Here is a 72,089-nt window from a genome sequence, read left to right as displayed (position 1 = left end):
ACATTCTTGAAGCGTTGAAACAAATTTCGGCACGTTATTTCACTAATAGCGGCCTCATCATAGGTAGTTGTAAGCATTCTATGAGCCACAGCCGCAGATTTCTCCATATTGAAGGAGAAAATTAAAACCTCCCGCAAATGATGAGAATTTGGCTCGTAAGCTGATGTTTAATCGAGAATAACTTTATGATGCAGACATAAATCGACTAATTCTTCGATGGCGTTATGTTCACAAAAATCTAAGCTTATTGTATGACATCTACTATCTATTTATTTCGACTACCACTAACCGCTGCAGCCATTCAAAAATAGTATCGTATAACTTTCTTATCAAACTATAAAAATCATCGAAACTTCAAATAATTAAAATATTCGGATGCAACCAAAGTATCTGGATTTAACACCGTAAGATAAGAAAAAACAGTGTTAAATCTGGAGACCTTGGTGGCCACCAAATATTTTAATTATTTCAAGTTCACAGATTATTATAGATTGGCACTAGATTGATTTGCCGTGCGAAACTGAAACTTTTGATGATTTTATAGTTCAATAAGAAATTTATACAGGGTGTTTCCTAAACATGCGGCAAAAATTCAGGGGGTTGTTCCTTGGACTATTTTAAGCATGTTTTGTCCTTGGATGATTTTTGAAAAACCTCTTTGTTTCGAAGATACAGGGCGAACAACATTTTTCATATTTTTAAAATTAATAATAGTTTAAATAAAAATGCGTACCACACTGTGTTTACTAAGTAGGTACAATTTATTTTTAAATTTGTTTAACAACATTCCAATTACTAAAAACGGCCAGTTTTTTGACTAAAACCACTCCAGTAGAAAATGTGGAAGACTTGCGAAATCGGATCATTGCTGGGTGTAACTCAATAAGAAATGATCCTGGTGTTTTTGAAAGGGTTCGGCAGTCAATGAGGAGAAGATTGGATGCTTGTATGCTGGCTAGAGGTGGTCATTTTCAACAGTTTTTGTAGGTTGAGTTGAATTTTCATGTAATTTTTCATAATAAAATGTTATTATCTGAAATTTTGTTTCCCCTATATCTTCGAAACAAATAGGTTTTTCAAAAATCATCAGAGGACAAAATATTCTTAGAATAGTCCAAGGAACAACCCCCTGAATTTTTGCCGCATGTTTAGGAAACACCCTGTATATCATGCCAAGATACAATACAAAACTTACTAGGATGTATAATCTGAATTTGCATTGAATTTCAACAGTATTTCACAAAACTAGACTGAAATAGAGAAAATATCGTCTAATACTCGTTGCAGAAGGCAATTCCAACACTCATGCGTTTGAAAACTCGCTCCTTTGTCGCTCGTTTTCGAATTTCGCATTCGTGTTGGAAAAGGAGCCCATTCTGCAACTTGTTTCAGAATATACTATTCCAGCTCAAAGGGATTCTGTGATCCTCTCACTAGACCAGTGTTTTTCAATCTGTGGGTCGCGACCCCTAGGGGGGTCGTGACGCCTCACTCGGGGGGTTGCCGGCCAAAAGAAGAAGTCGAGGTTCGTACACAATTAAAACGAAATTTTAGTGAGAAGGATGTGCTTGTTTATTTTTCAGAAATTTATCAAATTGTGGTGCTATTTTTGAAACGTTAATAATCAGATCATTTTCTAATTGCAGTCTATTTCTCTTTTTAGTTTTAATGATAACCATTGAAGAAAATGTCAATTCACACAAGTATAAAGTGGCGAATGGCACTAATAATTTGAGAGCTTCCTTTACCAGCTCTGGATATTCGTGTTTTCTTTTTATCCAAAATACGTCGACACTTTGCGAACAAAATTCTATTTTAAGCATGCCATCAGCAGCTAAATCTGGAAGACATACTTTCATTTTCGTGGTGACAATAGCCAGATCTATTGGTTTGTCCAAAAAAGGGTTTAAAATCCATCAGAGTGTAAGTCTGGAAAGTATGTCAAAAGTTTCTCTTGTAAATTATGCAAGCTCAGTATCATGCAAGGAATATGAGCCGATAATGCAAAACTTTGGTCTGTTGCATTATCTTCTGAAAACATGGAAAAGACTCGAACATTTTGTTTTGCAGAGAGGTTGACCACAAACGAAGTTTTGCGTGAAATGCTTTTACTTTATCTTTGGCTGTTAAAATATTTTCTTCTATTCCTTGAAAGTTGTTCTTCAAATTGTCAAGGTAGCTAAAAAATTTCAAGAGCCAAATAGGGTCAGAAAAACGAGAAAACGTATTTTAAAGCTGTACATATTTTGAAATAATTAAATTTTTTCTTTGGCTTTCTACGTCACAAGGGGGTAGTCAGAATATTTCAACCTGTAAAGGGGTCGCGGAGTCAAAAAGATTGAAAAACACTGCACTAGACAATGGATTTGGGACACCCGATACATAAATATGAAATCGCATTGTCTTCAAGTCAATGTTTTCCTCAATTATTTTAAGATATTGTAAGATGTGATGAACTTTCAACACCCGCGTATCCTGCAATCTTTGTCGGAAAGTGCTGTCGTTCTCAATAAGATCGGAGGCGTCAAGCAATAATAAAAAGAAATTGGTTATATCCCCTCATCCTCCGCGTCTGCCGATCGAGCCTAGGAAGTCGCGGCGGGAGGTCCCACACTTCCAGATCCAGATAGCCATGCGTTTTTCTCGGACAGGCGGAAGTCAATTGTAGTCGAACAGGAAACAAGCCGGGGGTCGTCCGGTGCCCAAGACGGTCGGAGAAAAGGAACGAAAAAACCGTGGGGTAATATTGGCAATTATTCCACATTGTTGTGAGAGTCCCTGCCCGGCTACAGGATATGGGGGTTGGACGTTAACGTCGCGCCCCACTTTGTTTTGTGTAATTCGGAACGGGAATTGTGGAAACTAGATGTGAAAAGGCAGGAAACTATTGCGACTCATAGAGCAACGCGACTTGAATCGATAACCATCTTTGTAGACGTGAATTTCGTTAGCATTCTGGTCGTTTGGTTTCAATTAGACGTTAATAATTGTCTACGGGGGGTCTATGTGTTCGGTGAATTAATATAAACACACAGGGTGTTCTTGAATTAGAGATTTAATGGAAAATGAGAAATTACATGATAAATTTTTTGACAGTTCTAACAACCAATCAAATTTTGTCATTTTGTGTCATATGTCATGTCAATATCACATTGATAATTGCATTCGGTGCAATTATTAATCACTATGACAACACGATTAAGTTTGACAACTTCTTCCAAATAAATTTCAAAATGTTCAAAGTATGGCAAAGTATAAATGCGCTAATCAAAAAAAAATCCCAGAAATACAACATAGTCACAGATTATTTGGGGAATATTTATGGATTTTTGCTGCGAACGGGAATATGAATTGACTGAACATAGGAGCTTAGAAGAATTGACGTTGATATTAAAAGATCAATATGAGAAAGAAAACGGGACTGAATATAATGAAGAAACGGTGAGGACAATGTGGAATGTTTTGGTGCAAATTCTTGCAAAAAGTACTATAACATTGTGATTGACCTGTTTAACAATATATTATTTATCAGCCCGAGATGCCCACAATCCAACAATCCAATGGTAATAGATCATCCATAGTAGAAAACAGCAACGAATCTAATTTTTATTTGAATTTTAATAAAGTCATAAATTTTTTTGTTGAAAAATTTTCCGCTGAATATCCCTCGGGCATTGACAAATAATAATTGATAATAATAATTTTATGACAAATTTCTCAAGCTTGTTTCTTGGTTACCAAGGAAGGGACTTTCGATTTTCATAAAATTAACTCTTCTATTATCAATATCCTAATGATATTACTATTCATAATTTTAAAAACATGGGTCGCAAACAACTGTTTTCGAGATACAGGGTGCTAAAGTTCGACTTTTTTCATAGCAATTTCCCTTCATAAAATATTCAACTCAAATTAGGCCTAGATATCCCAATTTGAAGATTTCATCATGTGATATGCTAATTCAGGGTCGCCGCCAAACATTTTGGCGCCCCGGCAAAATAAAATTTCGCTGTCCTAACTTTCTAATTTTATCTTAATTGACTGATATTGAATTGATATGTTTTGTTATTTACCAGTGAAAAATTGTTTTTGGCAACTGTGTGCTCTCAAGAACTATCATTTAATACCAAATATTTTGTCAAAGATTTTGGATTTAATAAGTTGTATTGGAGGGCAATTGTGCGGTTTTTTTTTAATTTTGAACAACGTGTTCCTGAATTTTATTTGAAGAAGCCTCTGTTATTCCTCTCAGGCATCTTTTCAATCTCTCATGAAATCGTATTATCGAACTTAAAATTTTCTGATCAAATTTCATAAAAAAGACGCTTTATAGTAAGAGGATGATGCAGTTCTTGAACCTATTTATATTTTCAGAACTAATTGAGAGCGGCCATTCGATTTTAATAAAATTGGCGCTTGGCAATTTTCTTTACTTTACTACAAAGAGAGGTAATTTCAGTAAGAAAATTTTTTTGGGCCAAAAATTTGTGAAAAATGTCCGGTATGCCGATCCTATCCCTGTCGGCGGCCCTGTGCTAATTTTGAAGGCAAATATACAAAGTGATATTTTTTCTGAAACAGTGCTAGCTTCTTTCTTCCCGAACTTTTATTTTTGGTGAACCACTGATAATTGAATGTAAAAAGAAACTTCGTTCCATTACTACAATTTTTGATTTCTTGTAGTTATATCATATCTTCTATCGATTTCAAGAAAAAAAATTTCTAGTGATCCTCAGAAAAATCCGATCTATTATAAATATTCAGTAAGCAAACATAGTGAGCTTTGATCTCGAAAACAAAGCATTTGCGAGCCAATGTTTATATAGGAATTTCTTTTCTTCAAATTATCCGAGGAATCTCTCAATTTCATTTTACCCCAATTTAGAAACATCTCGTATGTTCAGTGAATGATTATCAACATATAATAAGTAACTTTGCATAACTACTTCTTAAAAAACCAATTGAACCTATTCTGGAAATTGTAATCATTCGAGAGTTTAGAGCTACATTCTCAAACTAGTATCATTATGCTTCATTGGAGCTTTATATTCTCAAATTGTTCGGAAATACAGAGGATCCACAAAAAAAAATGTAAATCACCAAACATGGAACACTCTGTTTTTCAATGAATATATTTAAATCAAATTCTGAAAGTGAATTCTTGAAGGAGGAAGGTAAGTACTGATTTTTTTATTATCTTGAGAACTCAGCTGGGTGTTCAAAATGAGACAATTTATTGATGACTCAACGTTAATATCAGGCATATTGCAAATGGCATATCCTATATGTTTTTTTTTGTTGGGTAGCAACTTTTATTAATTTAAAAATATTTTCAAGAAATGAAAGAATAAAGCATAGTGTGTCCCATCTGAAAAAAGTATAGTATATCCAAAGTCACCTGAACTAGTCCATAAAAACGCTTGGACATAGATATCGGATACCGCGATCCGGTAAATACCAGGGTTTACTTGAAAGTATTGTTAGGCAATAAATCCACTGGCCCCAAAGGAATTTCTGGAATTTTGGACAACCCTTGTATAATCGAAATATTCAGCTTCCTCCAAGTGACTTTGGATATACTATACAATGATAACAATTGAATAAGTCATCAATGAATCGACTCATTTTAACACCCAGTAATGTTGTCAATGATTATCAAAAAATCCGTTCTTATTTCATTCATTTCGAAGTTATTAGGTTTTTCCAAAAACCCTCCAATTAATGAAAAATCGACATATGTATCTCAAAAATGGTAAGTTCTGAGCATCTTGCTTACAAATAATACATAGAGCGAATTCTGCAATTAGCGGCAAAAATCAAGGAGGTTTTTGGGACCCCGATTACTTCGTGTCTCCAACCGTGTGCTTCCTGCGCCTATGCGGTGTTACGCCACTGTTATACAATAATTATAACAATTTGATATCATTGATCGAATACATGTGGGCTCAATTTGATACGAAATAGATCATTGAGTCTGTGACTTGATACCATATTAATTGGACATGTCTGCTTTAAATCAATTGACGTTTAACTGGCCATAAGGATAATTTATTAGTTCTCTAATATACACTCACCGTCAAAAAAACTCGGCAACCTAAAATTTTTGTTGAAGCTCGTTGACTAAGTAATTTTTCATCGATTTCAATTGTTTCTACGTCAAATTGAAGATAAATTCTTTGGTATTGAAACAAACTCCAGAAAAGTTTTCAGTTTATTACAGAGACCATCTTTTTCGTCATCTTTCAGTTTTTATTTCACCTTGATATCTTTTGAAGCAACAAGTATTAAAAAAAAAACTGGAATTGTTTTAGGGAAAAAATGGCAATGAAGAAATATTTGATTCATTACTTTGCTTTCTTTGCTTCTTTCCCCCTTCAAATCAAAATCTGCTGGAAGAAAACATTCTAACGAAAACTTTTCAAGGAAATAAAGAAGAAATTTGGCAAGTTTTCGAAATAATTTGGTCACACATATATAGTGGAATTCGAAAGTTGCAGGCACATTTATATCAAAAATTTACTTTCTTATCTTCATATACTAACTTTCATATCATACTAATTCTTATTGAACATCTAATACAGCATAGTTCTGCTTTTTTAATACATGTCATATCTGATGAAAATAATCCGAAATTCAAATCAAATTTGGTCAACGTAAAAAAATTGACGAAAAATGAAGTAAGGTGATAAATTTTTAAAAAACATAAGAACTCAAATATCTCGTAAACTGTTGATTTTCGGTTATCAATAAATATGGCTCAATCGAGTAAATGAATGATACTAACACCTCCTTCAATGTTCACGTCTAATTTGGAAACACCCTGTATGTACATTAATCAATATTTCTATCCTTAAACCGGCACAAACTCGTAATCCCTTGTTGAAACACACAATTTCCAATCGATAGATAGATACAACTGTACATGCGCCTCCCGAACATAATATATATTTTTAGAATTTATGGGACAGGGCCAGGTTGAATCAACATATATCCGGCTTATTCCTCAACAAAATCGCACCAGAATAAATATTGTTGTTTATCCGTAGATTCCATCATTCAGACACAGGATACGAGCGTGTTTCAAGTAGGAAGACGTATATCCATCTTTTCGAAATCGACTCGACAAGAAAAGCGACGAGCAAACAACTTAATCCGGTAACAAATAATCGAAAAGACGGACCATAGAAAGACTCCAGGCAAATACCGGAAATCCATTATCGGATAAAGCTAATGACCGCGGGGTGAGTTTGGGGTTGGACATCCTTGTGCGGAACTCACAAAGGGTGGTGGTTTGAGGCAACATCCTTCTTTACTCTGTAAATGGATTTAGTGAAATCCATCGTGTAACTTAGTTAGGGTTCGGTAAGTTGTCTTGTCGATGCTGAGATACGAAATTTCCGTAGGTATGTCATATTTCCTATTCTAGATATCCTTCTGCCTATCCTCTAAGAAAGCTATAAATCTATTATTTCTATTGATTTTTTAAAAACTGTACACCCCGGAAAAATCAGGGGAACGAACGAAATCTCAACGAAGTTCATTTTTTCTTGAGTTGTTCCACTCCGCTGCGTTTATTTCCATCCCTGCAATGAAAATCTCCAGACCGCTTTCACTAAGACGCCTGTGATAAAATTATTATGTATTTCACTAAGACAACTACCTTCGCTTTCGAATTATTTGGAAGCCGATTTTCACACATTCAACATATTGAAAATTCCTACAATGTTCCAAAAAATGTTTTCAGCGTGGTTTGTAATCTCAATTAGTTTTCGAAGCAATACTGAAACATTGCATGCCCTACCGCCCTTTGTATCTTGTGGTGTGATAGGTAATCATTATTTGATCGTACGCAGTGTCATGAGGATGTGAAAATCCGAGCACTTATGCATTATTTCAATTACAATTGCAAAATTCTTCATCGCAAGCCGAAAGTTCTGTATCATTAACGGAGCAGATGCGTTATTTTTTGGAGGTGGTTATGAGAGAGGTCATGTTGTTATTGATGATTTGGAGCTGCTCTGACTGTTACAAAAACCCGCAATAGATTAGGTGAAAAATCTAAAATATGTCTCATATGTCTAGATCTCGGATGGAAAATGATGTAATCAACTAGTGCTCGCAGGTTTCTCAATATAAGAAACTATATTTTTTCATAATTTTTAAGTTTTTTAGTGATTTTATTTGTGTTTCCATTTTAAAACAGTAGATTTTTTTGGATTTTGTATACAATTAGTACCATAAATAAAAGTATTTTTGCAAGGTTCCTTCCCATTTTATAATTTTTTTTATTGATGTGCACATTGCAAGAAAGTGCCTACTTGATTTTTCAAGTACTGGATCTTGATAAATAAATATTTGACTTGACTTGACAATGAAAAACTACTAAGTATTTTACTTGAACTTGACATATTTTGTTCATTTGAGAAAAAACTGCCCTATGTAATATTCATTTTCTGTCAATCAATGTTTTTTGTCGCCTATATAAGTTTCCTACAAGCCCTGTTTTCTGCGAAGCCTTATCAAGCCACAGTGTGGCGAAACAATTGTCGCAGACAATAGAATATTTGTGAAAATTTGTTATTATTTCATTTATATAATGAATTTCCGCCAAGTGGGAATCAAATCTATGTAATTATTTTTTTTCCTTTACCGTTAAAAATGTCTTGAAAAACACTGAAAGTATAAATAACAAATAACATATAATATTTGACTATCCAGTATCCATGCAGATAAACAAAAATACTGGACTTGTCAGCGTTTTTTTTTCGTGCCCAATAGACGACAATTTGGAGACGAGATGCAGACGGTTTCGTAGAATTGAAAATGCCGCAAAAGCCGCGTTCTTTTGAACGATAGTAATGTACGGTTTTGAAGCAAGAGATTATTGGGCTAGACGAAACAGTGGAGAATTGAAACATAAACATGTCTGTACAGTTTGTAGTATGTTTTCTCCAAAAAAATTCTATTTCATTTCTATTCGTTAGTTATGCGTACGATTCATTCATAATATAAATAAAGATTATTTATTTATGAATGGTTATTTATGCTTTCTTACTTCATCGTAAAATACATTATTACACATTCTACCTGATTTTAGTCTAAAAAATGCCTTTTCACAATATTTAGTTCGTTGTCAAAAATATTATCCCATTAGTCCGGTAAAGTCTTCTCCCGTTAACGTTTTATACAAGGTATTACCGTATAAGTGCGATAAACTTCAAGGTGCGATTCTCCATGAAACAATAAAGATAGTTTGCTATAGAATTTTCATTCTCGAATGCTATTTGCGACTCTTCATTCATTGAAATCCATTGTTTTGTTTTTATTAATGGATTTTGATTGTGATCTGAAAACAAAAATATATAGACAAATATCATCGTGTTATCAAACCCCAATAAGCGAAGAAAAAGGAGAAAAAGTCATTGCTTCCATTAATTTTTTTAATATTGTACATTCGAATAAAAAAAATCTTGCTAGCGGAATTTCCAGCGTCACAAAGTTCAAAACAAGCAAGCTCAGGTTCTCCGAGAGACAATGAGAACAGAATAACATTTCATAGCACACAGATATTAGGTACAATGATAAAATTCGAATTTTAACAACAATTTGCGAAGCAGAATATCGAATAAAACCTAATATTGTAGTGAAATATCAGACAAAGTTGAAATCTTACTATACAGGGTGGCCACTTTTTCAATGGGATTGTATTGGTAACTTTTAAACCATAGGAGTTAGAAGGTCGGTCAAATGGAGAAAAAGTTGCATGCATAGAAGCATTATCAAGCAGTTCAAACAAATCGAGATTATCAGGGCCGGTTATTGAGATATCATGAAAAAAGTAAATTCTGTCATTTGGATTTTTCTTTTTTTCCCACTTTATTTCAAACATTATCATAAAATGTTACAGAAATTTTTGATTCGACATTAAATTGTTCTCAATTTGACGTAATCAGATTTCGTATCCAACGTTTCGTGGCTCTGGGCAACCCCCAAACCTCCTTTTTTTCAATACGGACCTGTATATTTTATGACACTTTTCGAAATAACTAAATAACTTTTAACGCTGAATTCAACGATATATCATACAATGTCATTCAAAGTTGATTTTCAGGTGATTTTGACCCTTATCCAATTTTCTTTGGGTCGGATCTGTAGTGAATGCAATTTATCAAAAACTGCTGTTAGTAAAATAGTCAAGAGACGCGAATACAATGATTTTTAATTTGAATACCAAGCCTTGCAAAACTTATATCGTAATGATATCAAAATAAAGTTCGATTCTGGAACAAATGACAAATCCAACAAAAGTGAAATCTCGCGAGAAGATTGAGAATGTATTGGAAGGTATTCAAGAAGACGAAATAAGCAAATGTATAAGAAGTATGGGTTCCAGAACCGTTAAGTGCATTTTACAAAATGGTGGACATTTCGAACACTTACTTCATTCATTCTCATTTACTTTCGAATAATCATTCGATTTTTCTTTCATTAAATGATAATTATTATTATCGACTTTTGCCTATACGCGTAGGATTTTTCCTCGCCGTCGGCTACTCACTCCTCGCTAAGAGGAACATTCACTCAATCCCAGATATTTAAAATATCAGAAGGGCAGAGCTCGGTCGTGTCCGGTCCTTGTGGTCCCCCTGGTTCTCGTCGAACTTCTGGTCCTCTTACACGCGATCCTTGGACCTGTCCTTCGCTTCCTAGGAATTTTCTCACCGTCCTTGCAGTACCTAAAAGAACAGCTTTTTGCATTATATTACATATATACTCACTAAGTCCTATTTGCTTGATATTTCTCTTGAGATTTTTGGGTACTATTCCTGTTGTTGAGATGATAATTGGAATAGTTCTCGTTGATATCATTCCCCACTGGCACTTTATCTGAAATTCGAGGTCCCTATATTTTGAAATTTTTTCGACCTCTTTTTGACGCATGTTGTTGTTATTAGGTATTGCTACGTCGATGAGTATTGCTGCCTTTTGTTGTTTATCAACTAGCAATATATCTGGCCTGTTGTGAGGGACTGTTTTATCAGTCAAAACTGTACGATCCCAGTACAGTTTATAGCGTTCGTTTTCCAGGATGGTTTCCGGTCGGTACTTGTAGTATGGCACTTTTTCAGAATTAATTAGTGTTAATTTAGTTGCCATTTCTTGGTGTAGTATCTTTCCTACTGCATCGTGTCTCTCTTTATATTCATTTCCTGCAAACATTTGACATCCTCCCGTGATATGTTGGATTGTCTCGTTCGTTGGACACCCATAACGGCATCGATCGTCAGTAATAGTTCGATCCTTTATGATATGTTTGCAGTAATTTTTTGTTGAGATCACTTGATCTTGGATGGCTAAAAGAAATCCTTCCGTTTCTGGATACATCGCACCTGATGTGAGCCAATAGTTCGACGCTTCAATGTCGACATGATCCTGGTTCACCTCGTTGAAATGTCGTCCATGTAGGGGCTTTTCTCTCCATCTCTGCAGTTTTTCTTGGATTGTCTGGTGGTTGTATGACAATTGCTCCTTGTGCAGTTGTAAAGGTGTTGATTCGTCTGCTTCACACAGTACTTTGTAGATCTCTGACGTGCCTGATTTGTCTTTGAAGTATGTTCGTAGGCATTCAATTTGACCATGGGCAAGTTCCATGAGGTCTAGCAGACCTCTGCCTCCTTTATTCCTCGGCAGTGTCGTCCTCTCAATGCTACTTTTCGGATGGTGCTTGTGTGCTTTCGTCATCAAGGTTCTCATTTTGCGTTGCAGGTTTTCTATATCTGTTTTGGTCCATGGAATGATACCGAAAGAGTATGTAAGAATTGAACATGCATATGTATTGATAGCTCTCGTCATGTTCTTGCTGTTGAGGTTTGTTTTCAAAATTTTGTTGATTCTCCTAATGAGCTCAGTTGTTAAGTCTTCCTTCATTCTTTGATGGTTTATTCGTCGGTTTTGTTTCATTCCTAGGTATTTATAAAGATCGTCCGATTTCATTGCTTCTATCTCCTGTCCATTGGAGAGAGCTATCGGTTCATCTTGAATTTTTCCACGCACTACGCTAATAGTACGACACTTGTCCAATCCGAATTTCATCCCCACGTCTTCCGAAAAATTTTCCACCAGTTTGACCATAATTTGCAAGTGGTTTTTGTTGCCTGTTATAAGTTTGAGGTCATCCATGTATAGCAAATGATTGAGTGCAATATTATTTCTGTTTCCTTTCACATTGAAACCTTTTTCAGTAGCATTCAGTTGTTTAGAAAGGGGGTTCAGCGCCAAGCAGAACCATAAGGGACTCAACGAATCTCCTTGGAAAATTCCCCTTTTTATTGGAATATCTTTAGTAGTTATGTTCGCTGTAGAGAGTTCGATATTCGTTCTCCAGTTGCACATTGCATACTTCAGAAAGTTTATTGTAATTGGATCGATCTTGTATATTTCCAAAATTTTTGTCAGCCACCCATGTGGAATAGAGTCGAAGGCCTTCTTATAGTCAAAATATGTCATAAAAAGATTTCTGTGTTTTTTGAAGGCTTGGTTGCATATGATGGAATCTATTATCAGCAGTTCTTTCGATCCTAGTGCATTCTTGGAACATCCTTTCTGCTGTGCTGTCATTATATTATTTGTCTCGCCATGTTTGTAGATACGAGATGCTATACATGATGTGATGATTTTATATATTGTTGGTAGACATGTAATTGGTCTGTATTTTGATGGATCCGCTGTGTGTTGCATATCCTTCGGTAAGAGGTAAGTGGTCCCTGTTGTTAAAAATTTGGGCATTTCCGGTGGATTACTTATAACATCATTTATGGTTTCAACTAGCCTGCCGTGTATACACCAAAATTTCTTCAACCAAAAGTTGTGGATTTCATCTGGGCCGGGTGATTTCCAATTGTGTGTGTTTTTCAATACTTCATGGAATTCTTCTATAGAAACTGCGTTATGCGGCATTTGTTCCATTGTCTCATAGGATTTCTCTTCATTTCTTATCCAATCAGCCTGGGAGTTGTAGGGGGTTGGTGTAGCCAGTTGATCTGTCCAAAAATTCTCAATATCCTCGACGGTTGGATAACTTCCTGGTGTTGCTGACATATTATTGTTTAACATTCTATAGAATTTTCTTTCGGAGTTTTCAAAAATCATATTATCCTGTTTTCTTCTATAGCTCTCATTGTATCTTCTGAGTCTTTCGGAGTACACACTAAGTTTTTGTTTCAGTGTGTCTAAAATTTGTTGAGCATTTTCATTGTTTGGATCATACGTTGTATGTTGCCGGTGACGATCCATTATTATATTCACCATTTTTTGTAATCTTCTAGACGGCGAACCTTTTGCAAATTGGGTGAGCCTCCCAATTTCTTGGCGGATGCTATGAACTTTGTCTTCTAGCCTTTTTTGCCAATGTGGTTTATTTTGTTGTTTTTCTCTGGCTGGTTGCTGACTTTTAGGTTTTGGCTTCACACCTAGCACTGTTGCTATTGAAAATGCTGCACAGTATATGATGAGGTGTAATGATTCGAGATCATGGTAGTCAGAAAGATACTTGGGTATAATCTCCTTGTTGGTCATGACCAGAAGATGAGATAGTTTCTTAGATGTCCTCAATCTTGGCAGAATCGGTCGTCTCAATGGATCTGTGCCCTCAAAATCTATAACGCATCTATTCATTGTGGCAAATAATCGCTCCAGTAGTTCTCTTTGGTCTTCTTCTGGATTTACGACGGGTGCAGCATATATATTCCGTCGTTGAGCATCACTTATTGCTAACACATCTGCGTTGTTTTGTTCCTCAGAGTTCATTTGTGCATTGATGTTGTGTTGGTTTTCAGCACAATCGTAGTTTTCTTCAATTGTCGTTTCGTTGTTAGTGAGGTTCCTATTCTGAAGCCTCAGTTGGACTTCATTTTTTATGGTGTTAAGTCTCTCATCGGGTACAAGTTTATTTCTCAATATGACCCGGTATTGGTCGGCTACTCTTTGCTCAGAAACTTGAAGTTCGGGATAGTTTCTGTGGAATTCTGCAAATAATTTTTGACGGTAGCCTATTTTATCCTCTTCCATATTAGTCACTTCATAATATATGCGCATGATCGTTTCATTTATCGAACTTGTCCATTTCATGCGTCTTCTTGGTAGACCTGCTTGGGTGAGTGCTGGTTGGGGATCCTGCGCAGCACCTTCAGCGGTCGGAGAAACTCGTGTTATTCTTCTCCTAGAATGTTTTATGACTTTTGCCTATACGCGTAGGATTTTTCCTCGCCGTCGGCTTCTCACTCCTCGCTAAGAGGAACATTCACTCAATCCCAGATATTTAAAATATCAGAAGGGCTGAGCTCGGTCGTGTCCGGTCCTTGTGGTCCCCCTGGTTCTCGTCGAACTTCTGGTCCTCTTACACGCGATCCTTGGACCTGTCCTTCGCTTCCTAGGAATTTTCTCACCGTCCTTGCAGTACCTAAAAGAACAGCTTTTTGCATTATATTACATATATACTCACTAAGTCCTAGTTGCTTGATATTTCTCTTGAGATTTTTGGGTACTTTTCCTGTTGTTGAGATGATAATTGGAATAGTTCTCGTTGATATCATTCCCCACTGGCGCTTTATCTGAAATTCGAGGTCCCTATATTTTGAAATTTTTTCGACCTCTTTTTGACGCATGTTGTTGTTATTAGGTATTGCTACGTCGATGAGTATTGCTGCCTTTTGTTGTTTATCAACTAGCAATATATCTGGCCTGTTGTGAGGGACTGTTTTATCAGTCAAAACTGTACGATCCCAGTACAGTTTATAGCGTTCGTTTTCCAGGATGGTTTCCGGTCGGTACTTGTAGTATGGCACTTTTTCAGAATTAATTAGTGTTAATTTAGTTGCCATTTCTTGGTGTAGTATCTTTCCTACTGCATCGTGTCTCTCTTTATATTCATTTCCTGCAAACATTTGACATCCTCCCGTGATATGTTGGATTGTCTCGTTCGTTGGACACCCATAACGGCATCGATCGTCAGTAATAGTTCGATCCTTTATGATATGTTTGCAGTAATTTTTTGTTGAGATCACTTGATCTTGGATGGCTAAAAGAAATCCTTCCGTTTCTGGATACATCGCACCTGATGTGAGCCAATAGTTCGACGCTTCAATGTCGACATGATCCTGGTTCACCTCGTTGAAATGTCGTCCATGTAGGGGCTTTTCTCTCCATCTTTGCAGTTTTTCTTGGATTGTCTGGTGGTTGTATGACAATTGCTCCTTGTGCAGTTGTAAAGGTGTTGATTCGTCTGCTTCACACAGTACTTTGTAGATCTCTGACGTGCCTGATTTGTCTTTGAAGTATGTTCGTAGGCATTCAATTTGACCATGGGCAAGTTCCATGATGTCTAGCAGACCTCTGCCTCCTTTATTCCTCGGCAGTGTCGTCCTCTCAATGCTACTTTTCGGATGGTGCTTGTGTGCTTTCGTCATCAAGGTTCTCATTTTGCGTTGCAGGTTTTCCATATCTGTTTTGGTCCATGGAATGATACCGAAAGAGTATGTAAGAATTGAACATGCATATGTATTGATAGCTCTCGTCATGTTCTTGCTGTTGAGGTTTGTTTTCAAAATTTTGTTGATTCTCCTAATGAACTCAGTTGTTAAGTCTTCCTTCATTCTTTGATGGTTTATTCGTCGGTTTTGTTTCATTCCTAGGTATTTATAAAGATCGTCCGATTTCATTGCTTCTATCTCCTGTCCATTGGAGAGAGCTATCGGTTCATCTTGGATTTTTCCACGCACTACGCTAATAGTACGACACTTGTCCAATCCGAATTTCATCCCCACGTCTTCCGAAAAATCTTCCACCAGTTTGACCATAATTTGCAAGTGGTTTTTGGTGCCTGTTATAAGTTTGAGGTCATCCATGTATAGCAAATGATTGAGTGCAATTTTATTTCTGTTTCCTTTCACATTGAAACCTTTTTCAGTAGCATTCAGTTGTTTAGAAAGGGGGTTCAGCGCCAAGCAGAACCATAAGGGACTCAACGAATCTCCTTGGAAAATTCCCCTTTTTATTGGAATATCTTTAGTAGTTATGTTCGCTGTAGAGAGTTCGATATTCGTCTCCTAGAAATGTTATTATTATTATTATTATTATTATTATAAGTTTATTGAGCAAAATTAAAACATTTTTCAGAGTACAGTTTCTTATTCGTTTGATTATTATGAATTGAAATATGTAAATAATTATTACTTGTTTCTTGATTTGATTCTGATATGTTCCATTTAGTTCAAGATGAGTAAGTTGATTTTCTCATCGGAATGTCAAAATCACTTGAAAATCAACTTTGAATGACATTGTATGATATATCGTTGAATTCAGCGTTAAAAGTTATTTCCAAAAATATCATAAAATATGCAGGTCCGTATTGAAAAAAATTAGGTTGAGGGTGGCCCAGAATGTACGAAACGTTGGATACGAAATCTGAGTACGTTAAATTGAGGATAATTTACTGTCGAATAAAAAATTCCTGTAACATTTTTTGATAATAATTGAAATAAAGTGGGAAAAAAAATCAAAATGACATAATTTACTTTTCTTATGATATCTCAATAACCGGCCCTGATTTGTTTGAACTGCTTGATAATGCTCCTTTGCATGCAATTTTTTCTCCATTTGACCGACCTTCTAACTCTTATGGTTTAAAAGTTACCAATACAATCCCATTGAAAAAGTGGTCACCCTGTATACCTAGGTATAGTAACAAATTCAAGCTCGACACAAAATTTTATGTTGATCACATTCCCAGAACCATAGAAATTCAAGTAAATTCCAAAGTTCAAGAGGATCATATCATCAGATCCTCGAACAAACATTCGAAGGAAAATTACTTCAAAACAAAAAACTTTGGATCATTCCAGGGAAATGTTTTTATGTGAATAAACCGAATCGCACATTATCGAAATATTTTCATTGAACAACATAATATACACTTATTTTTCGATATGGGTACTTACCAATACAAATATTGGTACACATTTATGAAACATTTCATATAAAAAGGCGGGTCTCGCCTATATTTGCGTTGGCTTTCATTTCCTGTATCAAATTCTGAGATCCAATCTGCACCAACCCTTAATGAAACTGATAAATTTTATTTACAGACATAACACATAGTTATTGATATTTGCTGGTTTCTTATTCGAGGATCAATAGAAAACTACAAAATACAAAAGCTGGTTGATAAAGCCATACATACCTATTCAGGGTTGAATTTGAAACCTGTGATGACAATTAATAATCAATGTACCTACTATACTATCAAATGAACAATGTGTTTACTTTGTCTCTTCAATAAAGGCATTTACAATATAATAGATTTTATTTTGATATTGAAAAGAAGCGGGGGAGAATCAATGCATGTTTATTTCATTGTAAGGAAGAAGGTATGTCATTAACGATGGAAGCCGAAATCAGTCAAATGGCCGACACGGCTATAGTTGCAGCACCATATCCTTTTCATGAAATTTTCCAGGACCAATTAGCACATTGTGGCTGTATGCCTTGATAACTTCACGAATTCCATCTTTACGATCTTGAATCGATTGTGACGCATAGGTATAGACCTTATCTCTCACGTGGTCCCAAAACAAAAGTTCAAAAAGTGTCAAATTACAAGATCCCGGTGGCCAGTTGTAATCACCTCTTTTCTAGCGAAATTGCGATTGTTTCGTTGTTTCGTAATGAAATATTTTTAATCATAGTTCAGTAGAGAAATAAATTCACCCTCCAAATGATCCAACTCCAATAGAATCCAACGCAATAATAAAAAAAAGAGTTCTAATTTGAGAATTGAAAGTTATGATCAAATTTTGTTCACAATTTTTGGCACACAATATTGAAACACCCTGTGATGATATTTCTCAAGTTCAAGATATGCACAATCTACATCATTCTAGTTCGAGAAGATGAATCGAGTGTACGCATAGAATATTCACAGTAAAAATAATTAACGTAATTCTTTCTTTTCTTCGGGGTTTTCTTAATATTTTGAAAACTATAAGGACTGACGCAATTATTTTAGGAATGAGTAATTGAGAATGGAAATCATGATAATATCTGAGACATACAATGAAAAAAATAGTATTTTTTGAAATTTTTTTTTTCATTTCTTGTGTAACCGGAAGTTCCGGAGATTCGAAAATATTTAAGCTGAATAGGGCATCATGAACAATGTCATATTCCAAATTTTCAGATTTCAAATAGGCCCCGTTCTCCAGAAACGTCTAAAAAGCAGTCGAACTTGAAACACCCTGTATTCTTGATATCGTAAGATAACTGTTTTCCTTAATATTTTTCAGAGTACTCTAATATAAGAATTCATATCGAACAAAGGATTTCCCCTTAAATTTTACATTGCAATCTGCTGGATTCGCTGAAAATCTTAAATATATGTAATTTGGTAAGACCATCTCATCACATGATTTTGCGGAAAATACAAGTTCTTTAGGATAAACGTACCACAATCTTTTCCCCAAAATACGCATTTCCTTTCAACACTATTTCGATAAAGATGTTGTCATATCCAGGAACTAAAGCCCTGATACTCATTTACCTTTAGTTTTTGATTGTAGACAAGCCTGTGGTTACTTCAACATTGAGTTCAATACGAGTATCACTGTGAACTTGAAATAGTTGCAAGACGTGTAGTACCAAGGAAATAAAACGGAATTCCTTTGGTGGGTTTTATTTTATATGAGTCGGTTTAATTTAAACCAGCGTCATGCATTATATTTTCACCTAGATGTTTCTTGAGGTCTGTGAATCTTTGCAGAGAGTGCTTCTCCATGAAATTATTTCGAACTTTCTGCACTGGTTACGAGAAAATAACTGTTGTTGCATTAGGGAACAACAAATTCTTAGAATTGAATTACAAATTTATAAAAAACTTGCATTCATGGATAGGAATTCACGGATTTGTTTGATTTTCAAGCTACTTGGCTTGAGCTTAACTTGATTTCAAGTCAAGCTCAAGTCAAGTACATAGTAGTTTTTCAATCTCAAGTCAAGTCAAGTATTTATTTATCGAATACTTCAATCGTATCAAGCTACTTGATTTTTTAGCAGTTTTATTGTGTAGTGTCACATCAATAAAAAATGATGAAATGAAAAAACCTTGCAGAAAACTCTTATATTTATTATACTTATTGTATAAAATAACCGAAAATATCAACGTTTTGAAAGAGAAACATAAATTAAATCACTATTTATCATAACAAAAAAAGAAATAATGAAACAATAAAGTTTCTTAATCTTGAGAAACTACCAGGCTTCGTTTGATTTCATAATTTTCCATCCAGGAACTACACTGCGCAAAAAAATTAACGCACATTATGGAAATCTCAAATTTATTTTACAACTGAAGGTGTTCTCAATGATAATTATTTTTATCAGAATTATGCATGCATATGTTATCCACTTTCAACGTTTTTCTTCAATACAGATGTTTTTTCCCAGCAGGAATAAGAAAAGATGAGATTATCATATTTTGAATGTATTGGCTCCATTCTGAAATCAGTTGTTCTCGATCAATTCTAGTGATCAATAGTTTTTCTTTCGTTTGATTTCCTACACTCGATCGCTATGCAACACGAAACACGCAATTTGACCCAAGAGGAATGTGCCCAAGCGGTAGTTTTGCGAGAAGAAGGGTGGACATACACAAGAATTGCAGAAAGGTTTGGAGTTTCCTATACAAGTGTGTCCAGAATGTTGCAGCGATTCAGGGAGACAGGTATGGATGTCCGAAGACCAGGACAGGGTAGACCACGGGTAACAACTGCCATTCATAACAACTACCATTCAAGAACGTTACTTGAGAGTTTCTTCGTTGAGACAACGGTTTGCAACCGCTCGTCTCCTTCAAAATCAGCTTGAGCAAACTCATGGGGTGCAAATTAGCACTCAGATAATAAGAAATCGCCTCAGAGAATATGATTTAAGCCTCGTGTCGTGGCAAGAGGCCCAGCTTTTACCCCAGCCCATCGAAGGGCGCGTTTGGATTTTGCGAGAGAGCATATCCATTGGGAAGAGGCTGATTGGGCAAGAGTTCTCTTCATAGATGAGTCTAGATTCTGCCGCTACCATTGTGATAAACGTTCCCTTGTATACAGACGTCCAGATGAAAGATATGGTCAGTGCAATTTCCTGAATACTACTGGTTTCGGGGGAGGATCGATTATGGTATGGGGTGGAATATATTTGACTGCTCGCACAGACCTAGTGGTCATTGATAATGGAGCTATGAATGCTGATAGGTTTATAAGGAACATTCTTGAAGAGCATGTAGTGCCATTTGCCCCATACATTGATGGAAATTTCATTTTTATGGACGATAATGCCAGACCCCATCGTGCGCGCATCGTTCAGGAGTACCTTGAAGAGGTTGAAGTCTCTCGAATAGAATGGCCAGCAAGAAGTCCAGATCTCAATCCGATTGAGCAGGTTTGGTACAACCTCAATAGAAGGCTGAGAAGTTCAGAAAATCATCCAGCTACTCTTAATGACTCAGGAATCCAACTCAGAGAAATCTGGGAATATTAGATCAGAACATTTTAAGATCACTCATTTTGAGTATGAACCGTCGTTGCCGAGCTCTAATTAACGCAAGGGGTGGAAATACCAAGTATTAAATCACTTATCAGCATTCCAGTATTTTGAAAATTGTTTATTTCTCTTCTTTCACATAAAATTCGATGAAATCCTGAATTTTTCTTCCATTTAATGTGTCTTGTTTTGTTCAAAACCTTCCCGAGAGAACATAAAAAATAAGTTATAAAGTCAATGTAGAGTTGACTTTCATTAAAATTGAGATTTTCAGAATGTGCGTTAATTTTTTTACGCAGTGTAATACACAATACATGAGGCATCTTATGGATTTGTCCCCTAACCTATTGCGGGTTTTTGTAGCTGTAAGAGCAGCTGTGGAAAATTGTTTTTCAACAGGAGCTGAAGATGCTGGCGTTGATAAAAAAATCCTTGGCCATGTTTGGAAAGATATTTCTGAAACTACCAAAACCTACCAATAGATTTCATAGAAATCTGAGAAAAATACTAATAAAGTCACACTGGCGAATGCTTCAGTCTCTCGGCGCTAGAGGATTCCCCTTATTTAGTCGCACGAGATTGCAGAAGTATATGCCGTGCGACGCGTGCATATCAAGCTCAAGCAATATCAAGTAGCTTGATATCAAGTCAAGCAATAAATATCTAAAATCAAGTCAAGTCAAGTTCAAGTATGTACTTTTTCACGGGCTTGATTTTCAAGTGTAGTTGTTGGTTAAAATGTCAAGCTACTTGACTAAATGAATCCTTATTCATGGATGTTCTCATGTTTTATACATCAGAACGTCAAACGAAACAATAATGAAATTCGAAACAAATTTTGTTCTTTTAAAACTTAGTCCAGTCCAATTCACGAGAAAAAAAGAAGAGATATTTGTTGATTCCAAGTCTGGAATTTGATCCCCTATTGTCGTCTAAACGAGAAACTTACTTTTACTTCCCTCCACAATACCCGACTGAAAAAAAAATATGAATGAGGGAGTCGCTGGTGAAACATCAACAACGGTTTGAAACACAGTCAGACGGCCTTCTCGTAACACGAACCCTCTTTCATGAAGCGGCCAACTTGACTACCCCTATTATGATCCGGGCTCAAGAGGGTCATCGGATTTTCCGAATCGTAGAAATCGGATAGTGGGGTCAAGATGCGTGAAAATTTGGGACAGATGGCTAGATCGGAGAGAGCCGTGAATTCTTAAGGAATCGTATTAATTTAGGAGGTACATCTGCCACGCTTTGAGGTCTCGTGCCTTTATGGGAAAAGGTGCAAGGATACCTACGTCCTCGGGGGTCTGATGAATGGATTTTTCGACAGATATCGTAGACAAGCGGGCCAGTTATGAATGAAATTACTTTTTGTTTGGTACAGAGATTTCAACTTAAAAACCATCTGCCGGAATGGAAGACGTGAACCTTCAATTTTATCTACGAATAATCAGGGTGAATTATCAACTAAACGAATTTCATTATGAATAATGTTTGATTCACCCCGTAACTAACAATAACTTTAACGGGTGTTTTTTTTCGAGGTATATAACTTCAAGTTGGCATTACTACATCTTGAATAAAACCCTTTTTCGTGAGAAATATTGCTTATCCATAACGTAATAATTTTAGACTGATTTTTTATAAAGGGTGTTTTTTTTTAGAGCTATAAACTTTAAATTGCAATAAAACAACGATGGATTATTCGATTGACATAAATTTTATTTATCCGCAAGATAATCTTGTGGCATTACATTTTAAATATGATTTCTGGTATTTGACCGCCCCGGCTGGCTCGGATATAGTCCAATCTGGACGTCCAATTTTCGTTGACTTTTTCCAACATTTGTGGCCGTTTATCGGCAATAACACGGCGAATGTTGTCTTCCAAATGGTCAAGGGTTTGTGGCTTATCCGCATAGATCCGCAATGACTTTACATATCCCCACAGTAAGTAGTCTAGCGGTGTTAAATCACGAGATCTTGGCCAATTCACAGGTCCAAAACGTGAAATTAGGCGGTCACCAAACGTGTCTTTCTATAAATCGATTGTTGCACGAGCTGTGTGAAATGTTGTGCCGTCTTGTTGGAACCACAGCTCCTGGACATCATGGTTGTTCAATTCAGGAATGAAAAAGTTAGTTATCATGGCTCTATACCAATCACCATTGACTGTAACGTTCTGGCCATCATCGTTTTTGAAGAAGTACGGACCAATGATTCCACCAGCCCATAAAGCGCACCAAACAGTCAGTTTTTCTGAATGTAACGGTGTTTCGACATACTCTTGAGGATTAGATTCACTCCAAATGCAGCAGTTTTGTTTGTTGACGTAGCCTTTCAACCAGAAGTGCGCTTCATCGCTAAACAAAATAAAATGGACGTAGTGCGCGGTACGTATTCCGCATAGAACCATTATTTTTGAAATAAAATTGCACTATTTGAAAGTGTTTTTCAGGCGTTAGTCGATTCATGATGAATTGCCAAACCAAACTGAGAATAAATCACTTGACAGCTGTTAAATCGGTCGCCATCTTGAACAGTAATGCCAACTTAAAGTTATATACCTCGAAAAAAAAACACCCGTTACTATGGGGTGCCAACCGCCGTTCTGGTTACTGAATTTAGTGTAGGTACTTTGTAACTGATCTTTCTCATTGTCTTTCATTTTGTACCAGGTTTCTCCTGCATACGTAATGCTTGGTAATAGCCTTATTTCTATTATCTTCAGCTTGTTTTTTAAGGAAAGTTTACTTTTTGGGTTGAGCACCGGTGGATACTCCCATGCAATTGCCTCGCTTTTTTTCATTTTTTTTTCTATATGTTTGCTTATGTTCATTCTTTCATCCAGAAGTACTCCAAGGTATTGTGCTTCCTTTTTCATTTCTATCGTCTGATTTTCTATTTTGACGTTTCCTGCTTCTTCTTTTTTTTCTGTTGTTCCTCCGAAGTAGATTGCAGCTGTTTTCGTCGTATTCACTTTGAACCTCCATTTCTTGAAGTATTCCATCAGTTTATCTAGGTCTATCTGTAACTGCCTAGTAATTGTTTGCCGCATTCTACTGTGATGTCATCTGCAAAATGAGCTATCCTGCATCTATTCATTTTTGGTATGTCTGCCATGTATAAGTTGAACAGCAGCGGCCCTATCACCGATCCTTAGGGAACTCCGGCTTCAATTCCTCTAAACGTCGACCTGGTACTAAATTTTCTATTTGTCAGGTACGATTGTATTGATCTCGTAAGTGTGGTTGTAAATTTCTTCAATATTATTTTATATATCAGTCTTTGACGACGCATTTTATCAAACGCCATTTCTATGTCCAAGAATATTGCATCAATGTCTGTAGAGGGGTTCATTTGGTACTTAATATTTTTAGTTATTGGAATTATTTTCTTTTCTTATACGAAATCTATTGATCTTTTGTGGATTAATTACTCTATCACTTTAATCATTGCTAATAATAGGCTTATGGGTCGATATAGTTCGTTGAGTCAATTTTTGTCTTTTCTTTTCTTCCAAATTAAGGTTGTCTCTGTCATTTTCCATTTGTTTGGATAATAACTTGTTTTCATTATTAATCTTCCCATTTCAACGATGTTTTATGGAACCCTTCGTAAATCTATTGCAGATTATTTTAGGAAATCATCCTTTTCTGAGTTGTGAACTGTCAACACTGTCATTTCAATAGCCTCAGTTATATTTCTAACTTTTATCATAGTAAAATTTGGTATAGAGGCTGTTTGGTATCTCGGCGTGATCCTTTACAAGTGTTACTAGAGGTCATTTGCAAAAACTAGGGGTCAAAAGTGGATGGTCTCCATGAACCAAGAAATTAATGTACATAATTCGTAGTTCCATGAAGTGACAATTCTCCTCCTTATGAAATATACTATTAGTTTCAATTTCTCAGCTCCCTGCTCTTACAACAACATGGCAACAGCAAGCCTAATTTTCTGTGTTGTTTGCTTTTACATGGTAAGTTAGGAGTAGCTTTACCTTTATTTTTCGGTAGATGGATGCCTTAAGGGCATCTATACTCACAAAATCTGAGGCATCTATCCTTTTTTGTAGGGATAGACGCCCTTCAATTTGATACAAAAAAATTTGAAAAAATTATTAAATAACATCTGATTTCTTTGATTTGATACATATACTGATAATGAACTCCAAAATATATGCACTCACATCATGATATAAAGAGTTCTGGGCGCACAAAGATCAGTCTTAATACTAACTTAGATATCTGGCGTAGCGTGAAAGAGCTTACTCGACACAAATCATAACAGATTCGTTGTATTGAAATGCAAGCCGTTGAATGATTGGAGGAAGGAGGTCTGATTATAGTAGACAAAACACAATTCGAGTATCGAATTCGTACCAGTCTATTTCTTCAGTTATTTTTTTCAGTTATTCTATATGGAAAATAAAATATTAACAGCTTCATAACTCCGAAACTACTAGGGACTAGGGCTAAGACTTTGGGGTGAAAAATATTTCGGACTACACAAAATTTCGATACATGATTTCTTTCCTCGATGTTCTGCTTTTAAAATACATAACAGATTTTATTCAGGTTATTCTCGAGCTATAGCAGGATCAGTATCAATGTCAGTATCAACCGATTTACGTACAAAATTACATCACAATGTATGTGCTGTAATAGTTTCCGAGAATTTAGAGCTGTCTTTTATTTGATTTTTGGTTTCTACATATCTAGAAACGTAAAATATACAAATTTGGGATGGATATTTTTTGTTTTCGTAGATTCCAAAGGTTTATTATTGAAGATAAAAACATTTTTGTGGCCACCTAAATCGCTCGCAGTGTGATGTAGCGGTGTGTAACTATATTGTCGATGTAATTAAGCATGACCTACACCAATATTTCGCGTATGCGTGAGAACTGAGAAGTTGAAAGCAGCGAAGGCGCCAACGGAAGTCAACACAGATAATGGTAATCGATAAGATATCTCAATCATGCTGGATTTGTGTATATATACACAATTCCATTCAGTATTGAATCACTTCCTCTTTGAGTGGAATGTATAAATATTTTCATACCTTGCACCCGTGACAAATATGAAAGAGTTCTTAGAATTATTATTCTAGGTGTATGTAAAACAAATTTTCTACTATTCGGATTTTTTTCTTCTACTATTGGAATTATCAGTATATTATGTACAAGTGTGAAATATTGTCGATAGATATTCAAGAATATTCATGTTCTGTGGTAATTATACTCTTTTCCCTAAACCTCGTCGAAATATTGACAACAAATTTGATGTGAAAAGCTTTTGAGAATAGTTTTCGACTGAAGCTCTGTGCGACCGACGGATATATTTCAGTTTTTGATTTCTTCCAATTCCAAAAAGTAACATGTTAAAATTTTGAGTGTTGGGATTAGAACAATTTTGCAGCTGATCAATTTCATAACTTCATTTTTGAAATCAATTAACTAAAGCAGTCCACAAAATCCTTTGACATACTTAAAAATTATTTCCTATCATAAAATGAATCAGAAATTGTATAATATAATCGAGGAGATAGGCAGGTATCATTATTTTGTTCATATGTCTGTATTTGTGGATTCTTTGTCAAAAATGATCCTGAATTGAAAGGATCTCGCGAAAAACTGTAATAATATCAGAAACATCGAAAGATGTTTCATTATATTTCCATTCAAAGATCTGTAAACCTATTAACTACATGATTGCCAAAATTATCCATGATGATTTAAGAATTCCGTATGTCAATAATGAAATACAAAATTACTCCAGAAAATATTACCAGATGACCCAGAAGATAGAAGATCATGCCTACCAATGGTCATCAACTGATGAAAAATACATTCAACTCGATTTTATTACAACAGACCTGGCTTAACGACTTGATCTGAAGTTATAAGAATGAAGTATTAATATGTTAAATAAGTATTTTCTTACAGTCCACACAAAAGGAAAATTTACCCAATACTCTTATGGTAGCACGTTTCCTTGTGGTTAATTCTTAATCTATAGATATTTTTGTTTTTCTACTCAATAATTCATAAAAGAATATTGGTAATTTATATGAAGAAATAAAAAAAAGTATATAGTATATAGAGCATCATTAAAATGCTTACCATAAAAAGGAAATTAAGTTTTTCTGAACTGATTACACTGATTACATCGAACGAACGAACGAATTTTTTCAATAAATTCATTCTCTTTGATTTGCAGCTGAAGCTCAATATACCAGGTGGTCCACCACAGACGAACGAATTTTTCATTTTCATTTCATTTGAAAAGTATAAATAAATATATTTTGAACATTTTTTTTGCGATGTGTATAGGGTAGTCAGAGCACAATTTAAGTTAATTTCATATACAATACAGGGTGTTCGAAAACAAAGATGTAGACCAAAGTTTCACTCTTTTCGAGGTAACAGTAATACCCTGTAAATGAATTAAAAATGGAATGGCAAGCTCAAATAGTGTTGGGTTTCACCAGATCATTTTTTACCTTAAAAGCACCATTTACAATAAAATGGCGAAAAATTGAAAATATGGAGTTGTTTTAATTTGAAATTTATGAAGAAACCAGTAACGTCGCTGATATTGACAATGTTTTTTCGAGTAGACATATTGGCTACTTCTATACGGAAAAAATTTTTCAACTCTGGTCTTTACAGTGTGATAATAATAAATTTTCATTCATTAACTACAAATAATGGCCGAAGACTTTCTGTTTTCAAATGGCACCTCCTGAAAAACAATAAGGTTTAAGTGTAGGAGGACTTAATGAAGTTTCGAAATTAATTTTTCGTTCCATAATATAAAAATACTGGGTAAGTCATTTGAAATAAAAAAGTTTTCGACCATTAATTGTAATTAGGTAATGTTTGACTTTTAATTATGATCACTATGTATAATCCAGAATTTATTTTATTTTTTATGGGATGAGTAGCCAATATGTCTATTCGAAAAAACATTGTCTATAATTGGCGGCGTAACTGGTTTCTTCATTAATTACCAATTGAAAAAACAAAATGAATTACTCTTTTAACTCACACAATTTTCATCAATTCTCAGAAAGATAATGGAAAGTATAACTATACAAAAGCCTTTTATTTCCTTCTTAATTGATAGAAATTTAATTTTTTCCACATTTGCGACTAAGTAACTGTCAAATGGTTCAAATATTTGTTAGAAAATATTCATTAAAAAACCCACTATTTAAAAGTAGAAATCAAAATATTCAAAATCAAGATTTTAACTAATGTTTTATGCGGCTTACTTTACTGACAAATGTGCCTTTCGACTAAGCATAAAATATAAATTTGAAGGAATTTTTTGTGTAACATATTTCAGAGTTTTAACTTAATTCAAGAATCTTAGATTCTGATTTCCGAGGCACTTATCTAATGTCAGAACTCCCTATTTTCAATATAATTTCCATTCATTATACCTACTCTCAGGTGCAAAAAAAACACATGTTGATATTTGGTAAAATTTGAAGTACCATAGTTTTCTTATTTTGAGCTCCATATTCAATTTTTTCTCAGTAAACTGTAGATGAAATTATTAATTTCAACTTGCATATTCAATCTTCTGTTGAATACTGGCTTATTAGTCAGTATACACAGGCTTAATCAGAAGTTTGTTGTTAAACTTAATTTTGAAACATCCTGTCGAATCATTTCGTGGAACCATTTCTTCTCAACATTATGCTTTTGGTTCATGGCTTTAAGTGACTAGTTCATTTTTAAGAGGGAAATGAACTTGTCATCAACAGTTTAATGAAATTTTCTTCAAGATGCTATTCGAAATCTAATCGACAGTATGAACCGACGTACCTATGTAGGCAGTAAATAAAAATATATTAATCTGAATTGAAACAAAAAGTTCATTTCTTTAGGTTATTTACATTTCAGATCAATTGATTTGTTTTGATTTTTTACGTGAATTCCTTAAAGTTTGCATAAATAAATTTCAAGCTGATTTATTATCACTATTCACTATACCTGAAATACATATTGTTGCCTTTCCATTGCTAGACTCATAAACTGAGCTTTCGCACTGACAGTATGGCACAATGAGCAAAGTCATATCGTACAAATGTCTTTATTTCTTTAAATTGAGTAAACTGTTCATTTTTCCCTTGAAATTAAAAAAGTGCACATAAAGCCATGAATCAAAAAACCAATTGTTGAAATGAAATAGTTCTCGATGACAATTGGTAATTTGAAAAAAGAAATGATTCCACAGGATGTTTTAAATTTCTGATTGAGCCTGTATAGTGACTAATAATCCAGCATTAAACAAAATATTGAATATGAAAGTTGAAAATGAGAAAACTTGAGACTTCAAATGTTACCAATACCAAATATCAACAAGGTACGTTTTTTATAATAGGAGTGTAGTCAATACTTCCCTTAAAAAATTATCGAGACAAATCAGAAGAATTTTCAAAAGTAATGAAAATTCACTTCAACAAAACTATACTGCATTTACGTTTGTTCCTTCATCCTTTCACATCTCGAAAAGTCAATAAATGCACCCCTTCAACACAACCCAAGCTTCCAATTATCGATTATTTCTTTTTCATTAAATACGTAAATACGAGACACGCTATTGGTCCAGTCCCACACCCCAAATCCTCAGCCCCTACTCCGCGTTGCGCGCCTACCCTGCATCGAGCAGCGACCTTCCCGTTATCAGCGCCTACCTCGACCCACGTACGATCATTCCTCAAGCTGCGTTGCTTACGAGAACATCACTCACGTGTGTTGTGTATCGCCAGTTTCGTGTGCGTCTACCAGCTGTCAATTGTCACGTGCTTAATCTCGGAGCGATTGTCTCCTGTCACCGCGTTTGTGGCTGCGTAACGTGCATACGTTAATTTGGAAAGGTGTCAACGTGTGCCGTCAATTGTTTCACGAGGATATCCTCTATATTCCATTAGGTGAGTGTTGTTTTTGGGTACCTTTGGCGGCGTCGTCGTCTATCCATTGTTTGTTTATTTTTACGGAATTGTAGAGGTTTATGTTTGAAAGACTACGTGCCATTATTGTTTTTTTTTCTCGAATTTTCAATCGATTAAACAATGAAGATCGTGGGGAATATAAAATGTCACGAATGTACAATCAAATCAACTATACGTGGTTTGAGTACGAGAAGCAAATGAATGCGGAAACGTGAAAAAAATTCGTTCTACCAGTTTAATTGGGTATCAATACCTTCAATTTGTTTGATTCCTTTAATTGACTATGATTGTCTCCACTTTTAGCATTACATGTTCCTAATTTAATTTGCCAATTTGTTTTTATAACGTTTCATTAGCGCAAATAAGTTTAAACTCGAATATAACTAACTATTCAATTATCAGTAATATTAGTGAAGAAATTTCCATGTCGTGTATACCGGAAAGGTATAATTTAAGTTGTTTTTCACTATTGAACATTGAACACTTTTTCATTTCGCATAATTATACAATCGACATACGAGGTATTTTATCTATATTGTTGAATATTTCGATGTAATCGGTGTATTTTGAACATTAGTTCTTGTTCTAATATCTGGACGTAAACAACCAACAAACACTATATTGAACTATTGATCTTTCCTTATCAAATTTTGAAAAAGGAAGTAACTAATTGTACAAGTTATCCTAAATTCCATGCTCACTGAAAGCATCTTGAGAACTATATACCTAACTTGAAGAAAAAATTTTCAAGGACCCCCAATCTCTTTTTTGGAAAGAATAATATATCGCCAATCGAATCGTGAATATCTCACTTCCTTCTCGAGTTACAGATCGTTTCTGAAAAAAAAAAATTATCAAACATTCGGTATATCTTGGTTTCTGTTCGAGATATTTGAAAAATTTTTATGTTTTATGTGATAGTCATATCAGATCATAAAAATTAATTCAGAGGAGAGTTGGTGTTTTTTAAATCGGACACCTTATATACCTATTAGTTGTTTACAATTGGAACAAAATTAATTAAGTCTTGCAATAAATACCTATACAGGTATCAGGTATCCCTTTTCAAGAATGAAGTCGAAGAACCTTGAAACTGGCGACATTTTTTAAAAACCCGTAACGAGCTACTATTTGACGAATCTGCGCCTAAAAAACGTTGAAATATATGGGTTGTCCCATTTAAAAACACCAACTCTCCACTATATCTCTAAAACGCTAATTGATTTCTATGATATATGAAGAGTATCACATAAACCATAAAAATTATCGAAAATAACATTTTGAATATTTCGTATAGCTTGAACAGAAACCAAGATATAGCGAAATATTAATTGAAAAGGTCGAATAAAGATATCTACGATGTGCTTAGATATAGTTCTCGAGATGCTTTCAGCGAGCATCTAATTTGGTACACCCTGTATAAGAAGTGAAAGCCTGATACTTTCAAATTGTTAAACTACTCATGAATTTTGAAGGCTTAAAAGTGTTACGTATTTCGGAATTTACATAAATGAATCCGGGTTTGAAAACGGGGTACCTATTACCATTCTGATCATTTCAATCTTCGTTTATACAGGGTCTGTATAAATGATTGTAACAACGCAGTTGGCTGGGTTAACAAATGTGAACTCTATGTAATTGGAACAAAGTGTTCACATCTATAGTAGATTTGGATTTATAAATGGAAACTCTATAAATATGGAGTATATCTATTGTTCACAATTATAAACCCAGTAGACTGCGATCTTTTATTAAGATCCTGGTATAATAGAGATGTTGAATCCTATGAAATATGCAATAACTAATGAGAAGAAACAGAAGAAAGTTGCTCATGGTTCTATGACTCAACTTTCAATCAGGAACCAGGTCTATCGTATCAGCAAGCAGCGAGGCACGCAGTTTCATAATTTTGTTTGAAAATTTCTAAAACGGTCTGTTTCATGAAGATATTTCCGAAAAATAATTCTTTGGACCTACAAAATTTGAAAAAAAAAAAAATTTTGTGGGTTTTCTTGATAATTATTCAGTTTTCATAATATTCAATATAGTGGTGAACTTTTTTATTCAGATAGCTAAATAAAATTTGTTAACTTAAGGATTAGCGTTTTAAGTTGAATATTCAACTTATCTAAAGCCTTCTATTTTCAAGTATAATTATAGCGCAGTGGAATGTTGACGTAATTGTTCAAGCTTCTGAACTTATCTGGAATGCCTATAAGGAAATTTTCAACACATGTTTACCTCAGTATGACTCAAACATTTAAAGTAGGTCTTGATACCACTTAAATACACGATTAAGATGCCCACTTGATGACTCCAAGGAAAATAATGAAGTTCAACAGGTGCTCCATATGTCCCACGTTCTCTTGACACATCATCATGCTGCTATGTCCAGGTCATATTGAGGGCTAATTGAACTATTTTTCGAGGCATCCCAGCCTTTTAATTTCGAGAGCTGGAACGATCACGTCAATCTTCAACCGCAAATAAAGTAGAATTTTTTTTTGGGCGATAGTCGAATCATAGAGTAATAGACATAGATAAATGAAGAATACGCAATTGTTACATGTCCCCAACATGGTTAGATTACGTTGTCGGATTGTGATATATTTTCAAATCCACAATTCTACTATATCATTATGAATAACGGGTGTTTTTTTTTTCGAGGTATATAACTTTAAGTTGGCATTACTGTTCAAGATGGCGACCGATTTAACAGATGTCAAGTGATTTATTCTCAGTTTGGTTTGGCAATTCATGAATAGACTCACCCCTGAATAACGCTCGCGAATAGTGCAACTTTATTTCGAAAATAATGGTTCTGTGTGGAATACGTATTGCGCACTACGTCCATTTTATTTTGTTTAGCGATGAAGCGCACTTCCGGTTGAATGGCTACGTCAACAAACAAAACTGCCGCATTTGGAGTGAAGCTAATCCTCAAGTGTATGTCGAAACACCGTTACATCCAGAAAAACTGACTGTTTGGTGCACTTTATGAGCTGGTGGAATCATTGGTCCGTACCTCTTCAAAAACGATGATGGCCATAACGTTGCAGTCAATGGTGATCGGTATAGAGCCATGATTACTAATTTTTTCATTCCTGAATTGAACAACCATGATGTCCAGGAGCTGTGGTTCCAACAAGACGGCGCAACATATCACACAGCTCGTGCCACAATCGATTTATTGAAAGACACGTTTGGTGACCGCCTGATTTCACGTTTTAGGCCTGTGAGCTGGCCTCCAAGATCTTGTGATTTAACACCTCTAGCCCCTCTGTGGGGCTATGTAAATTCATTAGTCTATGCGGATAAGCCACGAACCTTTGACCATTTGGAAGACAACATTCGCCGTGTTATTGCCGATATACGGCCACAAATGTTGGAAAAAGTAATCGAAAATTGGACGTCCAGATTGGACTACATCCGAGCCAGCCGTGGCGGTCATATGCCAGAAATCATATTTAAAATGTAATGCCACAAGATTATCTTGCGGATAAATAAAATTCATGTCAATCGAATAATCCATCGTTGCTTTATTGCAATTTAAAGTTCTATAGCTCTAAAAAAACACCCTTTATATATTATATTAAATGAAATATATTTATTTGAGTGATTCCCTATTAAATATGCAAATTTGAATATTTGGAATCCGATATTTTTCCTCATTGTCAAATTTATAATAAACAGAATATTCCTTATTGTCTGTATCTACCTGCTGAAATCCAAGTTTTTGCAACTTTTGCTCTCCTAGTGTCATCGGTTGTTTCACGTCGTTTCGCTCGTTTGAAGTTTGTTTTCTGAATTTTTGATATATTTAGGTATTTATTTCAATGTATTTTGAGTTAATACGAAACATTGATTCACTATGGCACATAATAAGTGCGTTCTTTGTGGAGAACCTCTCGAATTGAGTGAAATAACGTATCAGTGATATGTTGTTTTCGTTTCCGCGCGCATCATGTCAAATTTGATAGTTCATGTTGGGGACAAAATTTGCTTACTGAAAATGAGATATGCTCCTTTTATCATTGTTTATTCCTCGGGATCTACATCTTAAACTGATATCTGATTTCCATACTTAACACTTATTCTGTATAATTCTCGATATCTCCATTTTTAAACCTATAAAATGCATAAAACTTCATACGAATCTCGAAATTGCAGCAGTGTTGAAACTAAAAATTGGTCTATGTGTTATGAAGCTATATCTGGAATTATAGTTTTTTCATACGATTTTTGAACATTACACATTCTCATACGTAAATTACGAATATTTCCGAAGGGTCGAATTTTTTTTTGTTCAATTCCAAAAATTCTCCGTATACAGAATTTTCACGATTCAAATAAGAACCAAATTTTTTATTATTTCAGTCAATTCTACGAATAAAAAGAGGTGGTAAAAAGGGTGCACATCAAAATCTATTAAAATAATTGAGGCGTTCCAATTTTATTAAATTTTTTTAAATTAATTTTGTAGGTATCTAGAATGTTTACGATTCCACATCAGATAACTAATTTTGAGAAACCTAATCTGTGGTTGACAAAAGCTCTGTTGGTGATATCGTAACGCTCATCCAGGAAAGGCGTTTTCCGAATTTCCGTAGATTGTCATTTCCTCGACGAATCGAAAAGCGGAAAGCCGCTGCTAAAACGAATGGAAATTTGTAAATAAAGGCGGACAAACCGGAGAGATAATGTGCTTCCCTTTCCTGCATTGGGCCTCGAAACCGTCAAACGTGTGGAATACGCTATGAAAGCAGCTTTTGAATCGCGGTAAAGGATATCCGGATCCTGTGTCCGCTTCGGAACGTCCTTTAAAAAAAATATCTGTTATTTATCGGCTGCGCGCTGTACCGACGTCAGTATTTTTTTCTCGTGCACTGGTGGCCTAAGGGCGTTAGGGGGATATTAGATAATAAAATAATCGGTATGTATAGGTACACTTTGCTGTATTTATTTCAAATATTCTTTAAGACATCTGACGGACGACTAATTAGTAAATAATCATAAGTGTCGATTCTTATTACAGATTTTTCAATGAAATATTTCGTTTCGTTCTAAAAATATCGAAATTTTATTGTTTTGAATTTCCAAACTGCTAATCCAATTAAACAGATAAAAATTTCAAATCACGTTTCAGCTATAAATACAACATAAATTATGTATAATTGGAAAAATGTTAAATAGTTATTGGATTAAATCGAACGACCTACCTTATTCTGATAATTTTGCGGTATCAAATCCCGTGGGAGAATATAATTATTGTATTTATTCAATGAGATGAACAGAAATGAATGGATCATTTTTTTATATGGAAATGCCAATTTACATTTTTTTATATGAATTAAATAAGCACAATACAGAATGTTCCTAAATTGGATGTACAAAGGTTTATGAGAGATTCCTTGGGTGATTTTAAGGAAAAAAAGTCCCATAAACATGGCGCACAAACGCTTTGTTTTCGAGCTACAAGGTGTTTCTTGTAGTCCTACTTTTTTGTACTGATTATATCAGATTATCGATTCTTTATTAATCTTTGCTACAGATTGGATGAATAAGTACCAAAACTTATAATTATTTTATTCATCACAGCTTACTAACTGAGTCTTCATAATAATTTGGATTTTCTTGAGGATTACTAGAGAATTGCTTGAAATTTTTTTCTCGAAATCGGTAGCCGTTAGGACAAAACGAATCAAAATGTGTAGTACGGGACCAAAGTTTCTTTTTACATTTTCTAAACTACCAGTGGTCCACCAACGAAATATCTGGAGGAAAGTAGCGGAAATTTTTCCAGAAAAAATATCACCCTGTAGATTTCCATTCAAAATTAGCATTGCACATGATGAAAACTTCAAATTGGAAATCTATGCCGAATTCAAGTTGAATATCTTGTGAAGTGAAGATGCTATGAGAAAAACAATCAAATTCTCACATCCTGTATCTCGAAAATATAGTGTTTTTGACCCCATGTTTATGGAACTTTTTTTCTTGAAATCATCCGAGCAATCTATCACTTTCGTTTGTTCTTCCAATTTAGGAACAACCTATATAAAAAATATTAACAAGCAAAGAGGACAATACGTAGATCATAAACCAATTTCATGACATTGTAATGAAGAATTTTATTTATTTACTACCTATACCGGGTGTCTCAAGTTATCAAGTATAAGGCGATATCTAGCTTATTTGACATGATAATAAAATATAAAAAAAAATTTGAATAACATGAAACTACCTTCCCAATGATGTATAAAAAAGGTTTTTATATTTGATAGCCATGTGGTAGCTACCCCTCACTTTTTATTTTCAAATGGTACCCCCTGTATAATGTCAGTGAAAATTGAGTGTCATTATATTTGGAATATAACAAATAACACTTGGTATTTTATAATTAATAACAATACAAACATTTACAATTTGCGAAGTATGAAATGCAAATAAAATACCTCCTATGCAATTCAAAAAAGAAGAAAGTTGTCGAAATTATTTATTTTTTTTATTATTTCTCGGTTTTTTAAAACGAAAAAATTATCTACTTCTCATATGTGAAGCTTGTACACACATGGGTGGAGGCACTTCATTTTTATAAGGAGGATTAAATGAATTAATTAAAAAATTAAATGTCATTTGAAATTAGGAAAAAAAGTTTTTGATAAGTCTCATTTTATTTATGATTTAAAATTCTCGAAGTTTGATTCTTCATTATTATTAAATGATAAAGAAGAGTTTTTCAGAAACACGATAACTTCTTAGAAACTAAATTTTCAGGGAACTCTGAAGACTATGTTGAACATCGTAGACTTAAATATTTTCATCTATAATACCTAACATATTTTCTCTATATATTATTCAAATCCAAATGATGAACATTCTGGTTTCAAAAGATGCCCTCTTCACTGACCATATGGTTTAAATCGGGTCAAAATAAATTTCATAACAAATTCCGATGAACAACATTCTTGCCTCCTATCAACAACACTGTCTCGATTATTCGAGTTTCAAATAACACCTACGATATCCACATCATTTCCTGCCAATTACGAATTTATAACTCGGATCCATTACCAAATATCGTAGCAATCAAAAGCAATTCGAAATGATATTTTTCGAATCTACGTGCCACTTCTCCAAACCTGGCCAGAAATAATTATATTCTACCTGCGATCTTGACCTATAACACGTCGGATGTTGGGCAGTGTATGCGTAGGCAGTCTCTAGGAAGAGCAGATTGATGGGTCTGGTCGATAAACAAGAATGCCTTACCAGCGCCAACACAGCCCAATTAATGACAGGATATGCCCTGTTAATAAGCCATCTTGGGCTAGATGTTTTAGATGTTTTCGAAATATCTCGGGAGACGTAAATCAGATGCAGATTTCTGTAATTTAATATTTCCTAAGGTGAGGACGAGTGGGCCTGCTAGACCGGTAAGTCACGTCGTTAGTGAAAGTACCCACCATCAACCCACTTCAGAACGGCATTTCACACTTTGACGTTTCGGACTGTTGAGGAAGGAAGTACTTTTTGGGTGTCACGCCTCTGCAGAGTGACAAATCGTGTCGGCTGTTTCAGGATATTAATATTCGATAATTGGCAATTAGTCGTTGGGCATCTTAAAACTTAATTATTTCTATTAATAAATCTTTGGCACCGTTCGAAAATAAAAATCGTTTTATTTTTTCCAAAATTATTTTTAATACTTCTCTGAATTTTTTTGCGGTCAACGTTTTGGAATGTGTGGAATTCAAAATACCGTGAAATTGGTACTGATTTATTATTTTTTTCTAAATCACAAAATATCTCGACACGTATGGGAATATCCTTCATTGGGAATTACAAGTGGATTCGTTACTGACAAATCATAAAATAACATATTTACAACATGAAATAATGAAGGCTTATGTGATAACATACATAATTTTTCCCACAAATAAAATTTCACTCATAATGAACTTATGAATATATTTTATTGATAAAAATTAATGGACCTTTCTGTGTGTGAGATTTTTACCATTATTGGATTGAAATGAGTGGAACATTCCCCAGAAAATAATGGAATAAATTTAGTTCATCGATTTTAAAGTTATCAAAACATTTCTCAAGATCTAATGAAAAAGTTATTCATATGTGCGGTCGCCCATTTAAAAAGTTTTCCAATAAGAGTATGATATTGTGAAAAAACGAGTTTATTTTGGGGGAAATCAATGGATGGATGGATGGATGGAAGAGGAATGATGTTAAACGATATAAGCCAAATTACCGCAACGGCAACAGTTGTAATACCATATTACGCACATTTGCGATTGTATTTTCTCGATAACTTCACGAATTTCATTTTCAGGATCTTGAATCGATTGTAGTGCATTGGCATATACCTAATATTTCACGTGGCCTCAAAGAAAAAGTCTAAAGGTGTTAAATCACAAGATCTCGGTGACCAATTGTGATCACCTCTTCGAGAAATAAAACGACCAGGAAACTTGTTTAGTTGCTTGTGTGGCCCGTAGTGACAAGAAACTTCGTTCACATCATTATTCATGGTCTAAATTCCAAAATCGACGAGCAATCGACAAAGCCGAGCTTTCGTCAGCAATATTCTCAGTAACATATTCCAACCAACAGCTCAAAATTTTTCATGTAAATTCAAGAAGGTGCTTCACGACAGCCAAAAGGTGCTTTACTTCAGCGAAATGTGACTTTTCCATCATTTTCATATTGAATTTCAACAATTTCAATGCGTTGTTGAAGCGGGTATTGTTCCACTTTTAGTAATAGCGTAGTTTTATTTACCAAATGTCAAAAGATGATTGTTTCAAAAGTGAGAGCTGTCTAGATAGCAGTCTATTGAAAAAGAAACCTCTTATTGAAAAATCCTGTTGATGCTGACATCGCGTTTAGCCTTTTGAACAAAACATAGATAGAGTGAGTATACAAAATGTTCAAATGTCCCCAAAATGGATAGATTACGTTGTCCGATTGTGATATATTTTCAAATCCACATTACTATATCGTTATGAATGCGATTCCCGATTGAATAATGAAATTTGAATATTTGGAATTCGATATTTTAATTTATTTAATTTAATTTAATTGTCGAATTTAAAATAAGCAGAATATTTATTATTTTCTGTATCTACCTGCTAGGATCCAATGTTTGGCAACTTTCTTTTCTTGAAGATTTTTTTCTGAATTTCTGATATATTTAGGTTTTTATTTCGATATATTTTGAGTTTATATGAAACGTTGATTCACTATGGGACATAAGAAGTGCGTTGTTCGAGGAGAAACTCGCGAATTGAGTGAAATATCTTATCACTGATATTTCCATGCGCTTCATGTCAAATTTGATATTTCATGTTGGAAACAAAATTTGCTTATTGAAAATGACATCTATCTATGTTTATTACTCTGAGGAACAAAACAACTAGGTTTTTTTCATGTGAACTAGTTAATAGTTTCTTCTACGTATATTTTCTCATCAAATGTGTGTTTGCGATTTGATCATCATGAAATTATGTATCAATTTTCGTGTTAGTATTCGAACATATAATCTGTCTAGGTCTTCTAAAAGGAATTCAATTTGATCGTGCATCATCAATATGTTGAACAGCATAAGTACAGATAATTATATTTGAGTAAATTGATGAGGGTTTGTTCCTTTTGCAATTTTTCAGTTTTTTTTTCGGTAGTATTTGTTTTTTTTTAGAAAAAGAGGATTAGATTTCTGTGACAAATGATTCCGAATAAGTGGAACGAAAATTGTCAGTCTGCATTTTTTTCAGGCAATTCCGTAGATTTATAATCGGAAATAACGAACCACAACCATTGTTGTAATCCTCCCCAAATCAAGACAAACGACGCCACGCCAACTTATATTTCTTCCCTAAGCAACTGTCGAAGAAATTATTCTAACCCCAAACAACCCAGGATGCGCCACATTTATTACAACCGTAACCAACGCAATTCCAAAATTTGTCGGGAAAAACTCACAGATGCTGCTCAATTCCCCTCTGACACGTTCCATCCATCGATACGTTCCGAGCTGATACCCCTCGTTTTAGCGAAATTCCGTGCACGAACACGGAATCGATGAAACAGGGCCTGCTCGCCTTCCTGCCTGGCGGTAGGTAGGCCGTTTTAAAAGCCATTCCGGGGGGTTGTTTTCGATAGACAGGAAGGGGTGTATCCTGCGTCAGGACGTTTCCGTCAGGGACCCGGCGGTGCTAAATGACATCCGCAGAACGTCGGGCAGAAATAGAAAAACGGAAATAGGTACGATGCCCGACATAATGGTGTTTACCAATTTTGGGGCGGATGGAGGTCAACCGGGCCAACCGGAGGTTTGCGAAAACGTTTTGTCGGGTCGGGTTTCCTCTACAAAAAACCTACTCACTGTATAAACGATTGGTATAGGTATACCGGCAGCTAATTGAAGTAATTAAACCTATTCAACAAGGTTTTAATAATTTCAAGAGAAATAACATCGATTTTTTTAGCGATAGAAATTAGAGTTGCACAAGTTTGACGTGAATATTTGAGATTGACTTGAGTTTAACTTGAAATTGAGTCAAGTGAACAAGAAATCTAGCACTAGAGCGCCCTACTAATGAGAATTACAAGTACAATCAAACAAACCTTATATTTTCAACTCTAAGAACAAAAGAATTGCCGTCCAGAAACTATTATGACAATTTTGGATATAACGTTTTATATTGTTATACCACAAATACTACTTGACCCAGAAGGTGTTGCTTCCTGAGAAAATTCTACTCTATACAATTTTTCGTGGCTCTTTATCAAATGTTGTTGAAGAATTAGTACCACTTTTGGCATTTTAAACACTTGTTTTTTATTTTTACATAATTTTCACGCCTACCGCAACATCAAAAAATCTGTTTATTTTTTTTCCTGTTGATTAATTTCACCTCTTCTAGAATTTTTTTCGTATTTTGATAAGACTTTTTCAGAATTTTTTTCTTATTTTGATGAGACTTTTTCAGCTGAAAATATGCTGTCATTTCGAACTCCTTAAAAATATTCAGACTATGTTACTGTTTTCTTACTTGGTTTCCATTTCATTTTGTTGAATGAACGTTTCCAACTATTTTGATGATTTCTTTGATTTGGCTCATCTTTCATTGATAGTACTAGATGGAGTTGAGTAATCTTATTCCTTTCAAACTGTGTGCGTGAAAAGTATACGGCCAGCTCCTGTATAAAATATGAAGTGCAGAGCATTTTGGAAAATATTTATTTTATGCACAACATGTCTAAACAAAAATGAAGACTACTCACTAGGCTCATTTTTGGAAAATTGCAGTGTCTTTCGGACCACCTGTAGAGTGATCTGCGAATTTGCAGAAGACTTTAAAATTTTTTAAGAATTCATGGAAAACAAATCGTTCATTTATCACGAACAGTTTAAACCATTATAAGCTTGAAATTTTTTGAAAAAGTTCCACAGACAAATGATGACAAGTGGGGTATTCCGAAATCTGAATTTCATGGAGATTAGGGAGAATAATAAAGAATTGGGCATTCCCATTCAAAAAATTGGATGGATAACTTTCGGACCAGCCTGTAGAGTAAAAATAATATAAGCTTATGCGCTGAGTGCTGTCGATTCCGTCAAAATTTGAATCATTCCCCTAGACCAAAATTCACAGTTATCAACCGATCAGCAATATTGTCTCACCCTGTATACAGGGTCTTCCACCAATAATGTGACGCTCTATTACGGTTAAGTACTGAAATTTTCGAATTTTTTTAGACTCCATTAGAGCTATATTTCAAAATTGTTTGGAAATTCACAGGGTGTACCCAACCGATTTTTTTTCATTGAATATTCAGATAGTATGGAATAAATGAATCCAAGTTTTATGTTTATTTGCTTGAAACTTTACGTTTTTGAGATATCTCGATTTAAACTTCAGGATTAATGAATTTATTAGTATGAGATTCTGTAAGTGAATACTGAAATATTGTAGGTAAACATTGATATTTTGAAAATTCCACTGGGTGTTCAAAATAAGACGATTCTTGGATGACTCATAAAAACGTAAATATTTGGAATGAGCCTGATATTAAGTCGTCTCATTTTGAACACCCTGTAGAATTTTCAATGATTACCAAAGAGTTCTTCTCAATCTCTGTTCTTCTAGAATTTACTTCCAAAATCTCAAATAAATCCATTCATTTCGGAGTAATTCGGTTTTTCGAAAGACCCACCAACTTATAAAGACGTTTCATTTATTATGCAATATGAAAATTTAATGAAAAAATATTTATACTTTTTTGGTACAACCTGTGTTTCCAAACAGTTTGAGAATGCAGCTCTAATGAATTTGAATACCATCGTCACTAAAGAAAAGTCAAGTAGAATATCGAAAAATATGACGAAAACAGTTTTCGATCGTCCGTTCATTCATGCGCTAATTTCTCTTGAATGTCACGTCAGTTTTTAGATTCGTTTTTTTTCAATCGTTTTTTGTATTCAATATACATATTTCCAAACATAAAATGCGAAAATTTCAGAGGTGTAAAATTTTTTTCATCGAACGTTCCAAAGGTTTAATATTGAAAATAATAAAAACTTTGTTTCGATTATTTTGTGGATCTTCAAGCAACGAATTCCTTCGTTGACCACACCGAACTACCTGTGATTCAACGGTTAAAAATCAAGGCTTCCCAGCCTCTCATCTCGACAACTCCGCGTCATATACATAAATTCCAGCGGCGCATTCTTCCAAGAATCCATGTAATCGACCAGAACATTCGATCGATAATTTCCAGAAGGTCAATTCCAGAAACTCCGAACCGAGATGTTACCAAGACGACTCATATCCGCTTTCGTCACAACATAACAGAAAAAAAAAACAGTAAAATGCCTTCACCGATAACTTATCGAACGTACCGTACTTCTCACTCTTCGAACCGCTCCAAAAAACTCCTCTTGCACCGATAACCGAAAGTGCACCTACGCGATATCAACTGTCTACTTCCGCGTCGGAGAGATAAGGAGGCATAAACTCGGAGATAATGAATACAGGATGGATTGACACCTAAGTGTCTGTCCGTGGACCGGACGTATTCACCTTATCTCCGTTTGATTTAGTGCAGAACACTCCTTACATAATGTTAGATATTATGTATGAAATGGGATATAGGGAGTGTTAGGAAAGATAATCTAGCCTGTCTGAAAGCGTATAGAGTTACACCCTTTCGGTCGATGAAAGTCACTGGCGTCGCCTGGTGATATACAAATTGATGGGCGTCGTTTTACAGAGCGTTATTCGGTTACGTCGTCGATCTTCACTCTTGGAAAAATTCTAAATTGAGCGTCGAAAAGCACTAGCTTGACGCAGGAGCGTTAATTCACGTGCCTGTTGCGCCCTTAGAAGTCACATAACTTATATAAGTCAGTCAGTCGATCTTCTTCGAAAATTTCCGGCTCAAAATTCGAAAAATAAAAAGGGCTTACCAATGAGGAGTTTTATTTCAAGAAACCTGAATTTTTGCGTCGATATGTGACAATGGATGAAACATGGCTCCATCATTTCACTTCGGAGTACAAACGATGACAGCTGAGTGGACTGCACACGATGAACCGAATCCAAAGCGAGGAAAAGCACAACAATCAGCTGGCAAGGTTATGGCATCAGTAATCTGGGATGCGCAAGCTATAATATTCATTGATTACCTCCAAAAGGGCCAGACCATCAACAGCGTCTATTATATAGCGTTATTGGATCGTTTAAAGGATAAAATCGTTAGAAAACGGAACCATTTGAAGAAAAAGAGTGCTGCTTCATCAAGACAATACGCCGTGTCAGAAATCAATGAAAACAATGGCCAAATTGCATGAATTGGGCTTCGAATTGCTTCTTCATCCACCGTATTCGCCAGATCTGCCCCCCAGCGACTTTTTCCTGTTCTCAGACCTCAAAAGAAGGCTCGTTGGGAAGAAATTCAGCGCCAATGAAGAAGTAATCGCCGAAACTGAGGCCTATTTTGAAGCGAAAGACTAATCGTACTACAAAAATGGTACCTATCGAAAAATTGGAAGATCGCTTTAATCGTATCGCCCTCGAAGGCAACTATGTTGAATAATAAAATCGAATTTTACCCAAAAATGTGTTTAACTAGGGTAGACCGGGAACTTTTTCAATATCAAAATAAAATCTCTAATTGGAAAACCTTTTACATATTGCAATGCGGTACCTAATTTTTTTCTCATTCTTTCATCTGCTCGAATACCGTACTTGAAATTCATTGGTAAATTGGTCGCATTCGAATTCAGGGAATTCACTTTTTCTCGAGATATATCTGAATATGTTGGCGTTGAGGAAATGTTGAGGTTGAGAAGTTGTTTGCTTTCTACTTTCACATGTGTTTGTTTCCTTCTGACATGTGTAAACATACCTACTCTTATAACGTTCACAATAAATAGAGTCATATTTTGAGATTTATCTTATTTATGTATCTGGAATGTGTTTTGATCCAAAGCTTATGTTTATTCGAATGAGAAATAAACATATATCTACCAATTTATCCATCTACGGTTGTCACTGTGAATTTGAAAAAATGTTTTTTCGTATATTTGTATATTATATTTTCATATATCTAGACAAAACTCGTTTTCAAAAGCCTCACATTAATGAATTGAAAGATATTCCAATCGATGACTGGATTTGAAAGAAAACTACTTTCATACCTATCTATTATAATTATTTATTTATTTGAAAACCGTATATTAAATATTATGTTCGAGTTCCTTGTTTATTGTGATTTGATTTCACCTATTCTTAGATTTTCCACGATTTTGTATTTTTCCATTCGATTCGTGTTGGAATCTCATATATAAATACTCAAATTGTTGGTTTTTCGTGTTTTACTGAATTTCGAGAAATATTGACGGGATAGGGAAAACCAAATATTCGCTTATCATCCGCATACGTACTTGTTGCATAAATAACTATTGTATTCTTATTATTCAATCATAATAATCGCTTCGAACTCATTTCTAAAACAACCCATTTCCTTTTACAGGTCAAATTTTACCGATTCAACCGTCAAAATAGGATACTACGCAGCGAATACAAAACGCAAAATGGCATTAGGAACAGCAGGCATGGCACCAGTACGTTATGAACGGAGCTCTTGGAATATGTATCAACCATATTATCCGGAAGTGGAGGATCATTTACCTAAAGGTGAGAAAGAATTTCGATTCAAAGGAATGCAACTGAAAATGTACATCCTGATTATGCATTGTTTTCCGAAGGTTGTTTCGTAAACAATGACTATCAGCGATTGAATACAATAATATCCATTTCTAGAACTGAAATTTCATATTTAAATCTTCAACAATAATTGATTTTGATTTCCGTTACAGATCCAAGACAATGGACTCGAGATGACGTTGCCACATGGGTAAAATTCCTAACGTCTCAACACAGACTACCAGAGGTACCAATAGGCAGATTTTTGATGAATGGCAAAGCTCTGTGCTTGATGACTCCTTCTATGTTCCTCGACAGAGTGCCACTGGGCGGAAAATTGTTTTACAAAGACTTCCAACTAAGGCTGTCCGCCTATCTGTATTCAAACTGAATACTTGAAAACAAACACCAAAAATTTAGTACAAAAGTTACCTCCTAAATGGATATAGATGGTATAAAAAAAAGAAGAAGATGTATATAATACCTATGTATCATAGTGTGAAAATAATTGTAAATATTCTGTAGTTGTATTGAAAAACATTTCAATTTTTGTATATTACTTTAAATTTAATTCGAATTAGAAGAGAGAAGACTACAGTAATTAAAAAGTTAAAGACTTTAAACAAAAAATTGAAACAACATGAGTGTTATAAATAATAACAATAAACCAGCTTAAGGTATTATACTACTATCACAAAACCAATTTCCCATGATATCTGACCATAAAGAGTTGCTGTCTTCTCTCTTATGATTCATGTAGGTAATTTACATTTCAAATTTTCTCTTCTTCTTGTTTTTGTTATTTTCGATTTCCTCCATAAATTTTTATATCAATTTGTTTGCGTTTTTTAGATTATAAGATGTTTTTATATGAATTGTGGTTTACTAGTCATTATGTATTATAATTGTAAAGTTTTATTTTGAGTAAATAATTAAGTTGATTAGTGTGTTTATCTAGGTACATGATATTTATAATTGGTCATACTGGTAATTGGGTAATTAAGATATAGCCGTTTTTTTTCTTGATAAAATGGTGGATGTGATATCTGGCTATTATCTAATGAATGCTTTTTCAGACATCAACCTTTCACACTAAACGCACCAAGAAATTATGCAACCAAGCCTTCCAATCAAAAAGCATAAATAAGTAAAAAGTTACTTCAGATAACATATCTAGTTGATTTACCCGTATCATATTTTCATATAATAAAAACGTATAAAGGGTATTCCTTAGTTTGAGGTACAAACGAAAATTACGGATCGCAAGGATGATTAAAAAAAAAACTAAAACTATGGCCTCCTCAAATGCTTTGTTTTTGAGCTACAGGATTTTGAAGATTGATTTTTTCCTCATTGTACCTTCCCTTCACAAAATATTCAACTTGAATTTGGCATAGATATTCCATTTTAAAGTTTTCATCATGTGATATGCTAATTTTGAATGCAAACCTAGAAGGTGATATTTTTTTGGAACAGTGTTCGCTTCTTTCCTAATTCCTGTAGAAGTTTTTTTAGTGGCCCACTGGTATTTCAGAAAAATGTATTATGAAACTGTGGTCCATTACTACATTTTTTGGTCTCTTGTAGTTTCGACTTATCTGCTACCGATTTCGAGAAGAAAATTCCAAACAATACTCTTGTAATCCTCAGGAAAGGAAACTAAGTTGTGGTGAATAAACTGATTATAAGTTTTGGTACCTATTTACTAAATCGGTAGCGAAGGTTAATTAAATTTCTATAAACTGTTATAATCATCACAAAAAAATAGGACTACAAATAACACTTTGTATCTCGAAAGCAAAGAGTTTGCGGGCCTATGTTTATAAAACCTTTTTTTTTAAATTGCTCAAGGTATCTCTCTGTCCTTCGTACCTTCAATTTAGGAACTCCCTATATTATGAAAGAATATTGGAAAGGTAAATTCTGAATCAATTACTAATTTCTTTGTAATTCATATGAAATTATAGCATGGAATTCAAAATCAATTTGCAATAATTTCATTCAACGGACTGGTTTTTAATTACCTAGTTCATTTCTATCAAGTTTATGTTGGGTTTTATGTTTAGAGGCTGTCTTTTTTGTGATAAATGAGATACTGCCGTGGAATTGTGAGAAAGTATGATGATTTGATACTGTATATTACAAATATGTCTCAAAATAATGACTGAAACAATTAAATAACTAATAAATGTTACCAGACTTTAATTTCTACTGAGAAATAGTAAGGACCGATTGATATTTTATGTTATTATTCCTATGTATTGCTCAGTACACAGAATAGCCTCTGAGATCGTTTCTAATGAAGAAAAGAAATCATCTTATTGTAAAAGATGCGCTCATTTCTGATATTATTTTTCCCCAGAACATTTTTTTCAGAAATTCCTTTCGTCCTCTCACAATACAAACAGAACAGAATTTTAACACAAATTCTTAAAAAATTATTTCAACCCATTCAGCCCAAAATTAAAAAATTGAGACTGTAGTGACTCTGCTTGTCCGAGAGGTGGCGTTATAAGTGTCGCGGCACACGCCACAGTGCAGCCTTGGCGGCTTTATGAGGGTTGCCGCGTTATTACTGCAGAGTCACCTCTTCACGATGGTTTGAGGGGATGTCTTGGACAGAGATCGCTGGAGAGCTAAACTGTCCAAAAATTGAACTCACTTGCGCATTGATTTGGTCAGAAAATGACGAAGGAAATTGTACCATCCGACTCGATTTATTGATCATTTTTCTGCTGTTTCGATTTTTGTATTCGCGTATTGGCAACTATAACACAGAATGTAATTTTTTATTGATTTTATGAAAGAAGAATTCAATACCAACGAACCTGGATTTCTAGGAATGATTCTTTCAACAAACTCGACAGTCTAATGTCAGCAATCACACCAAAAAATCACCAAGATCCGGTTAACTTCGAAGGTTGTTGATGTTTGAAATTTTTGCAAATTTTCGAAAACACCAAGAGAGCAGGTACAGTGAACTAATTACAATTATCAATTAACGTCGTAATTTCCCAACTCACATAGATGTCCTTCATATTCAGCTTAGCCTTATCGCACTAGTCATTAGACAGTTAGAGACCCTGTAATCCCTGTATACAGATAAAGAGGGCTTGAGGCGGTCACGAAAAGTGGAATACATTTTTATTTCATACATTGGTTAGCCACTTATCAATGTTTTTTACTACAGGTAATCACCATAATGATTTTTGACGAAAAAAAAATCATGCTCTTGTCGATCGAAATCTCAACATTAGTATTTCTTAATTCTTATGGTGAAAGATTAGGAATAGTTTGAATATTGCACGTACACCATATTTATTTGTGCTTGAGGATATATAATCTTGAATCGATTACGCTTAGAGTTGGTAATCCACACCCAAAAAGTGTCAATCGATTTCATTTTTCCAGATAATCAGCCATCGAGATCAAGGTTTGGATATTTTATGTTTCGTGTGATGTGGATGAATTGTATGAATTAACGTTTTACCATAATGAATTTGGCGGATGCGCGACAGGATAGGTATATTTCGGAGATCTCTAAATTTTACAAGTCCAGGAATATCATATTTCTCATCTGCTATCCAATATAATTCTTCTTATTTCGAACTTGGTCAGAACATATATTCCATCACTTGATATTGATATGTAATAATAATGCTGCAACACCTGGTGTCGTAATCGTTTTGACTAATTTTCATTCCATCTGCGATTGGAATTGATTGTCATATTCATTGCAGCTTCCAAACGTCATATTGATTTCTGAATTAGAGTTTTCAATATTTATCGGTGAACAAACAAAAATGGATGTATCAAGCAAATAAGATACAAAATTTCAGAAGACTACCTTAAATTATAAAATTCTGCTCATACAACCGAAAGTTCACTACCTCAGAAATCAAGCTAGGAATATACAGGGTGTACACTTTCAAAACGGCCTAACTTCAAGGGGAGATTATACAAGTGATTTGCAACAAAAAATGTCATATAACACATGGACGAAATGTTGATGGTTATTCTTCAATTTAACATTTTTTGATTTCACGGAATTTATCACTTCTTTCCATAAAACCAATTACAACAGACTTTTACTGACGAGTATGGTGAAGTGGTGAATATAAATATTCTGGAAAGAAACAAAGAAGAGAGATTCTTTTTCTTTCTCTAATATATTTTCATGATTTATCAATGAAAGGGAAATCACTGGAAAATATATTCAATACTTAAATCTACTGTAAGCCCATACGTGAAATACAAAATTGTTATATACAATTATGGATAAAAATTGCAGCATTCTTGAAAAGCAGTTCCGATGAATATTTCCCTCAGATATCTATCTATCTTAACTAATGAAAATAAAAAGAAGTTTTTAGAACAAGTCCTGGATCACACTAATTAGGAACAAAGGTAGAATAATATGAGGCACTCGTCATTTACAATTGGTTGATGAACAAATGTTGTTCTTTTAATTGCATGGAGGCATGTCGAAAAAATGAACTTTATTATCTGAAAACTACAGAAATCAAGGATTTGAGTTCAACATTCTCAATATTCATTCCGAACACGAAAACTAACAAACCAAGAGAATTCACAATTACTGACAACTTTTTTTATACCATTGTGAAGAAATATTCACATTCAAGACCGTCCAATAGTCTTGGGAAATTTTTCATTGATTTTCAAAAATGGAATATGTACAAAATAAGTGATCGGGATCAACAATTTGGGAAATATGCTCAAACCAATTGCAAGTTATTTGAATCTTGATAATCCAGAATTCAGCGCACCTATGTATTAGGTATATCAATTACTCTGTTAGTAGATGCAGGAGTTGATTTTACGACACTAACCATTATAACCATTTCAAATTGAATAATTCCTGTTGTAAAACCTAATATATTTAGATATACAGCAATTTGTGTATGATTGAACGAACACCCAAAAGCTACTGACACCCGGTTAATCGAAAAAAAAAAATCCAACAACGTTCACTCATCTCTGTAATGCGAGAAAAAGAGGTTTTAATAACGAACCAAATTACTCAAAATATTTTTTTTATTACAAATTCGATTGTTTTCACATTGAACTGGGTTTTCCTAAAATGGAGTTACGAATGAAAATGAGAGATTCCTTGAATAATTTTAAGAATGAAGAGTCCCATAAACATGAGCCCGCAATGGATTTGTTTCGAGATACAGGGTGTTTTTTGTGTAGTCGTACTTTTTAGTGATGCTCATATCAGTTTATCGAATCTTATTAATAGTCGCTTCAGAATGGGTAAATAAGTACCAAAACGTATGATTAATTCATTCAACAAAGCTTACTAACTGGATGTTCATAATAATTTTGAATTTCCTGAGGATTACTACAGTTATGTGAATTTTTTTCTCGAAACCAATAGTAGATACGACAAAACTACAACAAACCATAAAGTGTAGTACTAGACCAGAGTTTCTTTCTACATTTTTCTTAAGTACCAGTGCTTTACGAAAGAAAGAAAGAATAAGCGGACACCCTTCTAGAAAAGATAAAAACTTCAAATAGGAATATCTATGCCAATTCAAGTTAAATATCTTGTAAACGGTGTTCCTAAACACCGTTCAGATATAATCAATTCATAACATCATAACTGATATCTGCATAAATAAATTGTTATTCGAATGAAACACAATATATTGTATACTACATTCCAGACAATTTTTCTAAGCTAATTACTCAGTTCAGTTTTTATATAATTACAGTATTGAAATTTTGTGACGAGCTTGATACAAATAGATAACGAAAACAACGGGTAAGTGTATACCGATGACGAATGCAAAAATCACAGAAGGCAAATAAGAGGCATCACCGACAAAGCGAATAGAGGAAAATAATAAACCTCGGACATAGACGTGCTAGTAGAGCAATAAAAGTGCTCATCTTGAGAGCGATAATAAACTGTAAAAGGGTCCAATTCAAAGGTAAGTAAAATGATTATTGGTTCATTTTATGGAAAAATTTTCGTTTTTCGGTATGCGAGAATTCTGAAATTTTGGGGAGAAAATTTGGAAATCTTGGGGGGTAATTACACGCAGTACCCCCCTATTTCTACGCCCTTGCTTTTGAAGAACGTTGAAACTTCCTACAAGTTTGACTACAAATCGTTCACTGAACAGGAATCCCTTGAATCAAGCAAGGCTCAGATTATTGGTGAGGAAAATCATTTTACTTTCAGGAGGACTGAGCTAAAAACCAGATATCAAAAAGTAGATAACCTTTAGGTGAGTCATCCAAAATATGCATTCAAATTAATCTTGCGATGGAATTGATACATATAGGTGATATCGAATTAAAATTATAATAATACCTAATGAATGTATTTGTGGCCATCAACCTGATTCCTTCAGCCAAAAATTAAAATATTTTCAGTAATGAAATATATTTATTGATCATCAGGTTTGTGTTTACATTTATTGAAATTTTGTGTTCCAAATCAATTTCAATCCAATCAGTAGGTACTTCATGAAGGTCAGCCAAATTCTGTGAAGAATTGAATGAAATCTAGAGACATTTCCAGAGGTTGGTAGATGTAGAAACCCCAACGAATTAACTTGATCTTGTCCAAAGAAGTTCTGAGTAATTATCTCTACATTTGGTGCTCATTATCTGAAAAAAATAATGCAAATTTCGAACAATGGTTCATTATTTTTTTCGATTGGAAAAATATTCATCAAAAAACCAACAGGAAATGAAACAAAAGGAATTGAACTTCTTAAGAATCAAATAAACAACAATGTTATTAATTTAATTTTCACAAATTAGGTAGGTATATAAACAAATTTTCATTCATCCTATTGGATGTTGCGGAAATATTTTTTTTTGTTTTAAATTCTGCTTCAATTTTTTATGGTTCTATAGACACAATTAACAAGATTTTGCATGAAACTTGAAATTTTTAACATACATCTACATGCAAAATTGCAACTCAGTGGGATTTGTTGTCACGGAAATATTTGATTTTTTCTTCAATACTTTTCTTGAATTTTTAATGATTCTGATATAATGATGGTTTAATTTGATGTTCACACATACCAAATGAATTTAACCATAATGGGATATATCGTTACTGAATTATTGTCTATTTTTCTATATTCTATATTCTGCTTCATTTCTTCATTTCTTCATTCTTCAGTTGAGCACGTTTTTTGTTTATTGCATTCCACTTATCCTAAATCATCTATTGGATTAAAATTTGAATTCATAACAAATGATTACACTTAAAATACATTTTTCCTTCCTAAAATACTTTTTATGAAAAAGTGTCCAGCCCTGGACCCCAATTATCCAATATTAATTTTTAGCATTCTGCAGATTGAGCTTCTGTTAGGGCGGCAAATGGGTCTCTGTCTAGGGCGGCAGTTTGGCTTGCGACGCACATAGGTCAATTTTAACCATCCACGCGGCCAGAATTGGATTTTAAAAACTAACGATAATCATTTAAAACAAATTATCGTCGATTACAAAACTCGATTATCTGGAAAATCACTTACTATCGAACTATGGCACTAGTGATGACAATTTAAAAACAATTAAACAATGATTTTAGTACATGGAGAAACTATCATTGAAAAAGCTTTGCTACCAATAGGTAAATAATTGTCGGAGGAGGCTGCAGAAGCGCGTAATAAACATTTTCGCGTATATCGTGAGAATTTAGCTAGAAAGTTTTCTAGAGAACAATGCAACCTTGATGTATATCACAGATTACTATTGACTTCGGATCCATTGATAAGCAGTCTTAGGCCCCAAAAACATCAATATCAAAAAGTTTTTGTCCTGAAATAATAGAAATGCTATTGCCGGCAGATTCCAACTCGAACCCGATTCAGATTGCGAGGAAGATGACTTTTTAATTGAATAAAAATATTATTACTGCACAAAGATATGTATTTTTATGTTATTTTGCGGAGAAATTGTTTCACTCAACGTAAAAATTAAATAAATCCAACATTTGTTTTGAATATCACGGCTTTTCATTTACGGAATCCCAAGACGACTTTTTTTTTCTATTCCAATGTTTTTTTATTTACATTTTACGAGATGAACTGATTAAAAAATCTTTAATCAGACATATAATACTGCATAGAAACGATAAATATCGAATATAAATGATAAAAATGAGAAAATATTTTTGGCCGCGTAGCTCGTTAAAAGTGACCTATGTGCGACGACCCTGCCAATAGAGTAGAGGTAGAGGTACTCTCTACAAGTTTCATCAAAATCAGATAAGAGTTATAAAAGTTGAGGCTGCTGAAAAAAGATTGCTACATACAACATTCTTAAATGCATTTTGCAATCAGAGATTTCAAATCGGAAATTTTTTTTTAGTCCAAGCTCTATCTTCAATTGACTGGGATACACTAATCTCACGACTTACAGCGCATCTTATGTCAAATTAAATTCTAGTATTCAAAAGAACCGAGTTGAATATGAAGGATACTGGTTGTAAATCAACAATTTTGATTTATTTGATGCATCCTCGAATACCATCTCACTTCGCGTCCCCGTCTAGTCAGTCGCGATCGAATTCTGACCGATTTCGTTATGCAATTGTTCCCCTCGGCTAATTAGTCATGAAATCGTCCACGAACTCTCCCGGCGTTCTTCATAATTTCATAATAACTGCATATATTTTGGGAATGCCATAAGTCTGATGGAAATTGGGCAACGTATTGCTCGCGTGACCCAGACCTAGTCACGGTGTATCAGTTATGGATGGGTATATACCCGATGAACCCATCGGCAGACGTGATATTAATAAATTTCGAAGGATATAATTGCAGATTATCTTATGGGATTTAGAACAAATAATCGGGGAACGCTTTTAAGAAGGAATTATTAGAGATTGTTTTGAAATTCACTGGTTAATCATCGGAAGATTTGAGATCTGACAGTTACCAAGACTCTCGTTATTATTGACTTCATTTTGGTAGGGCAATCCATTCAAATATTTGTTTATTTTGAGAATCTTTCAAATTATACGATGGAGGAATTTTTTTCCCTTCGAAATATTCGAAATTCAAGTTTGAAAATGTCCAAAAATACGGGAAAACTTTGCTTCCGAATTTGGCAAACTAACTTATGATTTTTTCTGTCATTTTTATATTTTTTTACAATATTATCGTGACTGGGTCCATAACCTATTGAATATCTCAATTTCAAATAGAATATATCATGTATTTCTTCTGACAATACTAAATTATTCAAAATAATTATGGCATACATAACAACCTTAATGCATCTCTACTACAACAAAATAACAACTGAATAATGTACAAGGTCTATATAAAAATCGTAATATATAATCATCAACTCCAATAAGAATTTGGTTGTTATGCTGTTTTATTTACGAGAATCATCAGAATTTGATTTATGAATTTTATAGGCTAAAAAATAAATGAATCATATTGAAAATTATGTGTTTTTCGAGAACTATAAGAAAAACAATCATGAAAAAGGTGTTCGTTAGTTAGAGGTACTAACGAAAATGTACACGGTGCTACGTGCCACACATGTAACGAAAAAATCGCAGTATTGCAAAAAAAGTTTTTTGGCCCTGTGATCCAAGATGTGTTTCTTATGGCCTAGATGTGATCATATAGGTTTGAATAAACTCATTATTATTATTATTATATGCGTACACCGGGATCTTGTGATTTAACATCTTTAGACGATCAGCTCTGGAAAAAATTATCTACACTCAACGGAAAAAAAAATACTTGGTCAGCTGAAATTTTGCTTAAGTTCGTTGACCAAGAACTTTTGCAATTTTTCATCGATATCAATTCTTTCCACGCCAAATTGAAGATAAATTTTTTGGTATTGAAACAAACTCCAGAAAAATTTTCCAAAAATGTTGATAGTTTATTCATACAACAATAAAATTCAATTTCTTAACAGTCTTGATTTATTTCGAAGATACAAGTATTCAAATAAAAGCCTGGAATTGTTTCAGGGAACAAAATTTAATTGCTAATTTGAAACAGAAAGAAAACAATAATTGGGATTTTTCAATATATCGTGTTCCTATCTCTAGCGGAAATGACGGAACATCGAATTGATGAGATGAATAATGCGATCTTGAGGAATTTCGCAACAACGCAAAACGCAGCTTATGAAGTGTTTCTGGTACAATAGGACGACGACGAATGTTTCTTTGAATTTGATCCCAGAGATGTTCATAGGATTCAGATCCGGGCGACATGCAGGCCATTCTAATCATTGGATATCAACTTAATCACAATTGAAATGAAGTCATTTCCAACAAATGAAGTATAGGGAACTAAAGCTTCTTGAAGAACGTCTTATGTGTAACGTTGAGCATATTGAGCTCCCAATAAATAATAATAATTCGGTACGTGCTGCTCTTGATATACCGGCCTGTTCCGCTTGGCGTGTTTTATTTGAAAAGGTATATCTTCAAAATAAATCAAGATATCGAGTTGGTAAGAAATTGGACTAAAAATACATTTTTTTTTTCCAAACTGTATAAATAAGCTATTAGGCAAATTGAAGAGTCCAACGTCTGATTCACTTCACAGATGGCTATTCTAGTATTAAATCCATATGATTTTTAGTTAGTACCAACCTTAAAACGATACTTGTCAAAATTTGAAGCAGTCTGACCATTACTTTGTAAGATATTCCAGATATTGCGTTGTGAGTATAGCTACTTGTTATTTGAAAGAAGATGGAAAAAAAAGTATTTCGTGTAATGATAAATTATTGCTTTTTGGAGGGAAAAAATACAGTTGAAGCAAAATCTTGGTTTGATGAAGAGTTTCCGGGGTCTGCACTAGGAAAATTAACCATCATTGATTCGTATGCTAAGTTTAAACCTGGTGAGCACCGAAGACGGTGAACGCAGTGGACGCCCAAAAGAGTCTGTCACCGACGAAAAAATAAAAAAAGTTCACGAAATAATTTTGAATGACCGTAAAGTGAAGTTGATCGAGATAGAAGACATTGTGAAGATATCATCTGAAATTGTACATCATATCATTCACGAATATTTGTACATGAGAAAGCTGTGTGCAAAATGGGTGCCGCGCGAGCTCACAATCGATCAAAAGCAACAACGTGTTAATGATTCTGAGCAATGTTTGAAGCTGTTTAAGAGCAATAAAACTGAATTTTGCGTCGATATGTGACAATGGATGAAACATGGCTCCATAATTTCACTCCGGAGTCCAATCGACAGTCAGCTGAGTGGACTACACACGATGAACCGAATCCAAAGCGAGGAAAATCACAACAGTCAGCTGGAAAGGTTATGGCATGAGTATTCTGGGATGAACAAGGTATAATCTTCATTAATTACTTCCAAAAGGGCCAGACTATGAACAGCGATTATTATATAGCGTTATTGGATCGTTTAAAGGATGAAATCGTTGAAAAACGGCCCCATTTGAAGAAAAAAAAGGTGCTGTTTCATCAAGACAATGCGCCGTGTCACAAATCAATGAAAACAATGGCAAAATTGCATGAATTGGGCTTCGAATTGCTTCTGCATCCACCGTATTCGCCAGATCTGGCCCCCAGCGACTTCTTCCTGCTCTCAGACCTGAAAAGAATGCTCGCTGAAAAGAAATTTAACGCTAATGAAGCAGTAATCGTCGAAACTATTTTGAAGCGAAAGACAAATCGTGCTACAAAAATGTTATCGGAAAGTTGAAAGAACGCTATAATCACTGTATCGCCCTCAAAGGCAACTATGTTGAATAATAAAATCGAATTTTGCCAAAAAAAGTGTTTTACTACGGTAAACCGGAAACTTTTCAATTGGCCTATTGTAAATATCTTTGGAGAACTTTTCTGGAATTTGTTTTAATATCAAAGAATTAATCTTCAATTTGGCGTAGAAACAATTTTAATCCATGAAAAATTACAGAAGTTCTTGGACAACGATTTTAGGTGGCCAAGTTTTTTTTTGACCATTTATTCATTACCGCATTTCTGGCGCCATCTGAAGAATAGTTTAATTAGAGTAGATATTTCGATCAAATTCTACTGCTCGATCAATATGCGATCTGTATCGCCATCCATTAGGATTCAAATTGCGACAAGCACAGCTGAAAGTTACGTGATAAAATTGTGAGGTTAAATTTATGACTGATCATAACCTTGCCTTGTCTGTACGTAAAGAGTATATTCCAAGACGATTTGGCAACGGATCTCAGGAAGTTTTGAGGTCAATTGAACATTTCGGCTGTGGTCTACGACGTGAGAGCAAGGACTATACTCGCTGCAAAGTTTTTCTCCTCGTAAGTTTCATATGAAAAACCGTTTCCGTCATCGTTGAGCAATACGCCATTTTCGAATGTGGGTTTTGTGCAACGCCGATTCTATCAATATGTTTTATGCGAATTGCGACGGGTGAATGTAATAACTGCTTTTAAATATTGACTGGGTGCCGGAAATGTCTTTGGTAATCTTCGGTTCACTTTCGATTATATTTTGGATGCATTGTTGCATTAGGTTCCACTGGATATAACGCAACTCTGTGAAACAAGATAATGTTAATGTTGAGTGAAGAATAACTACGGTGAACGGATGTAACACTTACCTAGATGCATTGAAAAAAAATGTACTGTTTCGGTGAAGGGTTCAAGGATGGTAGCATGATATGAAAAACTGTGCAACGTCTTACTAAAGGCATATAAAATAATAATATAGATTTCATATTTTTAAGAAAATGATTTGCTAATGATTATTCCAAGAACAGCAATTAGAAGTCGCTCAATGTATACATATATGAGGAATATATCAAATTTTTTTGGAGCACAAAATTGCGACATGACAAATTATTTTAATATAAATTATTCGAATGGATAATAAATTCTGAAAAAAAATCTCTACTCCCTTGAAGAAATTCAAATTTGAATGCAACATAACTTTATTGGGGTCCCTGGTAGAAAACATGTTGTCTTGTAAGAGGTTTCTATTATTCCTGTTAACATTTGTTACTTTCTCTTCGTGTAGTCTGGATGTTCCAATTTGTAGGTACAATATACAGCGTGCCAAAAAAGAGACGAATCTCGGCAATATTTCTTGTACAAAGAATTATTAATAAAAATCCTCGCACCCGTCGAATTTTAATTTCAATAGTATATTCTGAAACAAATGGGCTTCTATTTCAACACGAATGCGAACGCAAGAGTGATGGAATTGCCTTCTGCAACGAGTATTAGACGATATTTTCTCTATTTCAGTCAAGTTTTGTGAAATATTGTCGAAATTCAATGAAAAATTCGGATTATACATCCTTGTGACATTTGTATTGTATCTTAGCAGTTGCTGTGTTTGTTATAAGATGTCTGAAACTATGGTGTGTGCAATCCTCAAATTTTGAATGCAATGACATTCGACCAAATTGAAAATATTAGTTTCAGTTCGTGGCGGCGCCGCAATGTCATACTTGTCATTTCGATCTTTTTCCGTTGATTTTGATTGGATACATTAATTAAAACCCGATACTGACCAATCAAAAGCGATGTGTAACCGAGTATGATTGTGCAAAGTCGTGACAGGAACACGAAACGTTTACTGGAATGAATTCAAATATTTGAAATAGTGAGAGAGTTTATTGGTATTTCAATTACAAGAATTGCTTCCATAGATCATAACTATAATGAAAGATATACATATATAGGTACATAATGGCACAAAACTCATAAATAATAAATAACAAGAATCTTAATTTGTTGATAGCGCTACCTACAGTTGACATAACGAAGCTTAACTAATATTCTCAAAATTGGCAAAACAAAAGCTAATCAGTTTTTTGATTTGGTTTTTAGACATCTTAGTTTGTTACGAAAATTGACAGATAACGGAATTTCAATTTGAATTGTACGTTTCGAATTTTGAAATGATTTTTAATTAATCATAAAACTCGTCAATTATGTCTGATGAAATCGATTTTACATCCAATAGAATTAAGAGAAATAAGCGAATATAATGTCGCAAAACATTTCACTTGATCCAAATTATATTATATTGACAATTTGACGTGTGTTGAATTTAGATAGGATTGGAAGTCTGTGTAGACAACCACAAAACGAAAAATATAACTGAAAACAATACTGTAATGAGTTCATTACAGCACTGTTTTTAGAACTGTAATGAACTCATTACGATACTGGGAATAGAGAAAGGAAATTTATCGTATGCTATTTTGAATTTGATCTTTCTCACCTTCTACGCCCCGCACCCCTCTACTTAATTTTTGTAAATGGAAATATATGGATTGTGATATGTCAAATGAAAGGTAATTTGATTACCTACCCAACGAATGGTGCGAATGAAAAAAAAATTGGTTGCGCCGATGTTTTTTTTTATTGAAACATTAGAATTTAATCAATTGGGTGTTTTTCCTCCCTTTTTGATATTGATGAGTTTTCTATTCAAATATGGAAAATAATTTTAATGTATTAAATGTTCGAATTGAGCACCGGTGACTGCTTGATAATACATATATTCCTATTTGAAAAAAACAGTACAGGAATGTGGAGGGTAAATTCGAAAAAGTATAGAGAGACCTGCTTTTGAAATCCATGGATTCGTGGATTTCCCTCAATAATAATTAGTAAAAGAATAATGGTCTGATTGCAGTTACTCTCTAATCACAAATTGTTAATTATTTCCTAATTTTCAATGAAAAACGGCACAACCAATTCTACTTCAATTATTGACGAATTACGTTACTTTTTTGGCACGCTGTATTAATCAGCTTTGTTGTTGATAGTAGCAATTCACTCTTTCTGATATACTTTTGACATTTGGAAATATTTTCAAACGAATTTTGTATTCTTTAGTCAAACAAAATAGCAAAAAAAAATGTTATAGTCTTCGATAGATATTAGTTGCCGCCAATAAAAGACAGTGAGCATAATCTTCCCAATACGAATAACAATATTACCGGAGACATTCAGTTGCCTGCAGCACAGAGAAGCCGATATAAAAATTGGTCACCACATTTGCAATTGCAACATACATATCATTGATGCATTTATACAGGGTGTTCCTAAATTGAACGTACAAACGAAAAGGAGAGATTCCTTAAGGGTGTTCAATACCTTGTTCATACCACTGCTATTTCAGTGCTAATTTCAGTGCATTCCAATTCCAAAGTACAGGTCGGATTCATTTCATTTTTTGAGTGAACAATGACGTGATATAGTGAACTTGAAGATCCCGTCTCGATTTCCAAAAAAAAATCGATAGTATTCCGCAAATCGAACTTTGAAATTGAACACTTTCTTTAAATGACTATTCAGCTTCAGAGAGACTTCTCATTTCAAGTAACTCATCCACAAATGTTCAGTGATATTATGTGTTTTGAATTGGTGCAAAAATTTTTTTAAAATTGCTTGATTTGCTCTAATTGTAGATGTTTTTCATATGGAATTATGCTTTTTGGAACGCCTCCCAAAGGTTTACGCCTTTTTGCAACATGAACGCCAATAGAATCTTGGACTGTATTTTATGGCTCGAGATGAATGACACTTTTATGATTTACGAGGGTAGGGTTTCTCTGATTGGCTAAAATTGTGTACATTACTAGTTTATGACAATATTGCACTGAAGAATAGGGAAAGGTAGAAAACTTGTTATGAAATCATTGTTAGAATTAGAAACGATACTGTTCCTAAAATATATATGCTAGCTGATTTTATTCGTAATGATGTCTGGAGAAGTACATTTTGAGCGCTTAGTATCATAAAGAAAATTTCTAAAGTCATAAAGAAATTAAGATGAAAAAAAGGTATCTGGATTTTTGCCGAAATATGGAAAATTATTAATATTTCAGAAATCTGACAAAAAATTCTCAAAAAAAAAAATTTCTTTTGAAAAACTCCCTATTCCCGAAACTCTATCTACAATATTTACCATTTAAATTTAACCCTGAAAATAGGCAATTCTTGATTAAGAAAATTTTCTCGTACTTCCTTCATTAATATTAACTTGAAAAAATTTATAGTAAACATTTTTCGCTTCGTGAAGCCATTCTTGTATACAAACCTCCTTGAAAATTTCATGTCATAAAAGTTTAAGAAATTGCAATATTTTTTTTAAATAATCTTTTTCGTTAACTCAACTCTCTTGATTTATTGCCCTAGAGAAAGAGAACAATATACATCTCTTTCAACTCGAAGAGTTGAACGTTAAATCGTTATTCCAAATTTGAATTTAAAGCAAAGAATTGTGAAAAATATTGAGAATTTTTCTACCTGAAGTAGAAGAAATATTACCAATTCAAAAGATGATTGAATCGAATATTACTTATCTTCACCTATAGCCAATAAGAGTATTGCTGATTCCTATAAGCAATTATTTATATGTATATTATATTTCCTTGAGATATTAACGAGTCCAACTCATTGTTACATTAAATCCTGTTCTGTCCCCACAATGTCAGAAAGAAGTATGGTCTAAAATTTCTCAATTTTCCTGATTCACATGGTAGAAGTTCATCCAAATATATGCCATATTTTATTTCATCATTGAATTAGGCAAATCGAAATGATAAATATAAAAAAGTATGTAAATTTCATTCTATTCAGTTCATAAAACGTATAAAAAAATATCATGTCTTTATATCTTTCAATCAGATGATTTTGACATTTGACCATCTCAGTGTAATAAATCACCTATTTTATTGCTTTTAGGTTCTTGACAGATTGCCCTCAGTAGCATCTCTGTTCGAATCAAGAGAAATCATATATTCTTCTCTCTGTAATGCTTTCTCCTCTACGAGCTTCTGAAAAATCACGTGACACTAGGTCCATGGATATTAGGTCTATGTGTATGACTCACTGATGACGAATCCGTCTTCAACTTCGATTCTGGTCAGTCCTATTTATGACAACTAGATGGATTGATATAATAAAATGAGAACTCAAAAGCTTCTCGAATTTTTCATTCTAGAAATCTCAATATGCACTATTTATGATTTTCTCTGTGAAATCATACACTCAGAGATAATCATATATTTTTTTCTATTATCCATATTCGATATACGTCCATGACAGTGGTTCATTGTCATTTCTGTATTCACAATATTTACAGTAATTATCTTATTTAGTAATATATAACTAAACAAATATAACAAATTTTCCTTCTTTTGAAGAAGTTTTCCAAAGAATTTTGCTTACTCATAATAAGATTGTGATATATAAGGTTGTTACATATAATGGATATTCCTTCTGGGGGGTATATATCCCCCTTATCCCCCCCCCTAGGATACGCCACTGTATCTTAACTGAACTGAATTTCTAAAGTTTACAGAAACACAAATTTACTCTTTGCTGGGCTTCATCGAGAGTTGAGATTTTATTAGGGGCAATAAATACCAAACAGGCGGTTCTTCAACTTGAATGGGTGTGCCAGGTACAAATCTACCAAAAATTTTCGGGTAGCTCCATCTAGCGGAATTGCAGTTTCAGCGCAAAGTAGTCTACAACCTTAAGTGAGTTTAAGAAAAAAAAGTCCCATAAACATGGGGTCGCAAGCGTTTCGTTTTCGAGATACAGAGTGTTGAAGTTAGAATTTTTTTCAAGTTTTTTTCTTATAGTATCTACACTTCACAAGATATTCAACTGAAATTTGGCATAGATATTACATTTGAGAGTTCTCACCACGTGACATGGCAATTTCGATAGAAGATCTACAGGGTGATATTTTTTCTGGAACACTGCCACCTGTTCTTCTGCAGAACTTTTTTTTGGTGAGCAACTGTTAATTTGAAAAAATGTACAAAGAAGCTTTGTTCTTATACTAACTTCATAATACAAGGAATACTTGACCATTATAGAGTTACATATCTAAAAGCAACCTGTTCAATTCTTCGATGCAGACACAAAAGGCAACTAAAAATGTGAAGGCCGGCTGGATATTATTTTTCTTGAACAACTCTCTTCATGGTTGTCTATATGGTAATTCATAAATGATTCTTGTGACAGAATTTTGCCTAACAAAAATTCGTTCAATACAAAAACAGACTCCCAAAGCTATTACTCCACCATTATATAGGTATAAGTGATCTCAAAGAGCGCTTGAATGATCAACCCCTCAAAGAATATTAGATGTTTCTTTACCAATATTCTTCTTGAATGTTCTACGGTTCTGGTAATGTGAATCAATTGTAATTGGTAAATCATGCCCACAAAATGCCATCTAAACTTGTAGGTACTCCAACTATCTTTGTTTCTTATTTTTTGAAGAGTGTAACTTTTCAAGGAACGACTTCAGTAGTATACCATCTAAAGTAGTAAAATAGCGAATAATGAACGAATAATAAAAATAAAACATTGTAGGAGCAAAACAGATAAGCAGATACGTTTTCCGCCTACTCATATAACTCATGAGTAACGACAATAAATACCCCTAAAAAATTTCAAAAAAGTAAGCGATCAATGACGAATAGCATTTTTAGCTGCAAAGTAGGAAGTGAAAAATCTATTCAAATATATTCTCTGGTTCAAACGTAATGATAATACTATATTTGTCGCTTTTATCGCCATGTCAATACCCTGTAACTTGGTAACCAAGTTGATCAATGTCTTCTGATCAGCTTTTCTTTTAGAGGTCTACAAAAAACAATACTAACATTTTTTTTTCATACATTCAGGTGCCTGTTTTTTTTTCCAATTTGGACTTCATACATGACAGCAATTGAAACTGGATTTAGTCCACGATCGGCAATCAGTTTTTCTCTTATAATTGTGAATCACCTTACCTGATGAACAATGTTGTTGAAATCTACTTGGGGAAAGATAAAGAATTCATTACAACTTTAACTTGCCCTTAAAACGATTTTTATCAAAAATATTGTAAATGAAGCGAACAAAACAAAACTATATTCATTAGAATGTTTATCTATTAGATTCTAAGAACAAATTAAATATTCAACACAAGAGTTTTGCTTTTAATTTTTGTGTCTTTCCTTACTTTATTGAAAGACACCATTACAAGAATTAACCTGCAAACACATCTTATAAGGGTATAAATTCATCTTGCTCCAAATGTCAACTTTTCGCACCTCACCCTAACTACTGTGTATTTTATATTTAGAACGTGCAATTCAAGGACAACTTAGATTAATTCAATATTTAAATCCCTCAACTTGATTAAGTACAATTCCATTACTCTGACATTAAATTACATAATAATTAACATTTAGTATAGTCTACGTACATACACAAAAAATTTTTATCTGAGAAATTACGATACGAAAATAAATTTATTGATCATATCGGAAACATTTCCAGGGTTCACCAATACGCAATATTTGGCCAATAACCTTCTCCAGTTATCGTTATGATTTCAATTTATCGCAAATTAGCATTTATTAGTGAATTTCATCCCGGAAAAAAAAATGAGAAATGAGCATTTCAAGGTTAATTTCATTCATCTTGAACTTGAGTGTTCAAAGATAAATTATGAATAATTGGAAACCAGAAGAATAAAGTGTTTTTGTTTTGATTCATTCACATTCAATTAATAAATCTTCCTTTGAGACGGAATGATTTATTGACTTTCGAAGAAACCCGTGGAAATAAAAGTAGTGTAGACATTCCGGAAGTATTGGATTCGAATGAATACAAATTTCAGATTTTGTCAACGTTTCGATTCCAACAAACTTCCTTTCAGTATGGAGAATTCGCATGAATTAATTATTTCACGAGGCTATTCTTCTTTCATTCAAATCAGGTATTTAATTTCAAATTGATTTTACATATTGGACTAGAGGAACAAACTACAAAAATTCTTCAGACCATGAACGGTGAAATCATTATCTTCCTAGTTGATCAAGAATGACTAGGAAAATTTTTATTATGCACATTTATTCAACTTTTTTATTTTGTTCAAAAAAAAATTTTCTGAAACGATTGGACTCAAAATTTTCATATTATATTCTGATCAATATCAATCTATTATTCCCAATAATGCTTTACTTAAGGTAACGGGTGTTTTTTTTTCGAGGTATATAACTTTAAGTTGGCATTTCTGTTCAAGATGACGACTGATTTAACAGCTGTCAAATGATTTATTCTCAGTTTGGTTTGGCAATTCATCGTAAATAGACTCACGCCCGAACAATGCTTGCAAATAGTACAATTTCATTTCGAAAATAATGGTTCTGTGCGGAATACTTATCGCGCACTACGTCCATTTTATTTTGTTTAGCGATGAAGCGCACTTCTGGTTGAATGGCTACGTCAACAAACAAAACTGCCACATTTGTAGTGAAGCTAATCCTCAAGTGTATGTCGAAACACCGTTTCATCCAGAAAAACTGACTGTTTGGTGCGTTTTAGGGGCTGGTGGAATCATTGGTCCGTACTTCTTCAAAAACGATGATGTCCAAAAAGTTACAGTCAATGGTGATCGGTATAGAGCCATGATTACTAATTTGTGACCCACAGAAAGTAGTCTAACGGTGTTGAATCACAAGATCTTGGAGGCCAATTCACAGGTCCAAAACGTGAAATTGGGCGGTCACCAAACGTGTCTTTCAATAAATCGATTGTGGCACGAGCTGTATGATATGTTGCGCCGTCTTGTTGGAACCACAGCTCCTGGACATCATGGTTGTTCAATTCAGGAATGAAAAAGTTAGTAATCATGGCTCTATACCGATCACCATTGACTGTAACTTTTTGGACATCATCGTTTTTGAAGAATGATTCCACCAGCCTATAAAGCGCACCAAACAGTCAGTTTTTCTGGATGTAACGGTGTTTCGACATACACTTGAGGATTAGCTTCACTCCAAATGTGGCAGTTTTGTTTGTTGACGTAGCCATTCAACCAGAGGTGCGCTTCATCGCTAAACAAAATAAAATGGACGTAGTGCGCGATACGTATTCCGCACAGAACCATTATTTTCGAAATAAAATTGCAATATTTGCAAGCGTTGTTCAGGCGTGAGTCTACTTATGATGAATTGCCGAACCAAACTGAGAATAAATCACTAGACAGCTGTTTAACCGGTCGTCATCTTGAACAGTAATGCCAACTTAAAGTTATATACCTCGAAAAAAAACACCCGTTACCTTAAGTAAAGCATTATTGGAATAATAGATTGATATTGATCAGAATATAAGTCCGTTGAATATTCTAATGTTCAAGTTTCTTGATGTAGGGCTACTATTCTTGCCCGGCCAAACTAAGAAATTGAACGTTCCGATATTTCCCACTGAATATTCTCAATATTAGGTACAATTCTCGTTATTCGCTGAAAACTGATTAACTTCGAATACACCTGTATTCTCCTGAACAAGAAACATTTTTTGCTGGTTTATTGTTTTCATTTAAATGATAAGATAGTAAAGATACTTCACACAAAAATTGTCATGTTACATTCAACAAGTTGGGAGTTGTGTGTATATGCCAATCAGTCAAATCTCGAAAAAGAAACATCTTATGGAAAAAAGTTTCGAATATAAGGATGATAATAATAATATAATAATAATATAATAATAATAATAATTTATATTATTATTATTATCATCCTTATATAAGGATGATGGTTTTGAAACTCATCTTATGCCATAACCTTGTCCATTTAATTTTTCTTAGGAGGGTGTGGGGGTCAACATTGGAATTTCAGATGGAAATCCCTGTTTTGTATTGCATTTTGTATTCATATTTTATGTCAAAAATACAAACGTTTTGTACGAACAAATTTTCATAAATTTTCACAGGTGGCTCTATATTTCAGTTCGAATTTTTCGGCTTACGATCTCCATTTTCCCGTTCCATTAACCATTCACATGAAATTGATCATTTGAAAATGGCGAAATACATTTTTTGTTCAAAATAAACTGTTCCACATGAGTAAGGGATATTGACTTAAATTGCACAAAACTATAGTTTAAATGATATTTAAATTGTGATGAAAACTCATATTAATATGATTTCAAGTTGCAGGAAATAGAATTAATTTTAGCCTGTAGGTCTGCAGCGTATACAGGGTGGTTAAGAAAAATCGGGTAAAATAACGAAATTTTATTCTCAGAGAATTCAAGCATTTTAAGACTATCAATACAATGTATGGCCTCCGCGAGTATCAACAATAGCTTGAAATCTTCTTTGCATACTACAAACGAGGTTTTTGAACATTTCTTGAGGAATTTGGTTCCATAAACGGGGCAGAAGCTTTCTCAGATCATTTAATGATTCTGGGGTAGGTTGCTGATTATCTAATCTTCTTTGGAGCACATTCTATGCATGTTCTATGAAATTCAAATCTGGTGAGTGCGGAGGTATTGGTAAATGTGGAATACCAAGCTCCTCGCGCGCATTCTCAACTATGGCTGCACGGTGAGGTCTAGCGTTATCGTCTAGAAATTGAAAAGTTTCACCAATAGCAGCGTGAAAATTTGGCACAACATTGTCCTGACATGCTCCCTATAGTCGACATGACATGCTCGCCTATAGTGTAAGGCGGTCATATTCCCAGGACAAATGTGTAGATCTGTGCGCCCGTTGAAACATATCCCGGCCCATACCATAACACTACCCCCTCGGAAGTCGGAATGTATGGATTTCTTGGACATAGCGACGATTACATGGTATGCGTGGGATTGTCCATACCCTTATTCTTCGAGAATCTGAAAATTGTCCATATCTGGATTCATCAGGGAAAAGGACACTACGCCAATGATTGTTTCAATTGATATGTTGCCTTTCCCATTCCAGTCTTTGACGCTTATGGTCACGTGTTAATGGAGCTTCTCTCAATGGACGTCTAGAACCTAGATTCACCTCTCTCAAACGTCGTCTGATGGTTTCGATTGGACCCCATCTGCATTTTGGAGAGTATTCCGTATAGTCCAAGAAAATGATCAATGAAATACGAATTTTGAGGTTAAAACTTGAATTTTCGATATAAGTTACTTTGAAGCATCTAAAAACGAACTGTGAAAGGTTTTTTTGAATTCACCCCCGAGAAGGGGTGAAAAAAAATAAAAAAAGTGGTTTTTTTGAAATTTTGGGGAAATGGTAAGTGTTAGAAAAAAAAGTTTCGAATAAAAGTTGTAGAGCGTAAAATTTTACATAAAAATGTTCTCATAACTGTTTTTCCTAAAATTGAAATTAACTGAGATAGGATAGCTAGAAGCTAGGGGATGATAACAGGAACTTTAAAAAATCATAAGTTGTTGAAAAATTGAAAAAACTCATAATTTTTTTTTTAAATTACTTATATGATTATAAACTTTAATTCTAGAGAAAATTTTTTTTTTTAATTGTTTATAAAAAAGTTATAACAATTTAAAATTTTTATTTTCAAATTAAATCAACTTTAACTGATGAAAATATATATATATTTTTTTTAATAGATTAATATTTTAAGAAATTGACCATACGCGTTGAAATTTAATTCTTACCTGTTCTTTTCAAGCAGGTATAAAATAATTTACCTGGTGAAAGATATTGTGTGGCGGCGACTTTGCTTTTACTACCGACTTCGGTACCTCATGCATGGAAAATACTGTATTACATCAAATTTTGGAGTCGATCTGAATCAAAAATTTTTTTGGCGAAAAAATATCCAAGGTTATAGTCTTGGTTTTTTCGAAAAATACGACCGATCGAATTTGAACTTTTTATGGTGTATTTAGATAGTTTCGAGGATGTTCATTCCGAATCAGGCATCGATTTCGATCAGAAAAATTTGTATACACATTTAAAGCACTATTTTTCTACAAAATTAGCCATATCTCACCTCTGGGAAGTGCTAGGAAGAAACCGATGGTAGATGTATATTCAGAATCAAAAATTCTGCATGTAACCAAATTTTGAACGTGATCCGCCGCCAATTTTTTTTTCAAGAAAACACCCACAAAAAAAGTCTGATATGGTACTCAAATGAAAGGTCTCGTTGGGAGGAACTCAAAAATGGTCTAACTTTCGATCTGGGATCAACGGTTCTCGAGTTATAGCAGTTTTTTGGGATTTCAAAAAAAAATTTAAAGTTTGACATGGTACTCAAATGAAAAGTCTCGTTGGGAGGAACTCAAAAATGGTCTAACTTTCGATCTGGGATCAACGGTTCTCGAGTTATAGCAGTTTTTTGGGATTTCAAAAAAAATTAAAAAGTCTGACATGGTACTCAAATGAAAGGTCTCCTTGGGAGGAACTCAAAAATAGTCTAACTTCCGATCTGGGATCAACGGTTCTCGAGTTATAGCAGTTTTTTGGGATTTCAAAAAAATTTAAAAGTCTGACATGGTACTCAAATGAAAGGTCTCGTTGGGAGGAACTCAAAAATGGTCTAACTTCCGATCTGGGATCAACGGTTCTCGAGTTATAGCAGTTTTTTGGGATTTCAAAAAAAAAATTAAAAGTCTTATATGGTACTCGAATGAAAGGTCTCGTTGGGAGGAACTCAAAAATGGTTTTGGGGCAAGCATATCCATATTAAAAATTTCAGATTTATACCACCGAAAAAAAAATTAAAGAGTCTGATATGGTACTCAAATGAAAGGTCTGGTTGGGAGGAACTCAAAAATGGTCCAACTTTCGATCTGGGATCAACGGTTCTCGAGTTATAGCAGTTTTTTGGGATTTCAAAAAAAAATTAAAGAGTCTGCTATGGTACTCAAATGAAAGGTCTCGTTGGGAGAACCGTTGATCCCAGATCGAAAGTTAGACCATTTTTGAGTTCCTCCCAACGAGACCTTTCATTTGAGTACCATATCAGACTTTTTAATTTTTTTTGAAATCCCAAAAAACTGCTATAACTCGAGAACCGTTGATCCCAGATCGAAAGTTGGACCATTTTTGAGTTCCTCCCAACGAGACCTTTCATTTGAGTACCATATCAGACTCTTTAATTTTTTTTTCGGTGGTATAAATCTGAAATTTTTAATATGGATATGCTTGCCCCAAAACCATTTTTGAGTTCCTCCCAACGAGACCTTTCATTCGAGTACCATATAAGACTTTTAATTTTTTTTTTGAAATCCCAAAAAACTGCTATAACTCGAGAACCGTTGATCCCAGATCGGAAGTTAGACCATTTTTGAGTTCCTCCCAACGAGACCTTTCATTTGAGTACCATGTCAGACTTTTAAATTTTTTTGAAATCCCAAAAAACTGCTATAACTCGAGAACCGTTGATCCCAGATCGGAAGTTAGACTATTTTTGAGTTCCTCCCAACGAGACCTTTCATTTGAGTACCATATCAGACTTTTAAATTTTTTTTGAAATCCCAAAAAACTGCTATAACTCAAGAACCGTTGATCCCAGATCGAAAGTTAGACCATTTTTGAGTTCCTCCCAACGAGGCCTTTCATTTGAGTACCATATCAGACTTTTTTTGTGGGTGTTTTCTTGAAAAAAAAAATGGCGGCGGATCACGTTCAAAATTTGGTTACATGCAGAATTTTCGATTCTGAATATACATCTACCATCGGTTTCTTCCTAGCACTTCCCAGAGGTGAGATATGGCTAATTTTGTAGAAAAATAGTGCTTTAAATGTGTATACAAATTTTTCTGATCGAAATCGATGCCTGATTCGGAATGTACATCCTCGAAACTATCTAAATACACCATAAAAAGTTCAAATTCGATCGGTCGTATTTTTCGAAAAAACCAAGACTATAACCTTGGATATTTTTTCGCCAAAAAAAGTTTTTGATTCAGATCGACTCCAAAATTTGATGTAATACAGTATTTTCCATGCATGAGGTACCGAAGTCGGTAGTAAAAGCAAAGTCGCCGCCACACAATATCTTTCACCAGGTAAATTATTTTATACCTGCTTGAAAAGAACAGGTAAAAATTAAATTTCAACGCGTATGGTCAATTTCTTAAAATATTAATCTATTAAAAAAAAAATATATATTTTCATCAGTTAAAGTTGATTTAATTTGAAAATAAAAATTTTAAATTGTTATAACTTTTTTATAAACAATTAAAAAAAAAAATTTTCTCTAGAATTAAAGTTTATAATCATATAAGTAATTATATGATTATAATATATAGCTATCCTATCTCAGTTAATTTCAATTTTAGGAAAAACAGTTATGAGAACATTTTTATGTAAAATTTTACGCTCTACAACTTTTATTCGAAACTTTTTTTTCTAACACTCACCATTTCCCCAAAATTTCAAAAAAACCACTTTTTTTATTTTTTTTCACCTCTTCTCGGGGGTGAATTCAAAAAAACCTTTCACAGTTCGTTTTTAGATGCTTCAAAGTAACTTATATCGAAAATTCAAGTTTTAACCTCAAAATTCGTATTTCATTGATCATTTTCTTGGACTAGTAGCATTCTACACGTAGATGTAGGTTTTCTTCTAGCCGAAACGTTGATGAAACGATCCTGAGCAGGTGTTGTTTTTTTGTCGCCCACCAAACCTTGGTCTTTCCAACACGGAACCTGTCTCTCTGAACCTATTCCAAAGTCGAGATATCACACTTTGGCTGACTTGGAGCCTTTCCGCTACAACAACCTGAGTTAGGCCACCCTGTAGCATTCCGAAAGCCCTATTAGCCTCAGCGTTTGTTAATTTACGTCTTGGCATTTTCAGAAAACTCCTTTCAAATCGAAGCCGTTGATAAACTGACTTCATTTCAAAATAAGAACATTCATGAAGCATATGCAAAGAACCAAACTTCAGAAAAAAGGCGACCAGATTGACGAAATGTCTCATACTGGTTTTTATTGTATCGATTCAAGTTGTTATTGAGTTTTAAATGATTTTACAGATACATTGAGGTGGTTTAGACGGAAAATTCAAACTCGATTACAAAGCCCTCTTGTGACGATTTTTAGTAGTGTGTTAATTTATTGGGGAAGATTTACGAAACTCCTAGTTGGAGTTACGAACAACCGAATTGAATTTAAAGACGGATTCGTCTTTAATGAGTCAAATCTTAGCGTTTGAGACCATTTCTCTCTCAAAATAACAACATGATGAAATTATACAGCGCAAGTACAAATTCCAATCCACCATACCACCAATCAATCTGATTTTTTATGGGATCCAAGAAAGACTGATGAACCTCGATCCGACATTAACATATCTGTATTTTCGCTAGTTTGTATGGAAGAGTTATTTATTATAATACATAATAACTAGGTAGGGTAATTAAACAAAAACCAAGTTCCCCGGAAAACAGGATATTTCTCATAAATTCATGGATATTCGCACATTTTTCACACCAGATTATCAAATCATAATTCTTATTCAAACGAGGTATTCCAATCAACCATGTTTTCACGTCCTGTTTTTTTCTGAAAACCT

General features: G+C 34.1%; 1 protein-coding gene across 2 annotated transcripts; it reads left to right on the top strand.

Annotated features, from left to right (window-relative positions):
• The first annotated feature begins 29,298 nt into the window (after positions 1–29,298).
• On the top strand, positions 29,299–45,724 carry LOC123676923 (transcription factor ETV6). 2 transcript variants are annotated; one of them, XM_045613250.1, is made up of 3 exons: positions 29,299–29,532; positions 44,611–44,774; positions 44,957–45,724. In XM_045613250.1, exons 2-3 carry the CDS (start codon positions 44,672–44,674, stop codon positions 45,172–45,174), a joined length of 321 nt encoding a protein of 106 aa, XP_045469206.1. In that variant the 5' UTR covers positions 29,299–29,532; positions 44,611–44,671; the 3' UTR covers positions 45,175–45,724. The 2 variants fall into 2 exon arrangements, with proteins under 2 accessions (XP_045469206.1, XP_045469207.1); XM_045613251.1 differs by lacking the exon at positions 29,299–29,532 and adding an exon at positions 34,311–34,486.
• Positions 45,725–72,089: the final 26,365 nt, after the last annotated feature.

The sequence above is a fragment of the Harmonia axyridis genome, chromosome 3, assembly GCF_914767665.1.
Source record: "Harmonia axyridis chromosome 3, icHarAxyr1.1, whole genome shotgun sequence".
NCBI lineage: Eukaryota > Metazoa > Arthropoda > Insecta > Coleoptera > Coccinellidae > Harmonia > Harmonia axyridis.
This window is presented reverse-complemented; position numbering and strand designations above follow the sequence as displayed.

Bases quoted from the DNA above. Each gene is read 5' to 3' on its own strand.
- LOC123676923 (XM_045613250.1), top strand. From the start codon at position 44,672: ATGGCATTAGGAACAGCAGGCATGGCACCAGTACGTTATGAACGGAGC. The intron at 44,775-44,956 runs GTGAGAAAGAAT...TTTCCGTTACAG, and splicing joins GGAGGATCATTTACCTAAAG to ATCCAAGACAATGGACTCGA.